Consider the following 72089-nt stretch of genomic DNA (forward strand, 5'->3'; position numbering starts at 1 on the left):
CTCTGAAAGAACAAAAGTCATTGAAGGCTCTTTCCAGCTTTTCAGACAAGAAGAGAGAGCAGGAGTTGTGTGATTAAGACGTCTTTACAGAGGACAGATTTTGCTGGATAGGATGTCCAGAAGAGAAAAGGGTTTCTAAGTAAGCAGAATAATGAATGAAAAGCACCATTGCATGAAGGTGCTGTTCCCTGACAAGCATGGCAGCATACATATATATATACTGTGTAGGAGAAATCTGTGGATGCATGTTAGGACAGCAATGGCGATGTAAAATACACAGCTGATGAGGAAAGACCAAGTAGCACTAAGAAATAATGTTTTCTGAATGTATTATCGGTCGGCAAGAAAGTGCCTAAATTAGATTGCAGGTAGGATTTAGGCTTCTGAAATCCGGGAGTGTCTTGCCTAAAACAAACCCTTGCCTAACCCTTACATGTATGAATATCCTGAGGCATCTGTATCTTCAACCTGATCTAGTTGAAGATGTCCCTGCTCGTTGCAGGTCCCTTCTAACCCAAACTATTATATGATTCTATGATTTCATTACTAAGATTCTCCAGTTTTTTAGAATTGGTACAACTGGAGGTGTATCTTCACAATATCCAGAACTGAAATAAACTTGTCCATAATAAGCAGCATAATGCATATATACCATGCCTCAGTCTGATTGGACTTTATGGATCAGAAAGTTTCTGAAGCCTGATAATTCAACTTTTCCTAAATTCCATAGTTAGGGGAAGCCCAGGATTGAGGTCCCTGCTTCACAGATGGTTGCTGGGTTTGGTCAATGGTAGCTGAATGTAAAACCACAAAACCAGTCCTGGAGGCAGGAACAAGAGGGAAAGTTTTCCAGTGTGGTAGGGAACCAGACTTCATCACTTTGACCCTGAGAGTCTCTGGCTGTACACTGGCACAGCTTCAACAGGAGGAGGAGAGAGCATCACTACCAGAAAGCAAGCTACCATTTGGTGGCTGTGATTGCTTTTATTACGAAGTAGACAGAGTATGTTTTAATCTCTTTGGTTTGAGGGAGGCGTATGATGCCTGGTATGTAAGAGGCCCTCCACTTGTTTAAAAGATAGTTTGCAAGAGATGGCTTAGCTCCCAGCTTCACAGGAGGATTACTGTCTGAAAGAGGTACCTAAGTCACTCCTCACCTGTACACACTCCACTCTGAAGCATCCAACTCTCACAGGGACAGGGATTGCATTCACTTTTGCCACCATACACCCAAACCTTTTCTAGATCCAGCTTATATACTTGAAAGCTTTTGCCTAGGAGTTAACTTGAAGCCAATAGTTGCTGCAATTAATTGCTGGGTTGTACTGGACACCTTGGGAAGCATCCTTACCAAGAATGTTCTCATGAAGTGTCACCTCCTTTACTTATTACAATTGATATTAACCATAAGATCAATTTATACTTACTTTCAAAGCATAGATTGTACTCTATGGGTCTCTATTTAAATTTCTTCTTGTCCAAAGCATTAAGAGTAGGACTCAAAATCTGTATTATTTCATGCCTGATTATCATTAGGAAAAAAAAAGATTCTGTGGTGTAGTGGAATGAATTATTGTTTTCTAAATCCTCTTTTTTTTTAAAAGAGGCATGTAATAAATCTGTCCATAACTTAAATCCTTCTGCTGAGTGTAGCAGCATGTTCCTTACTACAGCAAAATCTTAAGAAGAAAAAATGCAATGAAAAATCCATTAGACATAAGTGTAAAATATGAGTTAAATTCACCTTGCTGGTTTAAAAAGACAGTAGGATTTTTCTCCATGGTAAGTACAAGCATGTTTCTGAAAACTTGTAGGAAACAATGCATTCTTGCTTGCTTAGGCAGTAGCTCAGATTAATTTTTTCATGACTGTAATCAGTATCTGAAGTAGCATCAGTAATTCATTTGGCTTACTGAATTAAGCTGACAACACAAAATCCTAAATGTCATTTTACACATCATAATTGGTATAACACTGTTGCCAAATAAATCACTTCCAAAGCAAAAAAACATACAGTACATCCTTTTCATTACTGATATTTGCTTGAATTTATGGTTCCTTGGCCTGCAAAATTAACAAACACTACTAAGGCTACAGGACTGGAATGGTGCATATTTACTGTATATACAATTTAATTATTAAACAATCATACTTTTAATGAAATGCTGCTCTATGATTACCTTTCGTGAATTTTGCTTGTACTAATGGATCCACTATTCTACCATTAGCAAGATCATGTTTGAAATAAAATGGTATAAATGTATTTTAATCCACTCTTGGGAAAAACAGCTGTAAGAAAGGTTACTTTCTGACTACTTATGTGAATTAGTTCCTTATGTCAAATAATTATGCAGAAATAAAAACTGTGGTCAGCCCACTTAAAATTCCATTTGATTCCTCCTGGGAATGGAAAAACTTTGTATTATTTTTCACGCTCTGAACATTCTTCAGAACATTTACTAGAAGACTGAAAACTAACAGCAATTTTAAAAGAAGCGGGCAGTATTATCAGATTCAAGAAAATAAGTAAAACTATGGTTGTTCAAGGATGATGGCTTCTATTGTTTCACAGCATTACTCTGACTGCAATTTAGGGGATTTTAAGAAAAAATGGATGATAGTTTTACTAATGTTTACCGATGTTTCAGTGATACCTCTATTTCCAGGTAATGATTCTTGCAGAAAATAGCATTTATTTTCTTTACACGATATCTAGACTGTTACTTGTTGAGTTTAATTTCTCATAGAGAAGACTATGGGCAACAGAAAAGTCAAGGCCAGACAGGGAATTCAAAGGGACCTCACCATGACAAGGTGAACAATCTCACCAACTAGGGCTGCTCCTAATGGAAGTACCAGGAAAAGGGTTTAGAAATACAGAGGGCTCCTCCAGTGACTTAATCCCAAGTCACATAATTAGAATTTCTGCAGGTACTAATGGCTAGCTTTCTTGAGTATAGCTTTCTTGCTATGGCATAAAGGACCCTCTTTCTTTTGGTCACAATTAATGATAATGACATAACAATAAAAATGTACCTTAATGCACTGCTGTTGAACATATGCAATACCTATGGCTACGGCAGAATGTGGGCTGAAGAAACTTTTTTGTTCCATTTTTTAATGTTGCCTGATAATTAATAGGATCAAAGCTCTATACCACAAGCACTTAAAAGCACCCAGTTAGTCTTAGGACTATTTAGTCTTATGATCTTAAGACTACATAGTTAAGGTTGTGTAACTTAAGCAACTTACTACAAACGATTCTGGAGTTACAGGCTATAGGATCAAAACAACAAACATAGTGCTCGTAGAGAGAAGTCTGGCGTTACACACGGCAGTGAAACTCTCTGAAGGAATCAGCAAGCATAGAGGTACAAATGATGCCAGTGATTAGCAGATTTGGGAGAGTTCTTCAGCAAGGTCCCTCCTCATAGTCTCTTAACAAAATTAAACTGCCATAGGACAGGCAGGAAGGATTTCCTGAATCTGGTTAAGGGTTAAAAAATATGGAATAGGAATACATCTTCGCAAAGCAAGGAGGTTCCTTAGGACCCCTTAAAGTCAGTGTTGGGATCAATGGTGCAGAGATATTCTGGTGATCTGGAAGGCGCTATTGAATTTTTCAGAATAACCAAAAATGCAGATGATCGTGGGAGATCCCACAATCACTGAATCCCACAAGACTTAGTGATACAGTAATGAAACGTCAGATGAAATTCAATGTTGATAAATGGTAGGTGGGTACACAGCGGAAACATAACCCTAACTACCCTCATATGAGTGACTATAGCACATGAGTGCTATTTATTTATACTATCACCACTCAGAAAAGGGATTGCAGTGGAGCAACAAAAATTCTCAAGAAACTTAGCTCAGTGGCATTCAAAAAAAAGCAAACACCTTTGTGAGCATTTAGGAGAGGAATGAAGAAAAAACTGAACAAACAATTAGTACTATTGCTCGAATATACGTTGACTTCAGCACATAGGTCTTGCCATCCCATTTCAAAAGGAACATGGAAAAGATGTAGAGCAGAAGAATGAGGATGTCCAGATACAAAATGGCATCCCTAAGAAGGAAAGCCATATGAATCAAGCCCCATCAGCGAGCAAAGAGCTGGAAAAACTTTGTGAAATTATGAGAACAAGGATAAAAAAATGTGGAAAAACTCTCCATTTGTCAAAATAAAAACACTAGGGAGCACTAAGTGAAGCTAGTGGTAAAAGAAAGCATTTTTCACAGATGCATAATGAAATTATGGCACTTACTGCCACAGGATGTTGTGGCACGGACAGTATAAAAAGGGTTCAGAAAGGGCATGAGCAAAGTAATGGAGAATTGCCAGCTGACGGCTATTAAACAGGCTGGGCTGGATGCGACACCTGGTTCTGGCAGTCCTGACGCTGCCGATTGCCGTAAACCATGAACATACAGGCAAAAAGTCATCCCGTATGCCTCCCATTGCTTTTCCGAAGCGTCTGCCCCGGCCGCTACCCGACCTTTGGTAGGACTGTTCTTATCACGTTAAGTGAACTGTGAGTTCTCCGACTTACAAATGTTTCCGTTAAAGACTCGGCAAGAATGACTCAGTTAAAGTCGCTTTAGTAATTAACCCTTTGAAACGCTTTGTGCTGCTTCTTTCTATACACTTGCTATAGCTTTCCTACGCTGCTCCAAAAGTAAACAATTCTGGTAGAACAAATTCCACAAGAAAATGTTGTGACTACGAAGTAAATGCCGAGAAGTCAATCGTAGAAAACTCAACTAACGATTTTATAGTTGCGAGGCCGGTGTAGACCAGCCCCCTGGCCACCGCAGCAGCACTGCCCGTCCGCCCGCCGGCACCTAGCGCGGGCAGGACGGCTTTTCTCCTCACGGGTTGCACTACGGGCGCTACGCAGAGCCTGACCGGTTTCGCGCCCCCGGGGACCGCCCGGGACCTGCCTTTTGGCGGGGGGAGCCGCCCGGCGGGGTGCCCGCCCCGGGGGGAGCCGCTCGCCCTGCCGGGGGCAGCGGCGGGAGCGCCCCCGCCCGCTTTCCCCGCCTCCTGCCGCCGCCGCTTCGGCGGCGTGGCCGGGCGCGGCCTCGGCACCGGCCGTCACTCGGTCTTTCACCCCGCAGGTCTCCGGGGCGGGCGCTGCTCGTAGCCGGGCGGGCGGGCGCCATGAAGCGCTCTCTGCTGCGGCTCTGCCAGTCGCGGGAGAAGGCGGCCGCCTCCAGCGCCTACCAGGGCGTCGTCTGCGAGGCGGATGCCGCCTCCGTCGCCTCGCAGGATGTCTTCAAGGTGCGTGCGGAGGGGCGCGGAGGAGGTGGGCGTCCCGAGGGCTGGGTGGTGGGTGCGAGTGTGAGGGGACAGCCTCGGGCAGCCGAGCTGCCAGAGGCACCGAGGCCGGATTGGGACAAGATGGCACCCAAGACTGGGGCTTGTGTGAGGGCATTGGGGCAAGGAGGGATGAAGGTGGAGGGTGAGGTGGGCGAGGGTGAGGTGGGGGCTCTGGAGGCAGCTGTGCGGGCTTGGCGTTGGTCACTTCCCAAAGACCCTTTCCTCCAGGAGGCCGTTTCCCCTCACTCCTCAGCAGAGCCATGGGGGAAGAGCTGTGAGGGGTGGGAGACAGGCTGGGAGCCGCCCTGGCCATGGGGCCTGAAGGCACAGGAGGCTGTGGCGTTGTGTGGCCAAGCCTGGACTGGGGTGAGCGGGAACACAGGAGGGGAGCAGGCAAAGGAGGATGCGGGGTGGCAGGGGCGGGTGGTGGGCGGCAGGAGGCTGCTGTGGGGCTCGCATTCCCCCTGGGCACGGCTCCCCAGAAAGAGCCCGCCTCTTAGAGGCCGTGATGGGAATGAGTAGACCACCTAGCAAAAGTGTCCCAAAAGGAAGGTTTAGAAGTACTGGAACTATTACAAAGGGAAAGGGAACCAGCGGCACACCAACAAATGCAAAATTGCTGCCAGGAAGGGTATAACCTCTTCCCTTTTCCATGGGGAGTAGGACAAGAAGTGATGCATTTATATTGCTGCTAGGGAGACCCAGGCCAAACGTTAGGGAAGCCTTTTTCAATGGTAAGAATAATTCAGCAGAGGAAGAGGTTGCTTACGGGACGAATGACTTGGGTAACTTTGGAGATTTTTAAGAGCAGCCTAAACAAATTTGACAAAGTATGTGTATGGGTTTAAAGACCTCTTGAGATCATTTCCAGATTTGTTTTGTGTGTGCTAGCTGTAGTCCTGAGCAACACCTCTTCAGCGTAACATGGCTTGTCACTCTGGTGGGTGCCGCTACAGAGCTGTTCAAAGTGCAAAGGAGCTGCTTGCTTTGCCATTTTGAACCAACCGAAGTACTGAGAACACCTAACTGATTTCTTCCTTTCCTATTTTGTTAATGAAACACTGCAGTATTGACTGAAAAATCTTACTTTTGTTGGTAGAAATTATCATCGTGCCACATTTCAGCCACATTTTGTCTTCCATTGACAAAAAATTTCAATATAAAGAGTGGCAAAATGTGGTGATTTTAGGGGATTTCCTTTTTTTACCCTTTTCTTGTTTACACATCTGTGGGAAGGTTTGCATGACTTTTGATATGCATTTTTCTCTTTTTTTTTTTCCTCCCAATTTTGTTGAATTGTTTTTCTTTTTTATTGCCTTTTAATTTTTTAATAACTTGTTTTTAAATTCCTGCCCATTCTACTGCAATCATTTTTTTCTATCACTTGTCTTCATATACAAGTATGGGTTTTGAAACACTCTAACAAAAATATTTGGAGAACACCATAAAGTAAGAATCAGCAGGGTTTCCATAGAGGGCTTTGGTTGCTAAACCACAGTACCAGGGAGGTATCAAGGTGTCAGAGGGCTGAGCTGTTGGAACAGGTTTTATTGTATTACACTGTGAAGATGCTGGGTTGTTTTAGACTGAGAATAAAGAATTTATTGGTTGCTCTGACGTAAAGAACATCAGAGAAACCAATGGCTGAACTTGAAAGCCCAGGATGTAATATCAGTCTCTGTAGAAAGATCTAGAAAACGAATTTATCAAGATTATTGTTTTTTCCTCTCTGTTGAATTCATTTGATATGGCCATAGCTGAAGAGAGTATAAAACAGTAAGTGATGAATTTGCTTGTTTGTCGTTTTCCATGGTGGAGGGAGGATCTTGAGCTCACTACAGAAGGCAAAATAATGTATTCAAGATAATTTCCATTTTTGTTAATTTTGCACTGTTTCTCATCTGGGTCTGATTTTGCAATCAATCAAATCAATCTCAGTTTCACTGTTGACTCAATCTGATCAGGATGTGTGTACTTCTGTATAAAACTAAAGAGTTGGGAGAGAATTACTGAGTGGTAACATGCCCACAGTAACTCATTATAGCATTGCTAACATCTTGCCTATTAGGAGAATGATAAAATGACAAAATTTGTGTCCAAAATAGGTGATTTCAGATGGAAGTGCCTGTAGGCTACGGAGCTTCATTAAGAAGAATCGTTCTGGGCTTACCAAAGTGGATGAATTAAATGCCACCCCACTGCATCATGCTGCAGAAGGAGGTCAAATAGAATTAATGCAGCTGATCATAGACGATTCTTCCTGTGAAGGTAACACACATTTTATGAGCTATTTTATTTAACAGAATAAACAAGTTCAATAATCAAAGTGTTTGTTACCCAACTGAAACAGAACTGGTATGTGTTACCTACATTTATAGATTTAAATATAGTTCAAACTGTCTGCCAGTTTCCAGTGTCTCGGGTGTGGTTTGGGTCACCCTTGTTATGTTAGGACTGTTTTCTCTCTAATGCAGTAAATTGATGTATCTTATTTTGGGGACTCAGGTTTACAGTCTTCAGATATGAAAAAGAAAACTGCAGTGAAGTACAGTAGGCCTGACTTTTTGTCTTCCTTATTTATATTATGTGTCCTTTGTTACATTTATAATTCTGGAAATGTAAAAGAGAATTAATTTGGTTTCTTATACTTGTCATTCAAGTTGTCATCCAACTTGTTTACTTAATAGTGGGGAAGAATAAACATTTGATGAGATAGGCTATCTAAAGAAATTTAGGGAAGAAGTGGTAAGTAGGAAAACATGGGAACTTGAATGATGGAAAAACACTCTGTGTAAAAGGTGTTGTTTAGTAGTTATTAATAAGCATTGTGAACTACATAGGACTCCACTGATAGACTGTGGGTTGCTGAGCAAACATACAATGGCCCTGAAAAGCTAATTTTTTCACCTAATGATGGCCAATCTAATTTTAGATTATTCTGGCTGAAATATATTCTTTTTCTTTTCAGCATATAATTTTTGTCTTAACTTTTTAGAATATTTGTTGAAGTTTATTTACAATTTTGAAGCTCAAAATATATGTGTAGAACAGACCAGTTTTATAACTGGCATGAATTGATTTACTTCTGTGTTCTTAAGTGAATCAGAATAGATATGGTCTTTAATCTTCGTACAATTTGCAAGCACTTGTTTATTATCACTTGTTTTTATTATTATAAAATAATAATAAAAATTATTATTTTACTTATTCACATTGGCTTGTTCTGTGCAGCCTCTAAAGAAATAACTGCAAAGTCAAATAAGATAGGAAAGAGAAGAGGCAAGGAAAGGGGGAAATCAAGTAACTCTAGGGGGGAGAAAAAAGATATATAATAACGGGCAAGAAAAAGACAGGTGTTTCACCCCTCCCATCTCTCTAATCAATACCGTGTATTCAGCACAATATTTAATCAATTTAACGCAATGCACTGCCTGATATGCAGTCTTTCCCTTTTTCTCTTCAAAGAAATGCAGTAGCACAGACCTAAACCTCCTTTGAAGATACTTTTTTTTTTCCCAGTGCGATCAGAACATTTGATGGTTTTGCTTTGGTTTTGGTTTGGTTTCTCTCCTTTGACCTAGTATTAAATGTGATGGATTCTTCTGGAAATACTCCACTGCACTGGGCCACAAAGAAAAACCAGGTTGAAAGTGTTAGTTTGCTTCTCAGCAGAGGAGCCAATCCAAACATTCTCAACTCCAATATGATGGCACCTTTGCATATGGCCGTGCAGTCCCTGCATAATGAAATTGTTAAGGTAAGTCTAAAGTCCACATAAATATACAGACTTGATAAGTAGCTCAACAGCAACTGTGTGCAAAACACCAAGACCTTGTTTATATACGTTTATGTCTATATGTATCTCCTCGTATGCTTTGTTTAGCGAGCAGGATGTGTAACATATCATGCTTATAGAATGTTTGTGTCTTCTTAGCATAGCAAGTAAAAAGTAACTTACTGATTTACATAAATACTGAAATTTGTGCTATGAAAGTAGTCATTATGTTTCATGGAGAATTATTTTAAATTTTCCAAACACAAGGAATTTTCTTTAAAAGTTCTTTTTAACACTAAGATTTCATGTAGGCATGTGTTATTTTAAATGTTTATGTTCTGATTTTTTTTTTTTTTTTTTTTACAATTGTATAGGGGGGACTCATAGAAGTATAAAATTTTCTTGAAACTGGTGTATTTTTTTTATGAAACCTGGGTTAAAATTAGTCAGAAAACACAGGTCTTAAAACCAACATTGTAATAATCATTTGAATAATAGCAGAACTAAAGCTGCAATTAAAGATCACAAAAATATATTGTGAAGAAATTACTAAGGTGTCCATTTTGAACCTTGTAAAATAGCAACAGCACTGAGATTTTAAGCAGCATAATTTTTTCATCATTTGTCTAAGTGCAATGAGAATGTTTTCACTCCATATGCGGCATTTGGATAGAATTTTAGAATTTGTAAAGTTCTTGAATTTACTGGGTGAATACAACCTTAACACCACATCACTTGCTTTTCCCTTTAAAGTTGTCTCTTTTTCTAGTTCATCCAAACAAAAGAAAAACATATTCCTGTTTTCAAGACTTAAAATCCTTTAGAGATTTTCAGTGCTAAAATATTTCAGTGTCCTCACATCTTTTACAAAATCTTATTTATTATGAATTAATAAAATCTGAAATACAACGACATTTTTAAAATGGGCTTTGTATCAAGTTGTGGGTTTGGGTTATTTTACAGCTCTGCTCTTGACTAAATATGTGCTCTCATTTTTTCCCCACTTTGTTGTTTATTCATTGTTTATTCATGTTTATTCATTGTTTATTCAATTCTCCTTTGGTTTCTATTGTCAAATTGCCTGAGAGTGATTAAAATGTGCCAGTTCCTCCAGTACAGAAAAATTCATTGGAATTATTGAAAGACAATAAAATAAATATGTAGATAGAGGAATAAATATGTGGTGCAGTATGGTCTTTATCATTTCCAGATCCTTTGCTTCTCAAAAAATGCTGGAAGCAGTCATAGAGGTACTTGGTGACACTGATAGCTCAGTGTTAGCTGTTAACATAGGGACTGAAGCAGGAATTCGGGACTGGAAGGATCCCTGTTTTCATCAAGTCCTGTCTCCCTTGATCTTATATAATTGTCCAATAGGTGCCTAATCGAGCAGCATCTATAGCATTGCAACTTTCCAGGGAATATAGAATATTACAAGACATTATAACAAACTTCAGTTGAAAATCCCCATCTGCAATCTGCTTCAGAAAAGATTTTCTCCCAGGATCGGAGAAATTGTTAAATAAAACTTTAAGATACTCTGCAGCTATGTGCAGTGTTTATTCTAGTTACCCAGCTGTCTGCTGTAAAGAATTTTACTTTTCTTTGTCTGTTCTCACCTGCATTTTTCACCCACATATTTTTACATTCTCCCTAATTTTGTCCCTCCTCTGCCTGTGCATTGTGGGCTGTTGGCATGCAAAAAGAATGAGTCGCAAGAGTGCTATGGGTGGTAAACAACAAAAGTAATGGAACAGGCCTTTGTTGTTGTATTTGGCTTATGGTTGACTGAATGTTTTCTTAAACATTTAGATTTTAGTCCAGCATAGCAGTACAGATGTTAATTTGGAAGGTGAAGCAGGGAACACACCTATAATTGTAGCATGTTACAAGGATAATCCTGAAGCACTGACACTCCTGGTAGGTATAATTATCTATCATCTTTTGGTGTGATTCTGTTTACCCTGATGCAGTGTTATTCTGTTCCTGTGTTCTGTCTTTGTTCATTGGAGGAAGGTTAATCATGGACCTAATATTCAAATTACTTTGCATAGGTTACTAACAAACTTTCATCTTTTAAGAGCATATATAAATATATCTGAGTGGCAAACAGAAAAAACTTAAATTAATTTTGAAGGTCATCAGAACACAAAATGAAGCACATGTATGTATAGATGTATGGATATAACATGCAAAAGATATTTGTATATAAACTTCACAATGCATATACAGCATAAAAAAAGGAGACAGCTACCCAGGAGACAATACCTGTAATAGTATGTTCATTAGTCAGAATTTTCTGTATGTCACTAAGCTATATCCAGACATTATTTTTCAGATTGAAAATGGAGGGAAAATATGTAAACCCAACAAAACGGGATGTATGCCTATCCATGCAGCTGCATTTTCAGGTGCAAAAACATGTATGGAAATTCTTTTAAAAAAAGGTAAATACATTATTCCCAAGCAGTCAGTAAGGTTTATTATTTATAGTAACATTACCAATTTACTGCTTTAATTCTCCAAGAACTGTGCAAACAAGCACTTATAACTGTGATTGAACTTACAAGAAGTTAATGCAATTATTCCTATGGGCAATTCATGCTAGTAACTTTTGTAGGATTGCAGCAGCAGCTTAACTGCTTTCCTAAATGTGTGCCCATCCATTGTTTAATGATAGATGTGAAAGATTCATATTTTGAGGGAGAGAATATTATTCCACAGTTAATATACTTGTTTTGAAAGCCTTGGTAGCTTCTGTTATCTTTCTCGCATAAAAAATTTCTATTTTCATTTCTCAGGTGAAGAATTGGGTCACTCTGCTAAAACCCACATCAATTTTACCAATAATGGAAAGTGCAGTCCACTTCATTTGGCAGTTCAAAGTGGGGACCTTGAAATGATTAAAATGTGCATTGAATTTGGAGCCCAAATTGATCTAAAACAGGTAAAACTTCAAATGGAACGAAATATAATTTTGATAAAACCTATATATCTCTAAATCTCTAAGTGGTACAAAAAAAAGATGAGCAGATAATCATTGCTCATTGTCTCTTCCAATGCAAAACCTAGGGAGCAACAGATGAAAACAAGTCTCTAGTTCAAATCAGGCAAAATGGCAGGTTTCTTTACACAAGTTACATAGGAAATTGTGGCTATGAAAAGTTTGCATGGATTCAAAATGCATTTGAGCAGATCCATAGAAGAAAAATCAGTCCTCAGCTACTGCATACAATGACATCCCCTCTGGCTCAGGAAGTCCTTGGAGTCATAAACAGATGGAGTCTGGGAGAGCACTCTGGAGAATGGTATGCCCTTCTCCACAAACTCTTTACTATGCACCTGCTATCGACGGGTCTCAGAAATGGGATCCTTGATCTGACCCTTTCTCATCATTTTCGTTTATCCTCAGCCTTGCCCTGGCCGTTACAGTATATTCTTTGTAAGCAAGCACAAATTTGTGATACTACTGCTGCTACCATGATACTGTTGGTGTAAGGGCCTGTGCCCAGCTTCATGATGAATAAACATTTCTGAAGATATCTATCATTAATCAAATTGTTTGCAAGGCTCAAATCAACTCATGAGAGCAAAGATAAACATCGTTTAGCCTTCTTTTATTGGTTTGGTTCTTTGAACACACAGCTTTTGAATGAGGTGATTTATGCTGCTGATTTTGTGATGGGTAAGACTGTTTTGAGAATGCTTATGGCATTGTGGAAAAGCCCATTCCAATGCATTCACTGAAATGTTCCTGTTCTAAAAAGCAGAAAGTCAAAACCCTCAGGCGTGTATCAAAGCTAGTTTGTCCCATCTAGCTAAATGAAATCCTGTTTTGGCAAATCTTGTTCTAATCATTTATTTACTGCTTAAAAATTTTATGCCTGTCTAGCTTATAATAATTTAATAACATATTACACCAAGTTATTTTTAACCTGCAGAAAATTTTAAGAATGACATCTAAGGAAGATTCCATTTAAGGAAGTCGAAAACATTTTAAAATAATGCATTTTCTGTATTATACAGGCACATTTGTTTGCTTATTCATTTGTACTGCTCTACCTATGGTATTCTGTAGTTTTCCTTTGCTTCGTCTCTTGTATTAAAGGGTGTTCTGTGTGTCTGTTTATTAATTCAACTATAAAAGATTATTGAGTGTAATTAGCTCATATTTTAGGGACTTGGCATAGAATAAGAAGCTTCGTAGTTATCCTTTAAAACTATCTCTTTAGTCTTTTCTGGTCTTTAAGATCTCTTTAGAGTTCCGCTACTGTTGTTAAAGACTAAAGTTTCATTACTTGCATAGAAATTTAGGCATTTAGGAATTACGAATCCTGGGCTAGATCACTAGTGTGTTTAATAGGTTGGAGGTTAGGTTGTTGGGGTTTAAATATTTAAGTGTTGTTTTATTTTCCCATTGTCAGAATGAAAAATGCACAGCACTTCATTTTGCTGCCACTCAAGGAGCAACTGAGATTGTAAAGTTAATGATGTCATCCTATGCTGGTGAGGAATCCATTATTGATGCTGTAGATGGGAATAAGGAAACATTGCTTCACAGGTAGGAGACTGCTCTGCCAGACTTCACTATAAATTGTGAGCCGTGATATTCTTAGTTATTCTCAGCATCCAATTGTACTTTATATAGCATACTTTGGAACATCCTTCCACATGGTTTGGAACTTCTCCATGGGATGGGGGATGGTTTTAGTACAGTATGAGAGAGTCAGTAATTTGGTCAGAATGTTAAAGATTTTGGTGCTGATATCAAAATCAAAGCAGTTCCAGTTACCTTGGAACCATGTAAAGAAATGGTCACTAACAGTTTGTATTGAAAATTTACTTCAGTAAAGTAGTAGGTGAACAAGTTTATGGAATTGTTAACAGCTTCTGAGGTTGTGGAACAAATGCCCTCATCTAATGGGGTTATGTTCTCCAGAAAATGAATGAAAAAAATATAAACAGTTTAAAAAAATACTTTTTTTTCCCCCTAAAAAATTATCTTATACCTGATCAGCTGCAAGTAGATGTTGGTACACTTTCCTATGATTACAAAGTTGCAGATGGCATTTGTGTATGTAATAATCCTCTAGACTTCTAGTCTTTTACAGTCCATTTGAAACAAGAGCACCAGACTGTGGAGAAATTTCCTCAGTCTTCTGTAGCAGAAAGACGCTTAGTTAAATGTGCTGGCTACCAACTCTATGGAAGATAGTATATTTTCCCATCTATACATTTTTGCAAGAAGGATATGTCTCACTGCATTTAAGTGTAATAATTTTACAGTGTTATTCTACAAGGAGTTTTACAGTATGAAGTAATTGGTAGAAAGTCAGAGATAGTAGAGATGATTGTTCTTTGGACACAGTATAAAGTGGAATGATTCCAAGATAATTGAAGAAATTAAAAGGGGAGTGTGTTGTAAAGTTAAGATAAGGTTTGGGTACACTTCGAAATGCTACTGCGAGAGAACACTATTGAAGACAAAGTGATGACAGAACACCAAAGAAAATTGTGCAGACACAACATACTACTTAATAGATAACTGACTGTCATGTCCATAAAAATGATTGTCCTTGGAAAAAGCTTGGAAAAAGAATGACACTCTCTTACTCCCCATGACTGTGAAACAGGAAAAAAAATTATCAAAATCATCAGAAAGGTAGAAAATCACCCAAATCTCTCAGAATATAAATAAACTGAATAGGAACGTTAACTTGTTGAGAAGTGAAGGAGCAGTGAAGCATAGGCAGGACTTGATTCATTCACATTCCTACTGTCATGTTTCCATCTAAATATTTTATAAAATGACTTTGCTCTCTCTTCAGGCACCTTGGAATTTATTTTGAGTGTGTGTGGAGCATTCAGTATTTATGCCTGGCTGGAGGGATCTGCTATAGATAATACTTATTTGGAACCATGACATGATTTTTAAAATAGGTCTTTTGAGTAATCAGTTCTAACTATAGTACACCCTGTGTTATTACCTCTTATAATGCTAAGGGAACTGTTATCTTTGAGATACAGTACCACCTTGGAACTGTCCTTCTCTGTTGCTCATTGAGTCAAAATATTTAATAGGGGTCTGACTTCTAAAAACATTTAGAGTGTGTGTATTAACTGTGCTATGCTTCCTGCTTTGACCATTTTTTTCCTACCATATATAATTCAATGTCTTATTGTAGAATAAAACCTGAGAATTTTTCATGTGTATAGAGAGCTTTAAAATATTTTTAGAAAATTAATAAATGTCATCACAATTTATATCAGTATAATATATTTTTTCATACTTTTTCAAGTAGACTTGCCTGCCACAGTCAGAATAGATGTTTAGTTAAGTCATTGCCATTTTAACCCCCTTCTAGCATTATTACACAAAATATATCAAGTTACTTTTGAAGATTGGATCAATGAAATGGATTTGAGGCTCTAGGTTTGGCTGGAACAAACTGAGTTGGAAGTTTTTGGAATTCTATATTGACCTTGTGTGGTACAGCAAAAGATCTGACATATGAAATGACTGGTTCTGTTAAAAATCAGTGGTATAATGCCTGTTGACCTATCAATGAGGTCTTTGTTTCCTGCAGTGAGTTTTCAATGTATTAATTGAACTGAACTTAGTTTAAAAAAACAACTCCATGACAAAAATTGAAACAATTTATTAAAATGAATTATATAATAAAGGTATATCTCTGTCTCTTTATTTTAAAATGTATTTATTTGAAAATATTAGAAAATGCAGCAAATGGAGAAAAATGCTACCCTTTGGCTTGAAACTTCATTGTCCTTTCTAATGTTACTGTATTTTTGCATTTTTCCCCACAGGACAGCATTGTTTGATCATTATGAACTGGCAGAGTATTTGATTTCAATGGTAAATATTTAATCAAGCAACGTGTTTATAGAGATTATTGCTATCTATTACTACAGGTCTGCACAGAGAAATTCATAAAGGAGGATGTGTTCTCAGGTTATTTAGAGAGATATATATATTTCATAATGCATAATTGGCAGTTACAGTACAGCGGTAGTTATGGCTCCATAATAACATCCTACAGTTACAGAGGATGAAAACTTGCATTTTTATTTCCATTTTACTTACTCAGAAAGGTTTCATAAACATCTTTTACCAGATATAACAAACTGGCTCAGTCATCCTCACTTTTAAGATATGAAATATGAAATAAATGCTAAATATGCATTGAATTTAATCTGATTTTTCCAGAAAGAAATCCTGTCTTTGAAAGATGTACATATGATTGTTCTGGGGTAGAACAATCTAGCCATATATTGAAGTTTGTGCATGATCTAGAAATATTTTTTACACTGTGTAGTTTGGTTTTATTTCTTCACTGAATAATTACGAGGGAGAAAGAGAAGAAATGTAACTAGGGATGCTACTGGCTATGCTCCAAGCGTCCGTTTATACCGATTAAACCAAGTCTTATATAACCATTATATGCCCCACTCTGATGAGGAAATTTTCAGAAGTCAGCAGACTTCTTTTCCATTTTATGTATGTTTAGGCTTTTTACTTCATTTCATGACAATTATATTAAGAAAAATTCTCTTCTACATTCAGTTTTGCTTTTCTCACTCTGTTACAGGGATTGGATTTAGTCAGAACTAGATGTTGTGCTTATTTTTAATTCCAATGTGAAATAGTGAGGTTTGACTGCTTAAACTTGTCTGACAACACAACCTATCTACAGAAGCTATTACCTGATAAATACAGGCACAAATTTTTGCATGTGGAGGCTTGTGTGCACAAAGTATTAGAGGGAATATCTTTAACACTGCATTTGCTAAGAACAAACTTTTATTCCTTGAGTGTCATTTTGACTATTTTGGCCTCTTTCATAGAATCTATGCTAAGGGTTTTTTTGGCTTTCCATATAAAGTATGTCAGTTTTGAAGTTTAAGGACTGTTTTCCTTTGCCCTGTCTGGGAATGGATCAAAATATGCCAGTTGGGGTTAGTGGGATGTGGCATGCACCACCTGTGCTGCCTGCTCTCTTGGACTCCTGGCAAGGTCACTAGGTATCGCCTATGCTGTGGTGTACACGAGGGTGAAAAAGAAAAGGTGGAGCAATGTTACTGTTCAAAAGGAATAGCAAATTCCAGTTCAGAATGGCTTTCTGATTTTAATAAAGAACAAAATTTATTTATTTTATACATTAAATACCCACATTTCATGCACATTAACACTACAATGATTACTTCCTTTATCTTATTTTTGATACTTTTTCTGTCTGAAAATAAAAGCCATTGTAAACAGATACAGTGTTACATCTAGCTCTTCTAGATAGAAAAAATAAGATTAACTATGCTAAACAGAATTGTCCAGGCACACAATGTATGCTATTTACATTTAAATTACACCGATTATTTTGTAAGTGGTAGGTCAACGTGCTACACAAAAATCAGAGAATCAAACTCCACAGATATTTCTTGCAGAGCTTTTCACTATTTTACATTTGGCCTCAACATAACATGGCAATGAGTACATGCTCTTGTTTTGGTGAGGTGTACAGCTATGGTTTGCCATAACTGAAGGCTAACTGAAGCTTAAAGAAAGGCAAAAGACAGAAATCTAGATCACTATTCCTAACTTCTAAACATTACAAAACTTCATAGCTTTAAAGAAATGCTACTTACAAATTGGTTTGCAAGTTAAGCATTTTAAGCATAATGACTTTAACAATAATGTCAATGTGGCCATTGTAACATTTGACAGGTGCACAATATCTGGTTTGTGCGTGCAAGTGGCATGATTGTACTTACAAGTTATGTACACAACTATAAAGAATAAAGACATCAGAAAGTTCTCATGATTTTGCTAGTATCTTAGCGATTTCCCTGCATCTTTTAGTGTTTTTTTTTCTTGTGTACTGGACAATTTAGCATTGAAGTGTCTGGTGCTTCCTGAGTTTACTTCGTTAATTTTATTGAAATGTGTTTATTCAAAGTAAATAAGTGGTAATTTTACACATTTTCTTGCTTCTTTTTTTGAACTTCCTTTTTCCCCTTTTGCTGCTTTTGTCTTCACTAAAAGAAAAATGAAAGATTAAATTGGTATAAATACTAATTGATATTTACAAAATTTGCATAATATCTGTTTTTATATTAATGTCTCTTTAATTCATGTATATTAATATATAAATGCAAAAGTAAAAGGAGTTCGGAAACTAAATTTGCAAACTCTTAATTCAGCTGTATCGTAAATGTGGTAAATATATGTGGCAATGTATAAGTTACTCCTTATTGTGATAAATAATGATGAATGCTGCTGAATTCATTTTGCTGAAGGCTGAACAATGATCTTAGCTGGAGGGAAGGTGATTAAAATTGCGTTATTAACTGGAAATTGCTGCCCTGTATTCACTGAAATGAATGAGCCACTTGGATAAAAAAGTCTGTTTCTTTGATGAATAAGAACATTTTTAAGAGGTTGTCTGACCTTGTAGAAAGGTAACTGGGGAAAGAGTCCTGCATGTGTTACTCTCAACACACACTGGAAGCTTCCTGTTCTCTGTGGTAAAGTAATCGTTGTAAATTTATTAAATGTTTCTTATTACTACGTTACAGGTTTTACCATCCTAGAAAGTAAATGTTGCTCATGATTATGATTAATTCTCTCTCAAATTAGGACTGGACCCAAAGATGATTCAAGTTAATGGAAAAACTTCCATTGATTTTTTTTTTTCAGTGATGTTTGGATATTATCTGAAACAAACCAGATTTTTTTGTGTACTTTGTTCAACTCATCCAATTTGACTTGCAACTCAATATCTAGAAAAATTATGTCTAAAACATCATAAAATATACATATATCTCATTGGTTCATTTACTTGTATCTTCATACTCCCTTGTTGGCAGGATTTTTTAGATAGATATGTTTATGCTCATAGTATTTTGCTGATATGATCATAGTGAGTGATACTGTCCTGGCAATATGCATCTTGTGCAAAAACAGGCAAAAGAGCAAAACTGGGCTTTTGCGAGAGTATCTCATTCCAGTCCTCGTGCTTCCCCTAAGGAGAAAGGTCCTATCAAAACCCTTGAGTTTGGAGAATACAAATGTGGCCACTGTTGATACAGCTACTTTAGAGTCAAAATTGACTTGGCTTATATAGCTTACAATGAAGATTAGAAAATGAAGATAGATCAAGCTATACAGATCAAACTATACTAATCTCTGGATGCATTACTTCTTGAACAGTATTCATATAGCGTGGAGGTTCAGAAGGGTTATGTTCTGGTAATTGTTTGATAGGTAAGACCACATCATTCAAAAGGGCTGCAATTTTTGTATTTTCCAGAGCTTCAATCCCAGTATTTTCAAGTTAGAATTATATATTTTGAGTATTTAAATGCATGGAAAGGTACCCTAGCAAAAGATCATGAGTTGTGAATTCAGTATACCTAGAAGTAAGCCATTATTATTTAAGCATCTAAATTTATATATATAGATGACTAGGCTGTGGCTGATAGTCTGAAAACATAGTATCTTTATATAGAGATGTAATGTGTTTATTGAATCTAGTTATCTGGAGCATCTGGAGTTACTAAGAATGCCTGTAATTCTGCTATGCTTAAAAAGGGCAGCACCATTTTAAAATTTCATTTATTCATTATTCATGATAAACTTGAAATTCTTTATTGCAGGGGGCTAATATTGATAGTGTTGACATAGAAGGTCGATCCCCGCTTCTGTTGGCCACTTCCTGTGCATCATGGAAAATTGTGAATTTACTGCTCTCAAAAGGTAAAAAGGAATATACACATATTATATACTTCCTTTGAGCAGGGTTCATACATGTTAAAACTCTGCGTCTAACGTTCCTCTGAATTTCAATGCCGCACTTCAACATACAGCCAGAAGCAGCTGAGCTAAACAGCTGCACAGTACTGGTATCCCCTGAGATTTAGTAAGAAGGAAGAATTAGTGTGATGATTTCACCCTTTTAATACAGAGTGAACACGCTGTAGAAAAATGTGTATGCCATGTGTCATGCTTCTCAAGGTAGAGGTGGCACTGGCACTCCATCTCTGCGTTCCTTAGCAGTTCACAAAGTAAGCAGAGCTGTGGAGTAAATACACCACTTATACAGAGTCATGTTTCATACCAGCAATCAATCTTTAAATGTTAAAGCCCATATTTCAAGTGTTACCTGTGATTTTATATAATCACAGTCACCTTGAAAATGTTTGAGCTATATCTTTCAATTGCCACACTTTTGGTGCAAGCTAATTATTGTTACTGTATTTCCTCTTGTTAATAGTAATATAACTGATTTTGTTAATAAGCCCTGTAATAAGTTTTGAAGCTGTAACAAGATTACAACTTTAAAAGATTAGAAGAGATGGTCATCTGCATCTTTAAATTACCTCTTGATTTGTGGGTGTTCAGTATTTTTGAATATAAGGGCCCCACATAAATCTTAGTGCTGCAATGAAATACAAAATGCATACACACGTGAGATAACAATGAAATCTGAGTGTCAGTAGGCGTTTTTTTGTAAGTAAAATTATATGCTATAATGTTGACTTGAAATTATGTTTGTTACTTTATAAATTTTTAAACACATTGGTTCAACATTTGTTCCTTTGTCTTAAACATCATCAATTAGTGCCAGGGGCCAGCAGTTTTGAAGTATTTGAAGTAGCAGTTGCTGGTATTTATTTCCATATTTATCTAGGAGCAAATGTATCATTAAAAGATCATCTTGGTCGGAATTTCTTGCATTTGACGGTATTGCAGCCTGGAGGATTACAGCATCTGAATGAGAAATTTCTGCAGGTACAGTAAGCATCAATTTATGTCTTTCTGTTACTCTTACTAGAAAATGTAAAGAAAAAAGCAACTACCATTTTATTTTGGAATGTTTGTAAAAGTTGTGGTACTTGTTAAGTTGCCCAGTGTCACAGAAAATAGTTTGAAGAGGTACGTATCTCTCATGAAAATATTTCAAAGCCAATAATACAGTTTTCTTATTGCCAGGCAAAGGAATAACATAATCCCATAAATTATTTTGCTGTTGGGGGATTGAATAGCTCAAGAGGTAGGCAATAAAATATAGAACTTTTCACTTCTATTTTCCCAGCTTGCATGCAGTAAAGCTAGGGGACATGCTCATATTCAAGCTCTAGGACTTAAATAGCTTACAGCATATTCTGCAGGTGCTTTCTGTGGACTGGACTGCAACAAACTTTAGTTTTAAAAAGGATTTCAAACATAGATTTGTATTTGGCTGTGCTGAAGTGAAACACTCATATTGCTAGAGCCCAAGCTCGCTTGAAAGAGTTAGATTTGCTAATCTCCAGAGCTCCAGAAACAACCTTTTAAATGTGAATCAAGTGTAACTGATCTTACAACATCTGCTGTAATCTGTATACAACTTTGATTAGTAATGCAGAATGGATTTAACCTCCCTTTTCAGCAGATCTAGAGAATCAGTTTTAAACCAGAGTGATAACTCTCAGTTGTCTGCATTGACTTTCTAATTATTGATTATACTAATAATTCAGACGAGTGGAGCAGACCCAGGGAGGAGATTTTTAGTTGCTTTATGAAAGGCTATACACAGGATAATATTATGGAGGGTATGGAGAAAAAACAGGGAAAGATGAGAAAGAGAAATGGGGGAAATAAAATTACACTGTAAACTAGTGAACTGATGGTTCTTGACAGGCAGAAGTTTTGCTACTGAATACGGAGTATGGAGTGCCCTTATGTTCTGTACAAGCCTTCTGCTGACAGCAGTGAGTGTTATGTTTGAATGGCAGCAAAGACGACTCTCCTGTATTATACTTGTACTGTGGATGGATTGCAATAAGGGTGCAGAGTGGCAAACTGCTGTCTTCTTCAAACAGTAGTTGTTTGAAAAAATGATGACCCACAAATGAGCAGACATAAAACACTCATTGTTGCTAAATTTACTTTTCCTAAAGTTTGTTTCTTACTTTTAGATGCTGCTTTGAAGTATTAATGCTACTGTTACAAGGTATTAGAAGCTGTGAAGCATTAGTGATATAAATGTAATTCTGTGCTTTTGGGTTTTTTTTGGGGGGTAACAGATGGAACATATTAAAAATCTTGTAGTGGATGAAGATAATGAAGGATGCACTCCACTGCATTACGCGTGCAGACAAGGTGTGGCCCTCTCTGTAAATAATTTACTCAGCCTCAACGTTTCCATCTACTCTAAGAGCAGGGACAAGAAGTCACCATTACACTTTGCTGCCAGGTTAGTAGTGCAGTCTAGGCAATGGAATCAATGCCATTTTTTCCATCTGTATTTTTTTGACATTGATTTCTATGTTTATCTTTCAAAGCTATGGGCGCATCAATACATGTCAACGACTTATAAGAGATATGAAAGACACAAGACTTTTGAATGAAGGTGATAAGAAGGGAATGACTCCCCTTCATTTGGCAGCCCAGAATGGTCATGAGAAGGTAGTTCAGTTTCTTCTGAAGAGAGGGGCCCTTTTTCTTTGGTAAGTATACAGAATTCCATTCATTAAGGCAAAAAAGAACTATCACCCTACATTTTATGTCCATCCGCTGGGAAGTTAATACAATATAAATATAAATACAACATATGAAAATATTTCATATATTAATATATAAAAATATAAATATACCATATAAGATCATATTTATAAAAAATTTGTAAAACTAAGCTCATTGTGCCTTGCTTCAGCCTGACACATAGAATCATGGCTAGCTGTAAAGCAAGGCTTCTAATGCTGGGGAAACTGAGGTTTCTCTAAATCCAACTGAGAGAAGAATATTGAACCTTTTGATGGAGAAAATATTGTTTTGGAAATACTATGATCACGTCGGCTTCACTTACAGGCTTGAGTAGGCGTTCTTAGGATTGGTGGTTCACAGGCAACTTGCCTTGCACTCTAAGTCCTGATTTCAGGTCAAAGATCCTCAGACCATGGCAGCTCCACAAAAGCTTCCAGGCTCACACCTGTAAAGCCAGGAGCCAAAGCTACCAAAAGTTGAGAGTCCTGTTTCCAAGGTACAGTCTAGAGCTTTAGCTTTCAAGTCCTATGCTTCCAAGTCCACTGCAGCTGCCCCTTAGAGCTAGGGACGTAAGCGTTCTGAGGAGGTCCTTTAGCAAACAGACCTGTTCATTATTTGTGACCGTGGAGGACCCACTAAACAGACTACTGTCAAACCCTTTATTTCCAGTGTCCTTAGCTGGACTAGTACACCTAGCAAGGATAGAGATGATAATATATCTATGTATATATATCTATGTGTACACATGTATGTGTCTATGTATTTAGGCTTAATTTAGGCTTAAATCTGGCATTTTTTAAAGAAATGTCCTGGTAGGTTCTATGTGATAAAAGGCTTATCTATTCCTCTTAATATTACTTCATTTTAGTATAATGAAACTCATTAAGCCTTTTGTATATTTTGTATATTTTGTATATTCACTGTCTTTAAATGCAAAATTCCGTAATATGGCCATGATCTATGCCACATCTGTTGCCAAGTATTAGTAACAGAATATTGCAAGCATTTGTGTCATTTTCAAGGGACATATAAGAAAATGGGCACAATCCAGATATATACAGAAACAGAGAGAGACAAGAAAAGAGAGAGGGAGACCCAAATACTATTACTGAGTTGAACCTTTTACTTCCGAATGATGAATTGATAATCACATAGTAGTTGACAGAAGGCAGGGACATCTCTGCAGTAGTCATGCCAAAGAAAAGAGGTTTGAGTCAAAGGAGGAGGCATTTACATTTATTTTAAATTTACAAAAAGTTTTCCATTTATAATTACTGATTTTATACCACTACATGTAAGTGATTATAAAGGCTGGACAGCCCTGCACCATGCTGCCTTCGGAGGATACACTCGCACAATGCAGATCATTTTGGATACTAATGTGAAGTGCACTGACAGAGTGGATGAAGAAGGGGTACGTGTTCACATGGCATTATTTGTTTCTTGTCTGCTGTTACTTCTGGACCAAATGTCGGTGGTATGCTATTAGTAGTTTTTTACTGTGCATTACATGTTTAATATTTCATTTCCTCTGGCAGATTTAAAGTCTTTATATTTCACCACTGTTAAAGTTTATTGCTTAGATTAATATATGATTGCTGAAATTGTTATCCAATTCTTATAAGTGGGAGACAAAAAAAATGCAAATAGCCTAATAGAAAAACATAAAATACTGAGTATCCCTCTTGCCCCGTTACAATGCAAGACTATTTTAACAATGTAGTACAAGCATTGGTAATTTAAATTTAAAGAGCTTATACAGATTAAAAAAAAAATCCAATATCAACTATAGCTCATTAACATATTGTTTGAAATCAGTCTGTTCTGCACAGCAGTGTCCAACAGATACAGCTTATATCTTGCTCTGAAGTTTGGACAAATGCAGTATCAGTTGGGTCAAGACAGAATCCATTTCCTGGATTGGAGACCTCTTGTACGAACCTAACAGTTCCCCATCAGAAAACATAGGGTGGTCATTTTAAAGAACTATTCAGTTTCCAACACAGAAAGTGTTGCTAATTTCTCTGAGAACTGGTGTTGAAAACGTTTAGAATTATTAGATTAGGAACAAATCTTGCCTAGAAATTAATAAGAAGCCAATGCTTAGTTCTTAATTTCCCTTAGAAAAATCTGGGTGAGTTGAGAAGGCTTTCAAAAGTCAGTTTCAGCGTGACTTGATTCCTAAACCACTCATTGCCTTACTTCTATGAAAATACCAAACAAAAAAAATGTACCGCCTATAAAACTGTGCCTGCAGATTTTCTTGCGGATTTGTTTGTATGTATATCCACATCTGGATATAATTGGATGCTTCTCTTCCTGATTATCAAATGCAGGTGTTCTGTGTCTGTAGATACCATCATTTTTACCTATTTGTGACTTACAGTTTGTTGGTTATAAAACTAAAAGATATTAATGAATTGGCCTTTCTTACCTACAGCTGAGTGTCCTCTTCAGATTTAACACTAGTCTAGCTGTAGACATAGAACAAAGAACTTGTCTATAATCTCTATTAGAATCTCTGTGAAAATATTCTACTTTTTAATGTTGCTAGTAAAAGTATTCAGGACTTGCAACTGAGAATAGCATGTGGCTTTTCAGTGTGGGAAAGGACTGAAATATGTACTTTTTTTTTTAATGATTCTTATGGATGCATTGCTGTGCTACTTTTCTGCACAGAACACAGCTCTGCACCTGGCTGCAAGAGAAGGACATGCAAAAGCAGTAAGGTTACTTCTTGACTATGGTGCGAAAATTCTGTTCAACAAAGCAATAGCCTCTTTTTTCCATGAAGCAATACACAATAGGAGAAAAGATGTAGTGTCTGCTGTCATTTTGCACAAAAGGTGAGGTACACAGAAAATGCTTTCTGAATTTATTTTCCGTTGTGTTTTGTTTTGTTTTTTAACTGAGATTAAGTTCTGAAAACCTGTAGTTTAATAAGTAAGACTGAGTACATATTTTAAAATTCCCGAGATTATATTGTACTCTAGTGAGAGCAAATAAAAAATGGCATAATTGTAATGGACATCAGATGTGTGGCATGTTGTTTTCCATATTAGATTAGATTAGTATTCAGATTCTGTTAAAAAAAAACATGTAGAAGCCATGTCTCCCCTCTTCTTACATACATAATTTTGGCCTTTCACATAGTACTTCAATACCTACAGAATTTTAATCAAAATGTGAATACAACTGATAACATTCAAGAGATTTAATATAAAATTGTTGTTTTAAATGTTGCAAATACTTAAAAATGTGGCAGTTCAACTGCAGCTTAGAATATTTTATATTGCAATATAGTGAAGCCCCACTTCAGGAATAAAAGTATTGCACCATTGCCTAATGATCACATCTCTTGGTAAGAGTTGCAGGAACACTGCCAGTATTTTACTGCATTTATTATTACTCACTTATTACTTATTTATTATAATCGTGTAGATTCCAGCTTTAGTTCAAGTTTCATATTTTTTAGACGATCTTAGCATAGTTGAAACATTTCTGTTTAATTGATAACAGAATTAAACATGAATCATTAGTAGAGAAGCATCCAGAATGTTACTCAATTACTACCCAAACAGCTGATTTTCCAATTGATGGTATGTAAACTTACTACATATTGTGATTTCCAAGATAGTATCTTAAATAAAACTCAAATAATCTAAAAGTAGTTAATTTAAAAGAGAAGCAACTTACTCATTTTCCATGATCTCAACTCATTTTTGCAGATGGGAAGAAGCTGTTGTGACATTCTCTCACTATTCTAGTGCCAATAAGTGTCCTTTGCTGGAAATGGTTGAGTATCTTCCTGATTCATTTAAAGTAAGTTTTCTGCACATACTAAAGAAATGACTGCACAAAAAAAACTTAGTTACGTTGCATCATTTGCCATTGATTTTCTAATGCTGTCCTCACTAATACTTATTACTATAAAATAGAAACGATATAAATTCACAAATTGATTTAATTGTATTTTAGTGATAGTTTCAATTTGGCCAGTTTAATTTCTTTAGTATTAGAAAAAGTTCTTAGCTTCCTGAGGTCAATGGAGTTATAAGAGTATAAAAGGAGTATAAAAAGGAGTATAAAAAGTGATGAAAGTCAGAAAAGAATTAGGTTCAAAACCATTTGAGGTATTTTCACTTTCTGAGCTAACTGTTAAATGACACTACAGAAATGCTTTTTATTAAAATAGCAAGGGACTTGGAATGTATATATTCATAAACACTTCACATTTTATACTTGTAAACTAGCATGTAGCCTTGTAATCGGCATAGTTTCATTATTTAACTCCTACATGTAAACTCGAGTTTTATGTCCTCAAAACATACACCATAAAATCTGACTGAATCATCACTTACGTTAGATGACTGCTGTATTTGAAGGTCATTTTCTTCAGGTCCAAACATTATATTCTTTCTGATGAACGTTATCTATATCACCTTAATTCACTTTTCTGTTCATCTGCAAAGCTGGTTTTGGACAACTGCATAATTGAGTCTTCAGAGGAAAAGACAAGTCGAGACTTCTATGTAAGTGGATGAAAAAATTTATGAAGACATTTTACGGTCTTAGGATGGAATATGTCACAATGTGCCTGGCTGTATGTTAGCAGCGGTACATTATTTGGATAATGATTAAGTTAGAAAATCATCAGCGTGGCTTTTAGGTACTAATACTGGACTAAATTCTAATACCTTTTAAATATTTTCTATAGCTGCAATTATAGTTCTGTAGTTGGTAAATTGAAATCAGCCAATATTTTAACTTGATTTATGAATAATTCAGTAGGCATTCATCAATAACTGTATTTGAATCTGTGCTTTTAATACATATTTGGCAAAAAACTCCTCAGTATTAGGATGACTTTTAAAAATCACTTCATCAGATACTAGCAATCTTCAACTATTAGTCTCTTTTTTTTTTCTCAGCAAAGCCACTGATTTAATTCTCTTTATTGCCTTTGTGACACTGAAATTAACACATTTTTGACTTGAAAGTTTGGGAAGTACACAATATGAATACTTTAATGTATGTCAAGTTCATATGAATAAGATGAATATCAGATCTTAACAGAAAACACAGGTGACTGATCTTATTTTATCCTTCGGGCTGTAAACAGCTTTGAGGTTCAGTTTCTGTAATCTTCATGCTTATGCATTTTAACAAGTATAACATTAAACCTTAGCAATCTATAGACTTTATCTTTGCTGTGTTAATTCTTGTTATCAAAGGTATCAGAGGTTACGGATATTTCAAAATAACAGTGATAGAAGACGTAATATCTATTTATGCATGTCAAAAGCATGCCTATCATAAGTACTACAATTGTGATCAATAATTCAGAGTCCAACGTGTTTCTCTTTTGTAAATTCTTGTCCAAAATATTAAGCAGTAGATTGCTTTCACAATGCTAAGGAGGCATGAATGTTCTACAGTTATGTTACCTTTGAAACCATATTGAAAACCACCTTATCAATTATTACATGGGGAATGGTTTTAAACTAAAAGAGGGTACATTTAGACTAGATATAAGGAAGAAATTTTTTACAGTGAGGGTGGTGAAAGACTGGAACAGGTTGCCCAGAGAGGTGGGAGATGCCCCATCCCTGGAAACATTCAAGGTCAGGTTGGACAGGGCTCTGAGCAACCTGATCTAGTTGAAGATGTCCCTGCCTACGGCAGAGGGGTTGGACTAGATGACCTTTAAAGGTCCCTTCCAAACCAAACTGTTCTATGATTCTATGATTCTATACACTGGATTGTGTCTACATCATTAACAGAAAACTTGCAAATTTTCTGCTACTGTACATTTTCTTTATATTGTGTTATCATAGAATCATAGAATCATTAAGGTTGGAAAAGACCTCTAAGATCATCGAGTCCAACCGTCAACCCAACACCACCATACCCACTACACCATGTCCCTAAGCGCCTCATCTACACGTCTTTTAAATACTTCCAGGGATGGTGACTCAACCACTTCCCTGGGCAGCCTGTTCCAAGGCCTGACCACTCTTTCAGTAAAGAAATTTCTCCTGATGTCCAGTCTAAATCTCCCTTGGCGCAACTTGAGGCCATTTCATATATCAAAGCCATATAACTTTTAAGTACAAGCTTTTCTTCAAAGTCAACATTAAAACAAATTACAGTTACGAGAATGACCTTTTTAAACTGTAATCTTTTAAGAAGAAATGTGTACTTTTTATTTTACAGTTCAAAATGGCTGATGTTTAATCATCTTACAGTCACAGATACGTATCTTGATGGCACGTGTTCACTGGCAGAGTAACTAACAATCAGTATACGTCAGTGTTCTAATTACTTTGACACAATATGCCTTTTTTTTCTTTAAAGGGTAACTTTTTTTAGATTAAGCATATTATCTCAGTCTTATGTTATCAGTTTCATCACATTTAAATGCTGGTGTATGTTTATTATTCAGATTGAATATAACTTCAGATATCTTCAGTGTCCCCTGACACTCAACAAGAAACTAAAGGATGGTGAAGACATTTTCTATGAACCACTTACCACTTTAAATGTAAGTTCTTTATTTTACTCTGACATCATTCCATGCTTTAGATAAAATCAAGAGGTTTGAATTTTTCATCATAATATTTCTTTTCCAAAGCCCATAACTCTGTATATTTAAAGTATATTGGGATGAAGTATGGGTCAAAATTCTTATACTCTAAGTAATAAATAACATTTCTTTTAGGTTTAGATAAAAATTCTTAATTTAAACAACTATGAATGTTTCAAGGGAACATGCTGTACATGCAGGTAATACATCAAAGAAAACCATACTCCAGTCATTCTAGTGACCATGCACTGGAATGTAAGGCATTGAAAAAACTGACAAAACTGATTTTTTCATACGCTAATTGCAAAATACTTTCTGTGCCTAAAACAAATTTTGCTGTTCTTTCACATTGCCAGACTGTTCTCTCATGCTTTGTCAGAAAATGTTTACAGAACAAACTTTCTGGCTTAATTTGATTACTTTTTGGGCTTCCTGTTGGCAATTAGAATCGATATACTGTCTAATAATAAATAAATAAGTATTTTCTCGTTAAATGTAACTAGAAAAGCTTGGTCATCTCACAGGTATAGGTGGCAATAGTCTGTACAATTTTTTTAAAGCTTGAAATAGAGCAGCAGGAGAGAAGCTGGATGCCTCAGTAGGCAGAGAAGGCAAGATAGTAATAGCTTTGAGCCAGAGTACATAAACAAAAGAACTTTGCAATATCTTACAGACATTTTACTTTTCATTAGGCTAATATTCAAGTAAAGAAGGTGGCCTAGCCAGTTTTTTAAGCACTTTACTTAGCTAGATGAGATAAGTTTGATCCTTCTGCTTTCTTGTTTTGTAGGCCATGGTACGCCACAATCGCATGGAGCTACTCAGTCATCCTGTGTGTAAAGAATACTTGCTTATGAAATGGTAGGTGTATTTTAATGTACCTAAAATATAATATTGCATGTCAGGATGAAGGCTATTGTGCCAGAGAGTTGTTTACTAAGATATGTAAGTTGTACACATTCATAGTGTTGACTGAAGCAAATGTCTTTTACATGTAACCTCTCACAAGCATATTTAGAATATGCTGATGATTATGTAGCTTAGCATTAAAATGTAGCTTAGCATTTAGTAATGATTCTTTGATATTTACTGCAAAGACAACCACTATCTTTGTTTGCGCTTTATTGCAAAAAGATATAATAGGATTGCCGAGTTAAAAAGAAAAGGAACAGTATTTCAGAATGGCCAATCCGCTTTTGTCCACATAAAGCTCGATGAACACATTCATCACAAAAGGACATTGTAAGAAATGTTTATTGCCTCATCTTGAAAACATTGTTGGCTGTTAACGTTTGAATGCATGCTCTTCTAAATTTGTAAAGTGTTGTAACTTTAACAATCTTGCTTTCGAGGATGGCCTATGGGTTTCGAGCACATCTGATGAATTTAGGCATATATTCTCTCGGTCTCATCCCGCTGACTCTTCTGGTCACTCACATACAGCCAGGAAGACCTTTGAATGGAACAGAGATCTACGAAGCAAGACCGTTAGAGTATGAGGTACTGAGTTTTCTTACTAGTTACAATATGTTTAGGATTTTTATAGCAAAAAGGTATGATTATTTAAATAATTTCTAGAATTATTTATGATTTAGCAACTCTAAGGAATAGAATTGAAGTGTATATTTTTAAACATTCAGCAGCAACTTCTGTAGATAATTTTCAGTTCTCATTTCTTCTTTTTTAATCTTTTCTGAAAATTTTACATCTGGTACATGGTTACTTCAATTTCTTCCCTGAAGTGAATATTTCTGTAATGTTGAAGAAAAAAGATGAATGTGTATTTAATTATGAAAAGACAGAAAACAGAGGATTCTTTGGTTTTCTATGTCCTTTTAATTTTCAACCAAAATATTGCACATTTAAAATTTGACATAGAAACAGTAGTCAATAATAAAGTGCTTTTGGGTATTCAAATACATGTTTCTTTGCCCATATTATGTATTACTTTCCCTTGCAGGCCCAGTATTTCTTCACTAGGCTCATAAACTATTAGGCTTAGACAGAACAATTTTTGCCAGTCTGTATATAGATACCTCATGTACAACAGTAGTGAAAAACGTAGCAGCAGAATTCAGTCATATATGGATGGAAAACTCTGTGAAAGATTTTTAAGTGTGTTGGATGTTTCCTATAATCCCTGTTAATAAACTTAAAAGAAAAAAATAGAAAAAATTGTGTTGTGCTAAAATGTGAATAATATACCCCCATTTCGGAATTATGATATCTCAAAATGAAAAACTTGATTAGGTAGCAAAGTACCTATGCATCATGGTGACTTTTGAATGTTTGTCTCTCAGTCACAGCTGTGATAGGTGTGGGGCTACTCTAGTAACTTACGAATATTAATCTCGTTCATGATATGCATTGGATGGAAATTATGCTTTAGTTGGGGCCATAAGGAAAGCAAGCAAGGATGAACCCTGTCTCAGGATAAGCCTATCCTCCATAGATACTTCGGGGTTGTTAAGAGACAAAGCTCAAACTTTTTTTCCGAAGCTGGAACTGGAATAATTAGGACACCATAGTGAACTGAAGAAGTTAGACTTGCCAGGTCCACCACTACAGGAGAATGAGGCTTTAGAAAAGAAAGACATTGGTGCAACTGGTTGATGTCCTTTTTGTAAGTGTTTTCTTCCTGCAGTTAAACTAAGCAGTGTTCTGTCTTTTAAGAAGGCTGTGTTGTCCCTAAGGTGGACATTGTATTAGACTTGCAGAGAAGTAACTGCAAGTTCTGCTGTTTATTGAACCTGTGAGTACAACTCATACGTAGTATTACACTCCTGTGTCCACGTGAAAGACAGGAGGGGCACAGAGCTCTGTCTCCACGACATGAAGTCATATCTTCTGAGAAGAGATGCCTGTGTCATTAGCCCTGAAATGGTAACTTACTGGTGTTAATGGAGACGAGTTTTTTGTTGTGTGGCGAACTTTTCAAATGATCCATTTCAAATAAGTGATTTTATCAGTAAAACCAAGGATTTTGGCAAGGAAAAAAAAGCCAAGAAAATATTTTACAGTTCTTTTGGGAGAGAAAAGACATAAAACTGAAATAGGAACTCAAAAAGTAGAAATATGAAATAAAATAAACTCAAGGGATATAAAAGGTTCATGAGGATATCTTGATATATGAAAAAGTCTGGAGAATCACATACTCAGCTCAGCCCAGTACGTGCGGGATTTTCAAAGATTCATAAGCCAGAACTAGCAGAACTGGAAGAATTCATGCTCCACTAACTAATCTTCCTGGTGGAAGACAGGAGAATGACAGGAGCTGCGTACGGCAGACAGAGGAATGACTCAGACTGACCCAGGTCCTTGAATCATCAGAGACTGGGTGGAAGAAGCATAGTTGGAAGAGGGAGTCCTGTCCTTCAGTGAGGAATGACGCCAGCTGGTAGAGAAGCAGTGCACAGAACAGGAGCCGTGAAGGTGCTGCCTGCGAGACTAGAGCAACGGCAGTATATATGCAGTGTCATGCACTGGAGGAAACAGAGTTCTAATGACCCAATAATGGGAATGGAGTGGGGAATGCCAACTCTGAGGGAGCACAGTGTTACAGAACGTGCTATACTCTTAACCCAGTTTAAAGAGGGACATCACAATGGGGCAGATGCTGATGTGTATCGCAGCACCACTGAAAAGTGAGTGCCATGAATTTGTGGTCTGCCTATGAGTTAATGAACGCCTCAGGCGGAGAATTAGCTCTACAAGTTGAAAGATGAAAGTCACTATTGTTATCTATGCCAATAGAAGGCTTTTCACCACAAAGTTGTCTTTGCCTATATTGCTTGTAAAGGGAGACGTCAAAGGGAGCAGCTACATAAGGATGCTAGGACTTCCAGTTTGTCCAAAGACTTCTATTGCCATTCCGGATACTGCAATATGATAGTGAAGTCATGGACAACAGAATTTGTCTTTATCTTCATCCAGTGGCAAAACATACTGAAAATGTGGCATAAATACTGCCATTTCAGTTCCGAAACTTGAATAAGGAAGCTGCACAGCAACTGTTTATCATGGGAATGCTCAAACTTTCGTACTTGGTTTGAATTACTTAAACACAATATACATGACATGGATTTCACAATAAATATTAGTAAACCATAATTTAGATAGTAATAAGTTTATTTGAAGCAAGCTAACAGAGTTTCTTAACTTGGCAATATAACGTATATGTAGTAGGTAGAGCTGAAATAAATGTTCATTTAATAATTTCTAATTTGTTTTGTGCTCTAATTTTTGTTTCAGAACTCATACTTCACAAAGGTGTGTATGTGTTTAGTTTTAATTATGAGTTTACTGGGAATCTGCAAAGAAATATTTCAGCTCATTCAGCAGGTAAATACATAGAGAAATAACATTAATCAGACAGTATGCTTGCAATAGCAGTTTGTGTGATATTGAAATAAATCTGATTTTTCCCTAATTAAAAGGGAATTACCAATTTATGTAAGATTAAAAGTGAGAAGAGGATTTAATTAGTGTATTGAATTCAGTCCTTCAATGATGCGTGACTTGTAAGTATGTATCTGTCTCTCTTATATCCTAGAAATTGAAATATTTGTTGGATTACTCCAATCTACTGGACTGGACAATTTATACTACAAGCATAATTTTTGTGTCTTCTTTATTTATTAATACACCAGCTCATTTGCAGTGGGAATGTGGAGCAATTGCTGTATACTTGTCTTGGATGAACTTCTTGCTTTACCTTCAACGGTAAAAGTTATTTACATGCTTTACAATAAAATACTTTTAATATTTTCAGATATTTTATATATGCTAAACCATGACTGATCAAGTGTGATAGCCCTATTTTTTATTTTTATTTTTTTCAAGCTACACAAGTTTCCACATTAGAACCATAGGAATTTTTTAACCTAATGAACTGTAAAGTAGTTTTCAGTGGTTTTCATGTAGAGAATCACAGCATGTGTTATGGCAACTAAAGAAAGAACAAAATTTATTTTAATGTTAAATATGCAAGGCACCGCATGTGTCTTTTTAAAAACATGTTTCATTATACTGTATAGACTTTCACTTAAAAAAAAAAAAAAAAAAAGGAAATTAATTACAAGAGGCAAAAGGAAGTTTGTTTTTATAAGTAATACCTGGGAGAAGATAAATTATTTTATCATCTTACAGATTAAATGTCACACCCCGCTTTCTACACCATAGTGTCCTGTAAAAGAATTATAATGGATAAAATTATTTCTTTAGTTGACATTAGGTCTATTTATTGCCATTAATGATCTTAATGCTGTCACTGGTACAATAGTGTCCAAGAGTTATGGACCGCAGGAGATCTGGGTGGAGGGAGAAATAGTGTGCGTGTAGTGCTTAAGATTAATAAATTAAACATGTTTGTGCCTGACCAGGACTGCTTTGCACAAAGATGAGGTGTAGCTGATCAGCAAAAAAGTGGTGATTTGGAGCTATTCAGAAAATAAGGATGACAGTATGTGATAACACTGCATATATGTTCTTCTGATTCTCATTGTATATATGCACTAATCACCCCCATGAAATCTGGCAGACAGACAAACACGGCATTTGCTGATTAATTTCAGGATCATTTTACTGTAGTTGGGATGTTTTAAGGACAAGATTTGTAAACAGAGTTAATGTCATAAAGACAGAGTATCTTTATGGTAGGGCCTCTGCGGGCAAACCTTGTCCTACATGTGTCTGACCTTAGATGACTAATGAAAGGGTGTGTCCTCTGTGTGCTGTGGGCAAAATGGGGGTTGAACCTAAACAGTAAAAAGTAAATTCATGATTGCCCCACCTTCCTTCTCCTGCTAGATGAAATGCTTCCCTGACCTGAATATTTTTCATTTGTATAGCAGTAGAACTCTACACATCATTTTTTTAACTCATTCAGGCCGTCTTTTCGCAAAGCAACCTGTAGCTCCATTGACTTCAATGGAGTTTTGCCTAATAAAAAGAAGATCAGGTTTGCTTTACTTCCAGCTTGATCTTTTCAGCCTTGCACATAATATTTCAGGGGGAAAATCCTGTGGAGGTATTTTCCCAGTTGCTACTATTGTAGCATAAAACAGTCATCTGGTCCCGGAATCTGGCAGAGGACATAAATTCCCAAGTTCAGGTTTGGGAGAAAAAGTGGCTTAATCTGCTTTATGAGAACTCATGTTCTGAGATCTAGTTTTTGTTTAAGCCAAGAGTAGGAGAGGTTTGCCAGATGACAGACTGTTGTTGGAAACACAGGTGTCTGAAAATTGTGCTACTCCCCTTCTCTTCCTGAGCAGTGTGTTTCTTTTTGTTTGCATGTGGCTGCTAGGTGGATTATGATGTCAGTTGTCCTTTATTCTGGTTGCTAATTTGCTTCGAAAAGCAGCAAAAAATGAGAATTTCCTAATGTTATTATTCCAAGTGTAACAGTTGTACAATATTGTACTGTATGTGGCTATGGAGAGAGTAAAAACTGTCCATGAAAAAAAATATCTTGAAGAAGTACTGTTCTAGTGCATTAAAATATAAGATTATGTAGTTTAGGCTTGCTGTAAATAAGATCACTTGCATTCTTTTGGATGTGAAAGTACAACGTGTCCATACCATCTCAGAGAGGCAAAATGTCTCTTTTCACAGATGAAAATCAGGATTACTTGTTGCCTGACATAAATAACTGTAACGGACTCTAACTTCAGTATTTAATTTTGCATATCTTTTCTGTTTACTTATCGCCTAGATTTGAAAACTATGGCATCTACGTTGTGATGTTCTGGGAAATTTTGAGGACTTTGATTCGGATTGCTGTTGTTTTCTTTTTCCTGATATTGGCCTTTGGACTGAGTTTCTTTGTCTTGTTGGGTTCACAGGTTAGTTGAATGGCATAGTTAATTTTTATCATTATAAATAATATTTTTGACTAAAGAATCTCAAGAGGTTATTTCATCGGTTCAGGTTTTTTCTTGATTTTGGTATTTATTCCTTTTGCAGCAAACTTATAGCACACCTCTGCTTTCTGTAATGAAGACATTTGCAATGATGCTGGGAGACATTAATTACCATGATGCATTCCTTGATCCACTACTAAGCAGTGAATTGCCATATCCATTCCTGAGTTACACAGTTCTCATTATATTTACCTTGCTTATTCCAATCCTTCTTATGAACTTGCTCGTAAGTAAACTACTTATTAATATACAAAAGGGGTTAAGCACAGGTTTGTACACAGTTTTAGCATATAGAATTACTTTAGTGCTGATTTGTGACATTCATTCATTATTTAACAAGTTGATATTTTCAATAACGTATTGAAAAGTTGCCTTTCCCTGGACTCATTTTCCCTCCAGTTTACTGTTCTGAGTATTTTCCCACAGTTAACTCTTGCAGGGTTATCTTGTATATCTTTAGGTAGTACTGTGATGGAATTTGAATTGGAGCTGTAATGTATTATTATGAGGTGTTGATAAAGAAAATTGGGGAACAATTATTTTAAGAAGTACTTTGATAAATGCATGCCTCCTAGACTAGACATAGTCTTAATGGTTCAACCCCTTGCTGTATCATAACCTAGCGCTAACAATATTTTTTTTAAAAAAAAGCCAAAAACCTGGATCTTCATTGCACACAAAACAGCAGTCAACAGTAGTGTTAAAACTAACTAATGAGCCTAACCTGAACAAAAAGAATCAGAAAACCTGGTAATGGTGAGAAAGGGGGAAAATATGTAGTACATCTTCAGCCATGTTCCATTGAATATCAATTTTTTTTTAGGAAATCAGGTTTTTATATGAGCTGAGCAACAAAAATCAAACAATTCAGTTTTTTTAAGTTATTTATTGCTGCCATGATCCTATTCAAGCAAGAAGTCAACAAGTTTTTTAACATAACAGCGGTAATGAAGAATCAAAAAGAAGGGATGTTATTCTTGACAAATCTTTGAAGTAGCTCTTTAGTGCCTTACTGGTAGACAGATAGTTGGCATTAAAAAAGCTTACTACATTTCTTGATATGGATTTTCCAAATATGCACAAAAGGGGTATGTTTCCAAATTCAAGTGAAACAAAATAAATTCAACTTCAGAGTAATTTTGGATTTAAATGTGAATAAGAAATACAATTGAAATCACAGACTATGAAAGAATAGATAATGAAGTCTTTCTTGGTATTTTTAGATTGGCTTGGCTGTCGGGGACATAGCTGAAGTACAAAAATATGCTGCACTCAAAAGGATTGCAATGCAGGTAAGTAGCATACCGTAGAAGCACCAACTACAGGAAGTAGATATCATTGTTAGAACACCATTCAGATAATTAGCTGATTGATCATCAACATCCCTAACTAACATCTTAGCGACTCTGTAAAGCAACTTGGTGAACATGGGCATCCTATTCTGAATCTCATTTTCAGTCGTGTGAGTCATTGTCAAGGAAATGTGTAAGCAAATGCATTTTTAAGGAACTTTTGAACAGTCAGTTCAATGAATTCTGAGTTATTCCAACAACAGAATCTCAAAATGAGTAAATGCGATGTTTGAAATTGGAGAGTTGCCTTTTAAGGAGAGAATTGATGCAGTGGAAAGTGGTATGTAATACTGGGTATGACTAAGGAAATTAACGTCACATTTCTAAATGTTTTTAGTTACCTTAAGATGTATAAAGACACCTAACAGAATTTCTGTTGAATTCAGAAGAGTTTAGTAACTTACATGCTTTGGAAAACTATATGCATCTTAGATGTTTGCAAAAGCTACTTTGAAAATATAGTCCTTACGGCTTACATACTGAGGCTAGGGCAATAGCACAACTTCATAAAATTTTCATTTTAAGAAATGATAAATTTGGCATACAGTTTTCAAAAGCTTTTTTTCCTTCTGAACTGTATGTCAAGCTTGACTTTCACAAGTGGAAATACACACAGTATACACCTGTCAAATAAAGAATAAAGATTACTTCTCACTAACATGTTCTTAGAAACTGTCTGTCCACATGCTTCCTTGACGTTCTGCTCAAAGTCTGTATTGTGAGAGGAACTGACCATTCATAGAATTGATGCAGGGAGTGGCTTTGCCTATGTTCCCTGCTGGCTCTGCTTTTTCTAAAAGGTTTCAGAGCCTACCTAGTGGCTAAGCATAAAGAAGAGAGGTGCGCACAGACAGAATACCCAAGAACAAGAACAGCTCAGAAATAAATTCTAGTGGTCACGTAACTTTAAACTGTGTGCTGTGCTTGCTCACTTCAAACCTATTTGAAGAACTCATTTTTAGAGTAACGTTTCATCCCGAAAGATATTTCTTTTGCTAGAGATACAAATGACTAAAGCAGAGGTACAAGGGCAGTTCTTGTAGCAGTTAATGCTTTTCACCTATTTAGGTATTTCTTTGCCAACAGAATGCTCAGGAAGGACGGTGTCTTGCAACTTCAGACAGTACTATGAAATCTTTATTAAGCATGTCCCCTTCTGTATGTTTAACAGGATTACGGATGTCTGCAATAGGCTTATACTGTACATCCTGTTCTTTTAGATATGTATGCTCAGTATTTCTGTAGCAATTTGAGGATGACTGGAAAGATAGCATCACCTGAAAAGGCACTCATATATAACATACTTGTTTCTACCCAAGGGAAAACTTTTCTCACAGGCATTCCACTGGCATCTTAATCTATACTGACTCTGTCATAATCTAGTAAAAGGATATAGCACAATTAAAGAGAGAAAGATCACTCTTTCCCATTATTATTTGGTCTTAAAACCCATGGCTATGGTAGGTATTCTGTCTTTTGAACATTTCTGCCGTGTAATTTTGTACTGCAACCCGCAGTGTACTAAGGAGCTATTCAAGCCATCACACAAGAGCTAACTCAGTTTTGGAGTCATTTTAGTTACAAGAGTTTAGTTATAACTCTTTAGTATAAGAGTTATATATAGTAGAATAATTGATTCGGCTAAGATACTGCTATGGTTTTAGATGGTTTTAGTGTCTGGGCTGGACTGTTCAAATATTATACTATTGTTTGCAGCGTATATATCCTCTGAGACCTGACATCTAATAATAGTTAGATGAATAGAATGACACGATGGTTATTTTCACATGATAATGTGTCTTTATCTTAAAAGAATATATCTTATTCTAAATGCAAAACTACATTTAGGTTAATCTTCACACCAACTTAGAGAAGAAGCTACCATTTTGGTTCTTAAGTCGGGTGGACCAGGAATCAATCACTGTATATCCCAACAGGCCAAGATATTGTGGATTTATGGTAAGATAGTGAATCTTAGACTAAAGAATTCTTAAAATGTGACATGATCAACTTACTTTGTACACAGATTGCTAGGAATATTGCATTAATAAGACTCAATCATTAACTGACATCAGTGGAATCATGATTAGGCCTTGACTATCTTCAGTGAAAATAATAAATCAGTTTGAGTGCAGCCTAACTTATTCAGATATAACTAGTGTTTGAATTCTCAGTGATCTGTGAGTTTACTAAGCGAGACAAGCTACAGAAGTTATTCATACAGAAAATAGAATTGCTCCCTTTTGGCATTTCTTCTTTTATTTGTTTATTTTTCATTTCAGCTGTTGTTGGTAGACTGAATTTTCTGATTAAACAAATTTTGCAAAACAAATGTTTAATATACAAAAAATAACTTCATAACAGAAAGTCTTTTCAACTTTAACACTACCATTCACTTGTTTGGGATTTTCAAACTATTGTCAGACTATAATACCTGATTTCATTTTGGTTCCATGTTTTGTTTAGAGTGTGTTCCAGTATTGCTTTGGGTGTGAGGACTCTACCACAGATGCACAGAGCACCGATACAACATTAGAACTGGAAGTTCTGAAGCAGAAATACAGGTATTCATTGTGTTATTCTACTGCTGTAAAAATAAGTAGAACCAATATTGCACATATACTTCTATTTAAAACAGTGTTCTAAAGCTCCATACGATACCTAAAAAGTAAAATTCAATGTGTCTAGTCCTTAAGCAAGCTGCCTCACTATGGTAACTTAGTATTTTATATTCTGTAATGTATTTATCTTCAAAATACTTGTGTGGTAGAGAAATATTTTTATCCCGTGGCAGAGAAAGAGGACAGGCTTGTTTGCTCATTAAAGTAAACTGAAGTAATGGGGAAAATACATTTTCATTTCAGAATTAGAGGTTTGTGTATGGAGGTTTTCAAGGGTTATTTTAAACTCAAAATTGATGTAATTCCAATTGGTTTGCAAATACACACAATCTGTAACTGACTTTCCACTGGTCCGATGGTAAATTTGCTTCAGATTGTTTCCCCAAAAACGAACTGGTGTCCTGGTTCTCCTTTGAACAAATCATCTGTTTCCCAAAGCCTTGGAAGGAATTCTCTGTACTTACTTTTCTTACTCATCTTACCAATATATCCATAAGAATGGTTTCAGAAAAGCATTCTGTGAATGTACAGCTGGGAAAATCTATTCTTTCTCACTCTGTCTCACTCTCCTCTGCTCTTTTTTTCTCTCTTTTTTTCCTTTCTCCTTTTTTTTTTTGATCTACTAAATTTTTGTCTCCCTGCACAGATTCTGATTAAGTATTTTTTGGCATGAAGGACTCAGCAAGAGTTGAAGGGGTGAGAATACACCCTACAGATGTAGGCAAACCATGGAATTTAACAAGTCTTTCTTCAAATCCATACTACATCAATATATTAGGAACCAGCATAGAACATACTCTTTTTTTTTTTCCCTACAGAAAGGGGAGAAACTATCATTTTATAAAATTATAAAATTATTTGGAATAGAATAACTTGTGACCATTTCAGTATGGAAAATTATATTTACTGCTCAAAAAATATTGGCTGAAAAATTTGTTTTACTATGTTGCCAGTATGTTTTTATTGTCAGAGTTCAAAACAGACTTCAGTTCCTACTGAAGCTAGGGGCAATCAGTGCTGAGTGTGTATATGTTTTTGGTTTTTGATTTGGGGTGGGGTTTTTTTTTGCTTTGTATTAATGTTAGCTAATTGCTGCGCTGTTTCAATTCTTGGGGGAAAAAAGGCAACTACATCTAAAGAAGCCCCAAAGTGTTCTTCACAGAGAACCTTTTCATTCACAATATATATTTAATGCTGTAATTTTCTGAGTCTAGACATTCTGAAAAGTATATTTTCAAAAAGCCTGTTTGGTAGTTTTATGAAGACAGTTTCTAGACACGTTTCCCATTTCTTTCATTGCTTCTTAAAAGATAACAGATACTGTGTTCTGTATGCACGATGCTAACTGATGTTAACTCTTTATTTGTATCAATTGCATTTTGGATAGCACTTTAAAAGAGACTAGTAATTCTCATATGCTGTTAAAGTAGCTGTAAAGTTCACTAGATGTTTGTGGATGCTTAGTTGCCATTGCAAATCTGGCCCTTTTTTCTTGCCAGACTACTTCAGTCAATAGGAAAAACTTCTGATAGAACTGTTCAGAATTTTATTTTGAGAGTGTTGTTGCTCTTACCTTAAGTATAGAGTAAGTTACTTTTCTCAAGAGCCAGGAATTTGTTCTTTAATCCTATTTCCTGAAACCTGGAGAAGTACCACAGCTTGAAAAATTAAATGTACTCCAGCTAATATTCTTTGTTAGCAGAAGGGTGAAGTTGAGGACGGCCGGGTCTTTTACATCTGTAATTTTAATGACTAAAATGTCCTTTGAAACCAAATGACAAAGCCTGCTGTATGCGTTTTTTTTCTTTTTTTTTTAGGCTCAAAGATATATCAACACTGTTGGAAAAGCAACACGACCTCATTAAATTGATTATCCAAAAAATGGACATAGTGTCAGAGGCTGAGGATGAAGACAGCAATGATTTATTTCAGCACAAGTTTAGGAAAAGGCAGTTAGAGCACAAGAATAGTAAATGGGATACAGTGTTAAAAGCTGTTAAAACAAATGTGCCTAACCCAAGCACAGAAAAGAACAATAGCTTCTTCTAGACACGGCTATGATATCATGTTGTATTATCATTTTGTTTTAATTTAGGGTCACTTCTCTTATTGTCTGTGCATAATGTTAATGTGATACATCATGTATTCAAGTATAAAAAAAGGCCAGATCTGAAAAAAAGGATGCAGGTGCTCAAAACAGTATTGAAGGAGACTGAAGATGTCTACGTCCAAAACTGTGATCCTAAAAGTGGCTGGCTGATCAGGAAAGTGCCTAACTCACCAGATGCCGACCTTGCTGTCCTGACAGTTCCCTAGGCTTCTGTCTAGATCTGTTCCTGGATTTGGCCCTAATACTCTTAGGTCTTAATTACATTATTTTCTGTTACAAATATTTTTAGAATTTCTGAATTTTTAGAAATTCAAACTCTAATTATTTAGTATTCAGATGTTTTGAGAGAGCAAATGGGCTTTATGTACCTTAAAGAAAAAGTAGGAAACTAACCTGACAGATTGCATTGGAAGCTTCGCTGAGTCAGGACTGCAGGATCAGGCCTGAAAGGTAAGAAATAAAAAGATCACAAAAATGTAATGTAAGGAAGGACTGTTTTCTTTTGTAGATAACTATATGCAGTTCTCAGAGGGATCATTTGTACTAGCATGCATATAGCAATGATAGAATGATATGCTAAATATTAGTCATTTACAACTTGCTGTCCTTATACTGCATATGTGATTTTGGCCTTCCTGATAACCTAAAAACTGACCTTGCTACTTCAATCTGCACTTTGGTTTTATTATTTATTTACTGGATATTCAGTGCATTATGTAATATACAGTAATATATCAAATGTGGAAATAAACATGAATTAAACTGTGCTTAAGTACCCAAGTATATTTGTTTCAAAAACAGTGCTAATAAACTTATTATGACTATATGTGGTTGTAACACTCTGTGGTCTGGTTTTGAATTCAGACATTTTCTTTAAGAACTTAATATATGTTAATTCTTCATGTAAAGAACAATTATGATTTCTGTTTATTTAAAACGTAGCCATCAGAAGGTAATTCACACTGTACAGAACTTGTCCAATCTTCAGAAAATACAGGAAGATGCACTGTAAATTAGTGAGACTTGTGCCTTAAAATTGCTACGGCCGACACGCTGTTCAGTAGGGAAAATGCTTTCTCACCCAACTGCTTTATGCCAGCTTTGAGATTTAAAATCCTTGCCTGGTAAAATAGAGAAAGGGGGAGGTTATCACTGTTCTGTTTTGGCTGTTCTACTACACTTAGTTGCTTAGGTGAACAGTTGCTTAATATCAAATGGTAGATGGCATCTGTAGAGATTCAGGAAGCATTTGGAGTTTGTTTCTCTTCCCTAGCAAGATTCATCGATACCTTTGAATCCTGTGGCATAAATCCATGCCAGTTGTAACTGAAGATGTTTGCTGTTAAAACTGAAGTTCTGTTCTGGGTTTGCCTCCCAGAATCTGCGTAGGCATTTTGCATTTAAGTGTGACTGTAATAGTTTAGTTAAGTAATAGTTTGAAGCAGAAAATAAGCACTTGGCTACTCCATTCAAACAGCAAATTGGGGGCATTGCTGTGTGACTATGTCCACGAATGTACTCCTGGGTGCCCCAGAGGCCCCATCCTTAAGTCTGCCTTTGGATCATGTTCTAACTGTGCTGTTGAGATCTGGTGTGAACCATCATTCTCACATATCCAGGTGGAAAGAAATGCGGTGCGTAGATAGTGGAGCATAACAGTGTCTCCAGTTTTCTCTTGACAAGTAGAAGGTGAGGAATACGTGCTGCAAAGCACGCTGCACCTGCCCTGTAGGCTGCAGGAGGAGCAGCTGTGGCTTCTGCTTTAGGACCAAGTCTGGTGTGACACAGTGAAATGGAGGGAGAGCCAGTAAACAGAGTCAGAATCAAGAAAGTAAAATTGACGGTAACTGTAGTCATTGAAGTTGCATTGTGGCCTCTGAACTCAAATCTATTTCTATGAGTAAGCTGTTTGGATTTTCTGAGCTACTGTGCATCTGCAGCTCCCTCTGTCAGTGGAAACGGGAATTTCCAGGTTCTCAGGGTAAGACCAAACTTGAAAAATGTAAATTTTTAATTCTTAAAGCCAGAAAAGTAATTTTAAGTTCCTGAGGATCTGTACCATTAACACTAGATGGCAGTGAGTGATAACATTTTTGAATAAGTAAATTGGGCCTAAATGCATAGTTTTAAGTGAAGAGGAGCAGCAGTACAGTTACAGCAGAAGCAAAGTAGTCAGCATTTATAGTTTTAAAGTTTAAGCCTTTCAAGCCTCTTTAAACAGAAGTCTGAGACACTTATACACAGCAGCCTCTCAGGACAGGGGTTTAATCTTTTCTGAACATTTAACTTGCAATTTGAGAAATATTTTCCTTTTTTTTTTTCCTCAGACTTTGCTTCTTTCACTCATTTAGCAGCTGTCATTGTGGTGGAAAATATGGATAACCGTAGCCACCCTTCCCACGTACACATCCAAGGCTGACCCTAACACCATTGCATAGTTTACCTACATGGAGGACCATTTGATGGTGGGTGTTAAGAAATTTCCAGATCTCTAAGTGGTTTTGTTGTATTTTATTTTCTGTGACTTGGCTGTAGCAGGTTCACAGCCTCTTAAAATTTTTAGCAACAGCTCTTCCACAAATCAGAGTGACTAGACAGCTTGGACATCCAATGTGGATCTAAATCCAGTATTGGCACATTATTAGGAAGCCAATGCACGTCATGGCATACAGAAGTGATTTTGGTAATGCAAATACTTCTGACAAACTCCATGGTGTGTCATAATACCATTTATAAGGGTAAACACATCCATACAATTAACTAAATTATTCACACTTTTATAATGTAAAAGCCATTATTAAAGTTGATCTGTAATATTTTCAACTCTCCAGATTCAAGGAAAAATTACCGAATATACATTATTTACTGGGTAGTTTGCACACAGATAGGTAGTTGAATAGATATTAGGATCTATGATACGTGGTTCTAGGTAGTTGCTCCTGGGTTCGGTATGCATTCTCAGGCCACCAAGGCCATCAGGATAGATTGGCAGAGAAATGGTCACTTCCATTGTGGTGACAGTAGGACTACACAAACCAGGGGTGGTAGAAAAGTTTATGGTGGTTGGGATATGGAGAGTGCCTGCAGAGCAGGACTCTCTTGGTCCTATGCAGAACCAAAATTGGCCAATTATTGGAAGAAAATGTAGAAGTTAAAAAAGATGTTTCCTGCAGTTTAAGGTAAAGATGCAAGGTTAGAGCCTGGCTTTTAAGCTTCATGAAGGAGCAGTTCTCAGCAAATATAGAAATAACAGTGGATAGAAAACAGTTAAACCACTTGTATGCCAATTAATATGCAAACAAAAACCAATTTTGATCAACAGCTTTTATACAGAAAGACAGATAAAAGGTATTTTATAATTAGCTAATATTACAGCATTGAATTAGTTATTTAACTTTCTATGGAAATCATCAGACTATGATTATTTAATCGCCATGTGATAGAAATATCATAGAATTGTAGAATTGTTAAGGTTGAAAAAGACCTCTAAGATCACCGACTCCAACCATCAACCCAACACCACCATGCCCACTAAACCATGTCCGTAAGGGCCTCATCTACACATCTTTTAAATACTTCCAGGGATGGTGACTCAACCACTTCCCTGGGCAGCCTGTTCCAAGGCCTGACCACTCTCAGTAAAGAAATTTTTCCTGATGTCCAATCTAAACCTCCCTTGGCACCACTTGAGGCCATTTCCTCTCATCCTATCGCTTGTTACTTGGGAGAAGAGACCCACACCCACCTCGCTACAACCTCCTTTCAGGTAGTTGTAGAGTGCGATGAGGTCTCCCTCAGCCTCCTCTTCTTCAAGCTAAACAACCCCAGTTCCCTCAGCCGCTCCTCATAAGACTTGTGCTCCAGGCCCTTCACCAGCTTCGTTGCCCTTCTCTGGACACGCTCCAGCACCTCAATGTCTTTCTTGTAGTGAGGGGCCCAAAACTGAACACAGGATTCGAGGTGCGGCCTCACCAGTGCTGAGTACAGGGGCACGATCACCTCCCTATTCCTGCTGGCCACACTATTTCTGATACAAGCCAGGATGCCGTTGGCCTTCTTGGCCACCTGGGCACACTGCTGGCTCATGTTGCCGGCAGTCAACCAGTCGGTGTCATGTTGCTGGCAGCCAGCTGTCAACCAGCACCCCCAGGTCCTTTTCCTCTGGGCAGCTTTCCAGCCACTCTTCCCCAAGCCTGTAGCATTGTATGGGGTGGTTGTGGCCGAGGCTGCGGGACCCGGCACTTGGCTTTGTTGAACTTCATACAATTAGCCTCAGCCCATCGATCCAGCCTGTCCAGGTCCCTCTGCAGAGCCTTCCTACCCTCGAGCAGATCAACACTCCTGCCCAGCTTGGTGTCGTCTGCAAACTGACTGAGGGAGCGCTTGATCCCCTTGTCCAGATCATTGAGAAAGATATTGAATAACATTTATGTAATAGAGTCTAAGTACAAAAAGTATAGAGCTTAAGAAACTTAATACATGTACTATCAATTGGAATACGAATCACAGTTATGTTTGAAAAGAATTGTGTAGACTGAGGTGAAGTTGCTGGGCCATTTCAACAATGTCTAGAAGCAATCCTATTAGACACGTCCATATATGCTAACTGGAAGCGTCATCATGTGAATTTTTAAATTCACACATAGGAATTAGCATGGATAAATTCAACTGAAATTGATTCTTTGGCTGTGAATAGAGCTTCTGGAAACTGTGATAGGTGTATATCTGTATTCAATCTTCATCACCCACTTCCCTTTAATCTCTCTGGAAATACCACCTGCTCTTCATTCAGGGTATGGACAGATCCGTAGGCATACATGGGCATCACTTATCTCTCTCAGGTTCGTGTATCAAGTATTTCTGGTAGTGAGGGTAAATATTCCAGCTCATCTACCGTTGCTCAGCAGCTCTGGCAATGTTTTCTCCTCAAAGTGAAGAGTGGGTCAGGCAATGGCACCATCTCCTTCCACCAAACCAGGGCATCCCCAAGAGTTCTTGCCAGGAGGGTTGATTTGTGCCTCACCTGTGTGACACACAATTTGGGACAAGAAATGCCATTACTGTACGATTTGGCGGTCTGAAACAAGTTGGCAATCCTTTGCTGAAACCAAACGTCCAGAGGCTTGCCTTTCTAGTGAATGCATTGGACTCTTGCTGAGAAGGACAGACAAGCAAAATACTTTGCCCAAGTGAATTAAAATCAACCGGAGCAATAAAATGCTTCCTTATGAGAAAACCTGAAGTGCCTGAATTTTAAGTGGACTGTAGTGAGACTATTTTAGAGCTGGAAAACCCAGAAGGTAGGAAATAACCTGCTTCAAGCTGTCTAGTGTACATATTTGTTTCCTTTATATGACCTTACACTGCTGGAACAAAGACAGCCACTGTATAAGTAAGCCTCCAACATTTTTTGACTTTCATTTTGTCTCCAAAGAAATAGTCAGCCTTACATTCTCCTTACTCTGTTGTATAATACCATTTTCTTACCTGAAACATACTGAAGATGTGGCTTCGTCAAACATTTCACACCAAAATGTCACCCCTTCAGATATCCAGACAGTACCTGCTATACGAAAAATTGGATTATAGAGGAGAAACCCCCTGCTGAAATCAGCCAGGAAGGATCTAAAAACCTTGGGGGCTACAGGTATTGAGGAAAAATAGAAATCTTTATGAACAAAGTGGTGGTCCTCCTAGCTGCTTAGGGTCTTGTTTTGTAAGATTAAATGCCCATAAGCAGAGTGTGTAGTGAAAGGGAGAAAAGGAGGTGAAAGAACATCCTTAATCCATACTGGAGGACCCAAGAGAACAAACCAGAGCCAGATTTTCTTCACGTTAATGCCCTTTTACCCCACCCTGTCAGACTAAGGAATATTTAAGCTGTAACATAGTACGCATCAGTTGTAAGATACCTTTATATTGATTATCTGACAGAAGGGGTCTCATTGTGGGCAGGAATCAGGCCCAAGTTATCAGTAACGAATGGAGAAAGTATAGGAATGTAGCAAACCTCGCCCTGGAGTTACGGACAGCAGGAGAGTGAGCTTTCCTTTTGAAATTATTGAGAAGCTATAAAGGATATGAGAAAATCTTTGATTCCAAAAATAAAAGTACTGTTTAAAGGCAGCATTTTCCAAGCAGTAAAAAGATACTGGGTGGTGTTGGCATCCTTATAGAAATGCAGCAAAGACAATGTCACAATAATCACGAGAAGGTGTTTCAGACACTTGAACAAGTAGCTCAGACAGGGAGAAATCTCAGCAATTGTAAAGCTTGGTTTAGGAGTTAAGATGCGAAGTAATGCAAGTGATGAGAACCAATGCATTTTATGTTGTTTCATGATTGGGAATCACAGCTTAGAAAGCAGAGCTAAGTTTAAAGCTACTCATTTCAGAAATGAGTAATAGTATTGTTAATATTTATTTATCCAGAGAGGTGACTGCAGTCTAAAATCTGGAGGATTTTAACAGGAAACTGGGGATTGAGAAAAAGTTCAAACAGGCATTAACTTGGAGAAAAACGAAGGGTTAGTATGATCCGCTACAAAGGACCGAAAGCCCCAAAAGGCCACTGGCCCAGAGTACAACGGTGGTGCTCACAGGAATCTCAAATTCAGCTGCATTCAGCCATGTGAGATCGAGGACAGGGCGAGTTAAGATCATTTAAACTTTTAAAACCAGAAAGCATGCTTCTCAACTCAGTCCTGATGATAATCCCTGGAGCTGGCAACATCCATAGGAATGATGGATGGGAGCAATGCAGCATGGGGGCGAGGCAGTGATAGATAGCCATAGTGGACTTCAGAGTCATTTCTCATCACTTGAGCTGACTCACTTCTTGTGGATTCGAATTTTAACATTTATTGGCATATTTTCCTAGTCTGTGGGATAATTACACTTGTATTAAATGGCTGAAAGTAATTGTGGTTAAAAGTTACCACTGGCACTCTCACTGTGTTGTGAGGAAAGGAGCATCTGTATTTCAAAGGATTTGGTCTGCCTCATTTCAGTTTGAAGGTCATGTCCACATCTTATATTATGCTGCCCGGAGGAAAAGGACCTGGGGGTGCTGATTGACAGCTGGCTGAACATGAGCCGGCAGTGTGCCCAGGTGGCCAAGAAGGCCAACGGCATCCTGGCCTGTATTAGGAACAGTGTGGCCAGCAGGAGTAGGGAGGTGATCGTGCCCCTGTACTCAGCACTGGTGAGGCCGCACCTCGAATCCTGTGTTCAGTTTTGGGCCCCTCACTACAAGAAGGACATGGAGGTGCTGGAGCGTGTCCAGAGAAGGGCAACGAAGCTGGTGAAGGGCCTGGAGCACAAGTCTTATGAAGAGCGGCTGAGGGAACTGGGGTTGTTTAGTCTGGAGAAGAGGAGGCTGAGGGGAGACCTCATCGTGCTCTACAACTACCTGAAAGGAGGTTGTAGTGAGGTGGGTGTTGATCTCTTCTGCCAAGTAACAAGCGATAGGACAAGAGGAAACGGCCTCAAGTTGCGCCAAGGGAGGTTTAGATTGGACATCAGGAGAAATTTCTTTACTGAAAGAATGATCAGGCCTTGGAACAGGCTGCCCAGGGAAGTGGTGGAGTCACCATCCCTGGAAGTATTTAAAAGACGTGTAGAAGAGGCCCTTAGGGACATGGTGTAGTGGACATGGTGTGTTGGGTTGACGGTTGGACACGATGATCTTAGAGGTCTTTTCCAACCTTAATGATTCTATGATTCTATGATCTTGCAAGCAAGAAGAATTGAAATATGGTGGCTTCACCCTAACGAGGGGAAGGGATTCTCAAGGCAAGGGACAGCTGCACTTCCCTAGGCTGAAATAATTTGTGTAAAAAGTGCATCGGGCATTTGAGAATCAGAGAAACCAGCTTGCATTAGTACCAATCAGCCTCCAAACACAGCTTTGACACTACAGCAGTGCTCCCTCAGAAGCACTCGTCGCTCTGAGCCCTGCACCGTGTGTTGAGCCTCTTTCCCCCACTGCATCTGCTGCCACTTCCAGCTGTCTTCAGTGCCCACCAGGCCTCTGCAAAGCTACAAGAACAAAATTGCTAAACACAGCTGGGTAAGTCCTTCAAGCACCGAAACCGAAAAGAAAATTAAGCAGGCAAGGATTACAAACAACATTCCAACAGGTCATCAAAAATGAAGAAATTCAAAGTTAGAAGGAAAAGACGGAGTTGGATTCATGTGTTCAGCTTGGGTAGAGTACTCAGCGAAGGCACCACAACCTTTATTTTGTTGTCCTGAGAGCAAGGTTTCTGTAGGTAACAGTTTTATATATGTGTTTTTATATATAAATTTTATTTTAGATAAAAGCTGGGAAGCAGGGAGTTCTTACCATCTAGAATCCCAGTTTTCTCCAACGGGACCTTGCTCTCACATATCCATGGTGATGACAGGAATACAGACTTTCAGATCCTTAATATGACTGCTCCACTGTAGTGCCAGGAGCAGGAGGGGAACAGCTTTGCTTCTGGGAAATGTCAGCATCTCCTCTGGTCTATGCCACTCCACTGCTGAAGTACAGCATCTAGTGTGTTACAGGTAGAGTCTATGTACACCATTCCTTCTGTAAAAATAAATAACTAGAAGATAAATTCTGTGTTTACATGTTCAAGACAGATCTTGCTGGGAGCGTGATGAAGAGGAACCAAAGAAGTATTTGTTCTAGTCAAAACCCAGCATTTTTATTGTTCAGCACAGGCTCATTTCGCACATTTACTAGGACACATGGGATATATATCACTTAGAGAAGAGAAAGATACAATGTGAGACTGCTGTTCCTTCCTGCTGTTGGCCCAAAGCTGTTTTGGTTACCATTGTGGTCAGCCTCTACCAAAAGCAGAGCAGTAATAAACTGCATCCATTGCTCTCCAGCACAGGAACTTGTCATACAGTTGCTAATTGTTGATACGAAATTTAACTTTTAGTGTAGAAAGAGAAATGTACTGAGGTTTGCCTGTGGCCTTGACAGTCTGCAAGGGCACTTTATGTACTGTGGGGCCTCACCTTGTTTATTGTCAAGTTAAGGACTGTGCTAGTGGCTTTGTCTGGTGTCTGGCTGTCCTGGTTTCTGGGATAGAGTTAATGTTCTTCCTAGTAGCCGGTACAGTGCTGTGTTTTAGATTTAATATGAGAATAACATTTATAACACACTAATGTTTTAGTTGTTGCCAAGCGAGAGCGGCTGCGTGGTGTTTATTTGCTGGCTAGGGTTAAACCACGACTCTGGCCAGGAGATGGCTTTGTCTGGCCTTGCCCACAGGACATCACCATTTCTAAAATGCCTTTGGACAAAATGGATACCTAAAAGCAAATTTGTCCTCAGGGCGATACTGCTCTATTCACAGAGGCCACACCTTGGCTTGACGGAATTGCCTAAGGGTTGGATCCTTGCTCTGACACTGTGCAAGCATACAGCGTTTTAGAAGTTGCCTCTCTGTTTCGTGCAGACAGAAAGCAAACTAGTTTGCTGTCTGGAGGAAACAGAGGCAACTTATTCGAGCCAAACAAAAATGTAGGTTACTGTATGCATGCGTTTATATCTGACCATCTGACTGTAATAATACACCACACACTTATAATGAAATAGTCTTTATTTTTATGCACATATTACATATAGTAATACATATACGCTATATTACATATAGTGTATATTTTATTTAGTATATGTATCATATATACAATATATGGCTACAAAAATTATATATAAAAAATAGATGGCAGGTATTTCATACTTGTGAGAGTGGCAATCAGTACGCGGGGTCATGGTGTGCCCCCGTGCCCATGTAGAAGTAGTCAGTGGGCAGAGGGGGACCTCTCTCCTGAGCTGTGTGGGACAGGCTGGAGTCTGGCACTCAAAGGGCCCACCTGGGAGAGATGCCTCCTCTTGTTGGATTTTAGCCGGGTTGTTGTCAATATGCAGCAAAAGAAAAGGTGACAGCTTGAATCTCAGATGGCTCTAGGAAGTTTGTGGGATGCTCTGAGCATACTTACCTCATTTGGTTTTGAGAAGACCTGAGATTGGCGCTTTCAATCCATATCTCATCTAAGTTTGGGCCCTGTTTCTTCCTTAAGAAAGCTAGCTGATAGTCCTGTAAAATGTGTACTGCTTTGTGAACAAGTTTCACGCACAAAGGAAAAGTTAAGGAGTTCTGCATTACTTCAGCCTTTAGCTTCAACCCAATAAACTTTGATAATTAATAGAGCTGGACTGACTTCATTTCATTACAATTTGTTCCCTTGCTAGTTACAGTAAGACTTTCTTTCTGAGCATGAAAAAAACCTCAGTTATTTCATGTTTCTTCATTAATATACAAAACTAGCCAAAAGACTTCACTACTCTCTTCATTCCTTCATCTGACTCAAATAAATGATTTTTTGCTTTGAAATAGTCTCTGTTATTCTGTAACATAAGCAAATAAGTACGGGGGGCAGCAGGGAGGGTTGTAAAAATACATGCTACAATTACATCGGATGAAACACAGATGAGACAGATGACCGCAATCAGAAGCCTGCACCTTCAGCCTCCTGCCTACCTGACAGGCGGGATCTTGTGGAAGACTGAGGGCAATCCAAAAGTCAGGCTGCTACAACCAAGGAAAAAGAGCTGGAGAAGTGAAAGGAAGTGTTTCGCACAAAAACTTGTTACAGGAAAGTAAGGCAGAAATATGCATTGCTAAAACTACAAAAGCATCTTAGAAAGTGAAGGTGGCTGCCGGAATACACCTCTGCTGCCTCCAAGCCAGCTGTGGCCTGAAGTTGGGAAGCCTCCCATGACCTGGTGATTCCCGGTGTCTATTCCTCCCTTATACCAAACCCATTGTCGTTTTCCCATCTGCTTCGCAGCAGCTGAGGTGGATCTATGAGGTCTTCTCTGCCTGAGAAGACTTGTATGATGGATTTCACCACAGGGAGAGGTCAGGCACAGGGTGGCACAGAGGGTGCCATCCCCCAGTACGCCCTCCTGGCCAGGGCACAGCTGAGCCTTCCCCTGAGGTGCACAAGCTGGGTTTCTCCAGAAAGCATGAGCAAGTGAACATGCACTGTTAAAATAACTATTATTTTCTTACTTGTATAATCTATAGACATGGACAAAGAGGCTAAGAAAGATCAATGTGGAGCAGTGAGTGCAAGATGAGGAGGAGGAGGTGCAAATATAAAGCATATCTGACCCAACCTGGGGGCTGTAGGCAATTATGGCCGAACTTAAAAGGAGGGGATACAACATGAAAGGTGCGATAGAGACGCTAGCTTAAAGGGCACTTGGGATGTCTGGGTTTGGGACAGCAAAGTTACCAATGCTATAAAGCTTCTTAAGTTTGACTGGTGAAAGAAAAGTCAAGGGGTGCTGGGGGGATTAAGGATGGAGCCAATAGTCCACAACAAGGACTGTGAGTCACCAGGGAGGTTTGTTTGTGTTCCAGCAGAGTCATAAAAACATTGTCCACTTATCTGAATAAACACAACAATGGACAAATTATTCCTGAGAAACTCATAAAGCACGTAGTAATGACACTAGAGATAAACAATAGAATCTTAGCTCCAGCATGCATATTTTCTGATGTAAAAGTCCGCTTTTTAATGCCTACAACCCTACTTTACAAAATAGCCTTTAAATAAAGACCAAATGATTGGTAAAGAGCTTGCTCTTGAATTATGAAATCAAGTAATAATACATTTCTAGGCCTGTGGACTTCTTTCCTCTCAGGCTTTAGAAATAGTTAAAACGTCTACTTAGAGAGAAATAAGAGAGGCTGAAGAAAATAAAAATAAACATCACTTAAGCTTGGATATTTGGTTTATTTTATAGTGTATCTAAATACTTAGGGTCGTGAAAGGTGAAATGCTTCAGTGATAGTAAACAAAATTAAAGCAGGGTTGGTAGTTCTAAGATTCGGTACCCACAATCCTTTTGTGTCATCCCAACTCCTAGTGTGCCCTAATGTATGCATTTAAACAGTGCTGCATTAGATGACAGCAGATGAAAAAGGGGAATGTATACTCCTGGTTATTCTGGCCCCAGTGTTAAATCCACTATTGATTTCCATGAGATCTCAGTTTCTCTCAGGTGATTGTTCCTTTGGGAATCTCACCTGCGGGCGGTAATTCTTCTTCGGTCGCACTGAATGCCACGCCGGTCCAACGGGACTCGAGCCCTCACCCAGCCCAGGCAACCTGCTCCGAGCCCTGTCCCATGCTCTCCAGGTCCAGCTGTTCACCTGCACCCCCACAGAGTGGGATATATGGCTGCTCTGCTCTTTTACCTAAATGGAATAAGATAGCCTTAGGGTAGTTTATTTCAGATACTCCATTTTTTAGTTATTAGGGGTGTTTTTTGCAGTGAGTCTTCCTGCCACATTTACCCTTCACATTGCCTAGGAGTTTAGAAAATGCTTGAAGGGCCTACTGACTGCAGGTGACAATCCTTGTCCCTGCCTGGGGACACACGTGGGTGGTTGCATCTTAGTTCAGGTATGGCATTCCCAGCCTGATAAAACTTTGGAAATGCCTGAGCAGTTCATGCAAATCTTCCAGCAAATAATGCCAGATTTCAGAGCATGTGTGGGACGTCTGAACACATCCAGAGGAGAACCGCCAGCGACGTTTTGCCCTGTGTTACACAATCCCCCACCAAGCACATTCTTAGATGAAGGAGCAGCAAACCTGTACTTCTTTCAAAGCATGAACAGAGTATAAGGTCCCTTGCTGTTCAAAATACAGCAAGTTTCTGTTTACTGCCAGGACCTCCATGCTAGCACAGCACTTGTTTCTCAGTTTCTATCAGCAAGCTCATTTTCCCAGGGAAGCAAGATATAAGGCATCCTAGTTGTGACAGCATTAGTGTTGTCATTAGTGGCATCCATCTTATGTTAACACCCTGCTATCAGTTGGCTGGGCTCCTTCTGGGAGCAGCTGAGAGATTTGCTCAGTTTTTCTCTGCGGTGACATGGCACAAGCTATTCCCAGGGCACCTGTGGTGGCACGTGGGCGTTGCCGTTCTCCCCGAGCACTTCCCTGGCACGCAGCAGCAGCGAGCAGGTCTTCCAGCGCGAGCAGAAGGCACGGGGCTGTGAAGCTGCAGAGGGGACCCCCTGACTTCCCCAGCTACGTTCATGGGGTACACTCGGCAGAGTAGCAGCCAGGAAAACCAAACAACAGGTGCTGCAGCATGAGTTATATATTCCAGGAAAAAAATAACCTCCAAAAGCGGTGTTTACCCAAGTGGCTGCTCTAATCCACTGGGAAACTTCTAACCTGCTGCAGAAACTGAACTTTTACCAACTGTTTGGCTTTCGCTGGTTTAGTGGCCTGTGCTCTTCCTGCAATACACCCTCGGGATGTTTATAGGGAGAAGGATATGTATTACTTATCAAAAGTGGTATTGTTATCAAAATAAGAAGATTTTTCAAGATCACCTTCTACACCAGAACCAGCAAAGCAAAGCAGTGACTGGCAAGAAACGTTTAGCAGGTGGCACAAGTACTGTAACGTGTGTGGTCTTTCCCAAATCGAAGCCATATGATGTTTTCTGAGAGGCTTTCGGAGTCGCTGAGCCCTGTGGATTCTCTTTCTGTAATGTCGCGTGTTGGCACTTGGCAGCATTTGCAGCACAGCTTGCAGCCACGGGAGTGAAGGGATGGTGTAGCTGCCCTCAAACCTGCCAGTGACTCTTCATCCCCCCCTCATATTTTGCTGTTAGGCTAATTAATAACTGCATAGAAGTGACACCATTATAACAACCTGGCAGCAAGTCCACAGATCATTGAAAGCAAAGGAAAGATCCAGTTTTACTTCAGAGAGTTGGAAGTCAGGTGCCAGGTGTGGCTCGATGTTGGCAGCAACTCGAAGATGATTCAGGCATAGTCAATACGATGGGTAGACTAAGGGGAAGCAAGTCCTGATCGAGAACGATGGAAGGACAGAAAACAGTAGCCTGTTCTTCATAACTCCTAAATTAATTCAGTTGTCAGTGCAGACTAAGATTTGCCTTCATTTCTTCCTCTGCTATTCTGACCCTGGCCACGGCTCCAGGCTGCCAGAAGGTCCCGCGTCTCTGCACGGAGCAGTGACAGCCAACACAGAGCCTCACTGTGCTCGCAGGGAGCTTCAGATGTTAATGTTCACCCGCAGAAGGTTAAAGCAGGCTCCAGGGGAGGCAATTTGCCCTTCCTGCAGGTGTAGCAGGGCAGGGTAAGCAGCCAGCTGATCGTGGACGCCGAGTTAGTGACTGGACTGCCAGCCCTCCTCCCACCCCTGCTGCCTCAGCCCGTAAGACGCTGGAGGGTCTTCGCTAACTGTACAAACCAACCTTAATAAATTGCCCTCTCTTTTGTAAATTTGTCCTAACCACAGGTTTGGGTGCTGAGGTGGTGCCTGACCCGGCAAAACTGAAGCTGTCCATACCCAGCTCCCCCAGCCACACCGGTTTGGTATGTCAATCTCCAGGGGCAGTTAAAATCAACTTGAATATTTCTCTATCACCGTGGCTCACAACCATGGTTATTTTTAATTTCCTAGCAGTGACAGTCTTTTTGTTTGCTATTTTTCTCCTTTTCCCATTAAAAAAAAAGAAAAGTTTGCTCCCTTTATATGAGGATAAAAGAAAAGTTTGCTGTCTTTATATAAGGTCTTTTACAATAAAAGACCTCTGCTACTACAACCCATGTAAGACAATACCACTGACCCTGGGATGCTCTTCTCCCCATCTCAATATTCAGTAGAAATGTAAATTGGATATCTGCTAGAGAAGACAGTAGGAATAGACTCTTACTTCCTAGTGCAAAAAATAAAAATCTGAGTTTCAATTAATCAGGATACATATATTATGTGCTTAATTATAACAAGTGACAATTTAGCAGCCTGAAAGATGTTTTTAGATAGCAATCACCATTCCTATTCTTTTTTTCTTAAAAAAAAAAAAATAAAATCATGGTTAAAAAAATACAGCTTTCCATTTCGTTAGCACTCAGGAAGCTGAGAGAGCGTTGTACTCGCTACTTCATGGCACCTTCATGAGGCCAGTGTTTTTAACTGCTTGTTACGAGCAAGGAAACATCAGCACATGCTCACTGGATTATTTTTAAATACTTTTTTACAGAAAGAGATTTTTCAACAGAAAACACTCATTCATCAAAATATAAATCACTCACAAGAAAATCAGCATTTCAAAAAAATTGGTAAATTGTGAAAACATCCTATTTTGTTATTTGTTTGAAGTCAGAAGGGGCTAACCGTTAGGTTTAACTGATTTTCATTTTGAAATTTGAGTTTTTTGTAAAAAAAGAAGCTAAGATAAATACTGAAAATGTATCATAATGATTGAAATTAGGTACCAGAATTAAATATAATACAGTTTTAGTTACCAACTTTTTAACCATCAGCTTTTTGGTTTTATTTTGGATTGAGATTTTTAATTTGTTGTCTTGATTTACCCTGTGAAATATATTTTTAAAACCTGCAACAGGTCATAGGGAGGTATACCATGCCCACCCAGCTCTAGCTGCAGACTTATCTGGGTGCTCCCAAGTTGTCCATCGGCGTGGGTGACTGCGTCTCGCACCCCTGGAGCTGAAAACCCAAACGTCACCGTTCAGCTCGGCAGGGCAGAGCGGTGCTCTCCTCTCTGGACAGCCTGGGGAAGCTGGAGTCGCTCGGTTTGTGCTCTCCTGCTCAAAGAAATGAGTGAAGATCTGAAGATAGGGCACAAGCCCAGCTCTCTGGAGTGCCGTCCTAAGCATTCGCTCCTCCAGCCAATGTTTTAGCATGATCCTATCAGGGAAACCAGATAGAGAAAACTCTGTTTTGTTCTTCCTGCCAGCTCTCAGTTAACCTCCGAGCCCTTTGGATTAGCAATATAGTGAAGATGTGTGTCTTGTACATTGTTTGCTGACTTCCAAGCTGCTCTGTAATGCTCCTTTCTGGGAAAGCGAGCAGTGAGCACTGACTTCAGGGGAATCGCAGTTTGATGGATGTGGGAGGTTTCCATGTTTGGAAAGAAGTGTTCCAATTTTCTTCTGATTACTTTTTTGTACACATGCCCAGAGACGTAGCTATGGGCCCACTTAGAGCTAATTAATAAATACATTTGAGGCTTTGGGTGTTTTTAAGGCAAATCTAACCCACTTGATCATCCACTGCAGGCTGTAGTGCCGAGAGGCTCGCTAGTCACACACATTTTTGTAGCAAAGGCAACACGGAGGAGATGGAGCTTTCCCTCTTCATTACCAGCTCCAAGCTCTGTCCCTGACACTAATGTTAGATTCAGGGGAGAGTGCCAGCATCAGCAAACCCGCTGTCAGGTGGCTCTGCCTTGCGCGCCTTCCTCGCTTGCCTCCAGGCCGCCCTCCGAGCCACGCTCACTCGCCGCTGGACGTCGGCCCTGCTCTCCCCTCTCCCCCCGCCCTGCAGGCAACCGTCCCGAGGTGTGACACCCTGCCCTCTCCTGCCTTCGTCAGAGAGCCCGGGGAGCTATTAAAATGCTGTTATAAATCACAGTTATTAGCCAAGTGACTCATCTTACAGCAGCGAGAAGGAATCTCCGATCTCCCGAGTGCTTGGTGTCTCGCACAGAGAGCGCCGGGGTGTTGACGAGCCTTTATGGTATCCTTATCTGGCATTTCCAACAGCAAAACCCGACCTGTGTTTTACTCGTGCTGTTTATATATCTAATCAAAGTGGGTCAGGAAACGTGGAAGACAGCACCAGGGCTGCCTGAGAAACATAATATTTGTCAGAGAGCATTAACTCAGCCTCTCTCTTTCAGGGAATGATAGATGAAGTGTGCCTGAAACTCTGTTTAGATTATGTGAAGTAATGCACTGGTGGTTACATTCATCCTAAGCAAATCATTTTCACTCACTTGAGCTGCCTTACAAAATTTTCCAATAACACTTTAAGCAGCCTAAAACAAAATGAAGTCTTCACGGGTCGCTCACGTGGGAGTTCCTCTCGCAGCCCGCTTGCACAGACAGGTTCAGAGGGCTCTGTACCTAAAATAGAGGTGGGCCCCAGGCCAAAGCCTGGATCAGCATCAGCACCAAAGTTTGGGAGGTGCCAGGGCTGGTGTCCACGACCACTGCGCTGTATTTAAGCTGGTTCAAGCAACAGAGAGCCTGACACCAAAGAAACTACAGCAGCCCTTTATGAAATGGGAGGGTGACCTTCATGAAGGCTCTGAGAAGCTTCTACATCCCCGGGGTCACCCAGCAAGGGCAGCTGCCCGCTCTCCACTGGGCGCAGCGGAGGAGGGCACCTCTGCTCCTGCTGGGAGCTGCTCCCTCGCCCGGCTAGCATCGTCCCCAGGCAGTGGTCAGCGTGGGGGACATCTTTGGGTCCCTCAATTTGGGGACCATGAGGGCTGTGGACCTGCCAGTCTCCCAGTTCTGTCAGCTCTTGGGAAAGAGGAATGAGCCAACATGCTGAGCCTTTTCTTCCCCAGGTGAGCACAGCACAGTAATAGCTCAGGGACCCGCGCCAGGCCATGCGTAGGGCTGCAAACGGCCAGTAAAACGGGCTCTGGACCGACGCGAGCCAGCCTCGACACCCGTTCCTGCTGCTCCACAAAGTGTAAGTGAAAGGGTTGCTCCAACAGAGAAGACTTCAACTTCAGCATATCACTACCGAAGCCCAGGGAATCGAGATAATTATGGCTTGCTCAATTTAATAATTACACAGGGATATAGTTCATCTGCACTCAGGGCCAATTCTAAGCTGAAGAGAACATATTTCCTTAAGTTTAATATTTTTTAGGGAGGAGTGCTATAATTTTCAGGGGAGGAATGCAATATGAAGCCTAACAATGTTTCTGCTAGCCAGCATATTTTTAAAGAGTTTTGCCTTTATCTTTTTCTAAAAGGAGCCTTTGTTGACATCAGCTCCTGCTTTCACACATGGTGTGGCCCCAGCAATTAGGAGTTCTGGGGATTAAGTAAAAAGTCCCGTTTAAAACTTCTCAGAAAATACTTTGAACAAGAGGGGGAAACCACTTAAGTCAGCTGCTTCTGTGCATGTCTTTTTGTGCTATGAAATATGACTTCAAAGAAAACCCTTCTGTTTCCATTTCAAGGTCTTTTTGTAAGACAAGGAAGATAGGCAACCAGCACTGGAATGCTGCCGCTGGGAGATTTATTGGAAGTCTTGAAGGGCTCAGTAGACTGGGAAGGTAATTTTTGTATCCTACTGCACTCAAGACTGATTTAATTTTGTGTCAGTTCTGGAACTGCAACCAGAATATGAGCTGTGAGTTTATAAATTGCTCCTCCGAGTGCCTGACCTTGCAGGGGAGGGGAAAGGAGAAGGAGTTTGAAGATAAAGAGATCTTGCACAGCCGATCAGATGCATTTCACTGGGTTAGTGGACCTCTTGCTTGTTCCTCGTTTCACGCTGAAGCACTCTCGCTTTGAGAGGATGCCAATCTCCTTGCCAGCCTTCATGCCGCAAGGGTGCCACTGTCCATCAGGGTATGTCTGAGATTTGGATCAGATCTTTTTGAAGAGAGGACACATCTACTGCAGTAACCTATGTGTATAACAATTATTATTAGGAATATTTTTTCTTTTGTTACTGTAATACATATAAATATTGAACAGAAGTAGAAGATTAAAGAAAATATTTAAGGGCAGCAAATTTTATTCAAATAGCAGGAAAAATATATTAATCAGTTGATTAGATTTGGGAATATTCTCTGAAGGGGAATGCCAGAAATCCCATCCTATGAGTCACTTAAAAATAGATTAAACAAAGCTCTTGGGAATACATTTCAAAAAGCAGTTTTATTTTGGCAAACATTAAAGAGAAAATGAGCTAATAACACTGTAGGATTTTTCATTGTTCAGTTCCAGCTCAAAAATCTATGATTCAAGTCCTGAAATGTGTATAATCTATGAAGTCCCATTAGAATCTAAGTTTCATTTCCAAAGAAAATTTGATTAGAATAAATTGCACTTTCTTGACATTAAATCATTGCTATACATAAGATATGAAGTGTAGCGTGACTGCCCTTAAAAATCATTTCAATTACCTGAGATTAATATAAATTTAAACACTGTAGTTGCAACAAGTTTCAACTTTTCTACAATTGATCTTCTCTGCAACAAGCACAGAGCAATTTAAATAAAACCACACATATCAAAATAACATTGTCTAATTGTAAAGGTGACTATCACCACCACGCAGCAGATCCTCCACGTGGTGGATGAATAATACAGGATAGGGACTGTCAGCCCCTGAGCTGTGGTGAGCTAACTGGTCACATGCTGCTGAATCCCATCCTGGTTTCCATCTTACAGTCTTGCTAAAAGAAAGCTAAATTATACTACAAACGTTGCCCAAGTATCAACTTACCATGTAAGCACTCATTGCTGCACCAGGAGTGCTATGCAATCAGTAGTGGAAAGCGAAGTGATCCATGAACTACGCCGGTGAGATAGAAAAACTGAAATCCCCCTGTTACATATCAAACCAACAAAGCTTTACTGTATTATATACAGTTCATTAATAAATGTCATGTGTGATTAGCACTGGTGGAGCTTTTAGGGGAAATATATTTTGTGCCTTTATATTTGCTGCATTGTCCATTTCAGCAGGGACTTTGCAGTTTTATCTTTTGGAGGAGTTACCTCAAGGCCAGGTGGGAGAGATACCATGTATTACCTCCTGATTCCCCCTTGTCTTGTTCATTCACCACTGCGAGCCAGAAGCATGAAGGACTGGCACGGAGTTTTCCAGGGAGAAATGTCTCCAACATTGAGATATTTCACTGAAATGGGAAATTACCTTCGAGAAACAATAGAAAATACAATAAACCCCATGTATTCCACATCTTTATGAGATCACCAGACATTGTACGTTTATGACTATAGACACATGTCGGTCTGCCATCCTCTCCTTCCTCTTTCCATTCTCTGTTTTGTTTGATTTTCATCATTGCTTATTGCTCCCTCACCTTTGGGGTTTTTAAGTGCGGGGAGGGAGGGTTATTCTTTGTGACTTATCAATAACAGCACTACCGCAACAGTCTGTTGTTGTCCAGAGCACTGTGAAATGTTCTCAGTGTGCAAATCCCATGGGAGATAGCCTATCAGATATCATCTTGGAATCCTTTGAATTTGTTTACTTTATTCCCACTGGCATTGGGGAGTCCACGTATCACGACACGTGCTGTAAAAAATCTCTGAAACAGTAGCTGGTTGACTTCAGCTGCAACTAGCAGTGGAAGTCTCAAATGGAAATTACATATTGTTTTACCTCAAATGGGGCTGGGTGCCATGTTTGCTCACATTAGTGCTACGATCACATTCTCTGCACTTGATTGTGGTGACATTTTCTATTTCATATTCCATAGACTATGGAAGACGGTAGAAATTAAGAGACCAGTGTTTATTCCCCTTTAAATGGGAGATTGATCTTTCAAGTGATCAGTATGACTAATTGAACCCCTAATTGAAAAAAAAGCAAATAATGCTAGCAAGAAACCATAAGGAGAGTTTTCATTATGTGCATGTCTGTGTTTGCTAAACCATATCCTAACTAGGAACTGCAAAGATAGAGGCTACTGAAAACTCTGGAAGGACTAGTCTAAAGGAGATGACCCAAAGACTAAAGCTGTATTGTTACAGTTGAATTATCAACACTGTTTAGCTTGGCTGGAGACAAGTTTTATTGCTGACACACAAGCTAAACAGAGCTGGTCACCTCTCCATAGAGGACTAAGACCCAGTCCCATCTGGGATCTAGGCTTCTGTTTTCATGACAAGTATTTAATTCCAGGTGCTGACTTCGCAGGTGTCTTCTCATTTGAGAGGTTGAGCTGTCAGGCTCGAGAAAATATGATTCCAGCAGGAATATCAGAAAAAGAAACAAGCCATCACCCAGTGCACATTTAGCATTTCCCCTCATACTCCATCCCATTTTGTACCATCCAAAAGGGATCAAGAGATGGAAAGCAGCTCTGGAAGTCCATGTCTGTCCAGGCAGAGGGGATACCTTTGCTAGGGCACTTCTGAAGACAGTTGTAAGACACCTTCAGAGGACACCGTGGGGCTGGACTGGGAGCACACGTGATTCTGGGGGGATGGAGCTATGTCTCCAGGGTTTCAGGTGTTGATAGTGTTCATGAGAAACCCCCAAAAACCACAGCCTTGTGCCTTTGCAAGAAAGGTGAGGGGCAGAGAGGGAAGACAAATACTCACTGTCAAGTTCACCCTCCTGCCCAACAGGGTTTATCAAGAGATGAGAAAATCGCCAACTGGTTTTTGAAGTTGTTGCATTGCAACAGCTGCTTTAAGGACCTTTCTGTTGATGCTGGGTGTTGGGATACTTCCTTTTGGCCAGATTATTAATGACATGCCCTAAATGAAAGTGTCAGGCATAACTTTAGCTTGGAAAAATGTTGTCTTTGCTAGATATGCAGAACCCTGAAGTATTGCAGAAAAGTCTCTGCAGTCAGCAGCCAAATACAATCTCCAGGTTGTCTCTGCAGTGGCTGTCAGTGCATTACACTAACAGCTCCTTTCTGCCACCCCATACGCAGATTTATTCCACAAAAGTGAGATATTTTTCCGCTGTCTACCTACAGTGTCTGCAACTGGCACATTATCAAAGTAGTAGCTGCTGCCTACCCAGCTCTGAAAATATGTGTCGCTAGTGAAGAAGTCTATTGCATCTGCAATATTAGTGGGACTATCCTCGTGAAAGCTGAAAATACAAGAGCTTTGGACATGTCAATTCGAACCAGCATTGTATGACTGCATTATAGAGTTGTCATTTTTGTTTTTGTTGCTCTGGAATACCTTCCATGCTTGGAGACACAGCAACTGAGGTGCTATTTCTCATAATTTTACTGTTGTTGTCTTAACATCTGAATTAATACTTCCATTAATATTTAGACCTGTCATGCTCTAGATAACATGCTGAGCTAACATGTTTTTGTATGTAGCAAGGTTAAAATTCATGGTGCTTAAACTGAGATATAGCTTGATGTTAACTAAGCGTCATCTCCTATCACATATTTTTGGCTGAATAGAAGCTCAGCAAACAGAAGACCTTTGGTAGAAGTGTCTCTGACTGATACCATTAGGCATTGGCTGGCGCTGATTTTACTCACCTCACCTTATTTTCAGATATGTTTGCAGGACATGTATGCCTCTTAGAGTATTGTGTGTTTATAATCGGTAGTTGCAGTGAGGACTGCATGAAAGCTCACTGAAGCTTATGCAGAGATATAACATATTAAAACAGAAACACTTTGGGGGCCACAGATTGGAAGATCTTCTTCATTTTTATTCTTTACTTTTCACGCGTGATTCATGTGTTGTCTCCCCTGCATGAGCGGTTTGCAATATGGGGTTCTGCACACAAAGAAAAAGAAACCTGTCTTACAGCATTTTATGGAAGAACCACCCAACTTGTCCTGTTGTTATTACAGGTTTCCCAATTCACCAGGTACTTAGCATTTCCCTTCTGCCCCCCAATCTAATTTCTCAGGTGTAACCTGGGGTGTTTGACAATAAAAGTTTGTTCTGGCAAAAAAAAAACCCATGCTATTAAGTCCTTGAAAAATCTTTCATTTGGCTCTGTGGTATTAGTATTTCAGTATTCACATATACATTTTTCTTCCCAAAATGAGCAAAAATGCTACGTGACATTCTGGTCGTTTTTCCCTCTTGGCAGTGCTGCTCGTTACAAGGAAATTTCCCAAGTGGTTCTGATAAGTATTAAGTATTTTCATTAAAATGAATCATGTCAGCTACCTAAAGCACAAAAAACCAAACTTAAATAAATATTTTGGGTGAAGGAGGGGAAACATTCTGAAAATATTCTGTGTATTTTCCTAGGATCTGATCTCTTATGATTTGTCTGTGAGCAAGTTGAAAGAATTTTAGCTGTTCCTAACTGGATCCTGTTTTGCTTTACCGCTCTTCCCTGCCGTTTATTCAAAACTATAAGGGATGCCTGGATATTTTGCTATACTATTATTCAGTCAGAGAAAAGTCTGCGGAATGCCAAGGGATTATTATAACAGTATAATTAGCTTGCAGACAGCTCTCTTCTCAACAGCTTTCAAAAGCTCTTCTATCCATCTCAGTTACCCAAGTAATTAATTAAACACAGCTGCAGACTAGAACAACTGTTGCAAAAAAATGTGTTTGCCGTTTGCTTTTCCTGCTCACTTTGAGGCAGTAGAAGAAGAGGAAGTCACGTAGGAGCAGTTACGACAGCTAAGGACCGTATGCTTCGCCCCGTGGCCTGAAATCCTGTTAAGTAGGAGAGAGGGGCAAAAGCATCTGTGAAACAGCGCTTGCCGCAGCCAATTCATGCCTGCAGCAGGGGTGAATCTTTTAAAATCATTGCTAGTCTCATGTGACTATGTCCTGGAAATGACCTAAGGAGGAAAAGCCCTGAGGATCCTTGCCAAAACTCCTGTGTCATGTCTTTTTTACACAGTGTTAGAAATAAAGTACATAAGTGGGAAAAATGGAATAACTGAAGCAGTCTGAGTTTGGAAGGGAACTGGCAGAAAACTGGAGCAGGTGACTTTCAAATGTTCCTGGAAGCAAACGGTGCTAAAAAAAATAACACTGGAAATGGTGCCATCTTCTCAACGGTTAGATGTGGCAGACTCAAAGGTGCTGGGGACTTACAATAAATTCCTTTGGGACAATTAAAGGGAAAGCAAACTGCTCAGCGAAATCACTCAAAACGTTCAAGAATATCATGGTGCATGGAAGAAAAAGACTTTGGAAAGGTACATTTTCTGTCCAAGAAGCCAGCTACCAGGCCAGACGATTGAACGTTATATGGCAGTTATACAATAAAGGTATCGTTAAATGTGAACAGTTAACGCATGGACAAGCTGAGCAATACTGGGCAGCCATGTTATTCTTTCCTTTTAATGGCCTTTACCAGCCAAGCATAGCAAAGACCACAAAGAGAAAGTAACTGTACCGCTAACCATAGCCAGTATTACTTGGGGCCTTAGGAGCACAAAGCAGCTGTGGAGGTAAGACTTGAAGAGTGAATCACATTGTGTCTTTATTGCCTTTTCACATATCAGCCGCTTTTCCAGCAGAAAATGTAGAGAAGCACAAGAAGCAAGGGTTAGTCTTTCCAAAGGGTGTCTGGGGATGCACATGTGCTGTCACAGCCTTCCCTGTTTCACAGTTACAAATGGCCTGCTACAGCACAAAATATTTTATGACCTGTGTGATTGCTTTTCCACAAAATGCCAACACTGTCAAGGAGTAAGGAAGCCCCGTACCCAGGGTTTGGATGGGTTTTTTTTTTGCAATGTGTTCAATGGCAGCGGTTCTGGTTTAAAATGAAAAAGGGATTTGTCCTGGAAGGGGAAACCGTTTATCGTCGCAAGGCACAGATTGTGCAATGTGTGGAATGTCATCGCCCATGTCCCATCCAGCTTTCTTCACCCTCTTTGTGATGATGGAGGTCCTGCCTGCTTGCCCTGAATGAGTCAGGGACCGTAATGAGGTTTCCAGAGGCACAGCTGGAACCTATGGCTCTTTCCAGACACTTCCAAAGACATTTTAAGGGCAATCTAGACACATATACTTGTCATGAGCTCCTGTGCAGACTGGAGGCTGAAAGATACAATTTTAAAGGTCAATATTTGAAAGTAGATGTATAGACTGTAAATAAGTATTTGAAAGGCCTTTGCAAATTTTTTTTTGTGTACATGAGGTGATACACGTTGAAGACTTGCCTCTTGTCTCCTAACTGGCAAGCAGGACTATGAGAAAGCACAGTGCTGTTCACTGGCGAACAAAGGATACTGTAAATGAGATGTTTGGGAGGTAATGCTTGAAACAAAATGTAGGACTCTGGCTGCCCGTATATTGTGTGTATTATCGATATTATCTATTACTAATGGTACTGAGCTACATTGTCTTACAGAAGAGGCTCAGACAACACAGAATTAACTAATAAAGAGGAGCATAAAAAGTCAAAACCAGGCCAAAAACCAAGTGACAGCCCTTAGCAAGATTCTTCAGGGAAGTAGGCATTCTTCAAATAACGTAATCTCAATAGGTAGCTGGTATTCAAATTAAGCAGTTCTGGATTTTGCTAGGTATCACATGGGCAGCAGGAGGGAAGAGTGCCAGCGGCAGAAAACCGTCACCTCACACCTTTTCTGGGATCCTGCAGGGGTGTAGCTAGCGGGAGCACAATGCTCTGCTCTTTCCAGCCCTTGAGATGCTATGAGCTCTGGCAAAAATGGGGGTAGAGCAGTTTCCATATTCTTCAGAGCACATATCCTGCATTTTTTTGCAGGCCTTTCTTTCGTCAGTGTTGATGGTTTATGCTATTCCTCCTTACTCTAAGTTAAAAAGCAGGCTATATCTGATCTTCAGCAATTTCCACTGCTACGATGTCATTTATGGGCTCTCTATAGATTTTAATGTGCACAGCGACTTCCTTACAGGATGTAGTAATAGAGTCCCAGCTATCTTCCTACAGTGTTTCTCTTCAGGCTAGTTAATAAAGTCATATCCTGGAGGCTTAGGATAGTAACTCCACTTCTCTTTGTTCAGCATCCCTCACGTTCCTCCTTTATTTGTATTTAACTGCATCATGTTCTAAATGAAGGACTCTATTAATTCTGTTTCTTTTCTCAAAGTCTGTAAGTTTGATCAGTGGCCAGTTTCCACAATTTATTTTCCAGCATCTCATACCTGCTGCTTGGTTGACAGTGCCTCTGCCAGATTCTCTTATTGCACCTTTGCGATGCACCAGCGGCTTGCTGACCGTAACCCTCATTATGAATCTCACCACGTGGCAAGGAGAGCTTGATTCCCACCGCAGGCAGGGCTGCCTTGGTCTCCAACCTCTGTGTTTTGTCCTGGGTCAGGCTGAGTAGGATGACGGGCAATTATCAGTAATCATAATGCATAGCTGTGGCATATCTCCTCGGGAAAAACTGCTGCTGGGTCTGCTATGGAGGAAGATTGGAGTGAGCACCGTGTCTGTCACCTCTTCCTGCTTAAGCCTCTCTGCTGCCAGGCAGAGAGCAAATAGAAGGCAAAGTGCCTGCACACCACGCATTTACAGCTACAACGGGTGATAAGTGTGTCGCTGCCTGTGTTTTTCCAGTTCCTACCACAAAAATCAGATAATTAGAGTGGTTTAGGAGTTCAAAAAGAATTTCCACATATAATTTTAAAGGCCACTTTCTTCTCTTAGCTTCTCTATCTTTTTTTCTTCCCCCCCCCCGCCCCGAGTTTCTTGCTCTGTGATCAGGAGATGGACTCCTTTGTGCCCCATTCAACAACTGAGACTCACAAAGATGTTGTTCTTGACTGTCCCTGACTCAAGTATTGTGGGAGTCTGGGTGGGATTTGGGTTTCTCTGTACAGTTCAATACTCCAGCTGATCTAAGATAGTCCAGGCTATATTCCACCAGGCCTGTCTGCTCATCTGGATTTTCATTAAAAGGCTTTTCTGAACAACAGGAGATTATTCAGATGTAAATGTAATGAAATCCTTTCTAGACTCCAAATATTGTAGTTTTAAGCAAACTTGATTGACGTTTATGTTTTTATATTAAATTATGACTATAGGAAGATCTGTTATGGCAAAACCTGCAATTCTTACTGAAATACTTCTCTGAAAGGCTTTAAAGAGAGAAACCCCAAGGACTGAAATCCAAATATTTACTTGGCAAATGGATATGCCAGCATCAGTGCAAGGTCCTGTTGGTACTGATTTAACTGTTAACTTCAGAGATCTCGCCAGTACTTCAGCATACTGACAGTGGGCACACTCTGGATTTGAGCTGCCTGCTGAGGCTGGCAGCTAGAACAGAGGTTACAGCAGGTTTTCTGACCTGAGGTGGCTCAAATCATCCGTCTTGCCCATGTGGGTTACAAGATGGCTCTAGCTACTAACAGCTCTCAACTTAGATTGAACTGAAAGTCAAAGAAAGGAAAGGGCTTAAGTCTGGTACCAGCACTGCAAGATGACTGCTTTCGCTTCAAGCACATGCAGAAAACAGAATTTAGTGAATTCTAAAACATTATCCATGAATTAGCGGCAGGAGGTTCAGCTCAAATACGCTCAACTTCATCTGATTTAATCCAAATCCCTTTAAAAAGAAAAAAAAACAAATATAAATCTATCACAACTGTTAGCTTTGTACTTATTGTTTGTGCCACTTTCTACTTGCAATCAAAGTGAAGAAATAAAATCTTGGCATGGATTCTCATTGTCTTATCACATTCTCAATGAAGCTCTGTGAGAATTTCCCCTTTCCACTAAGCACCTGCTTAGTTGCAAGTATTTCTTAGATTTTGACTTTTGCTCTCTACCAGACTGTGGAGAGGCATATTAAAAATAAGGAGAGCATGGTCACGTTAGAAAGTTTTGATCCAAATTTGTCAGCCCAGGCAGCATTCTCTTAAACATCTCCCTAACAGTTTTTTTCTGTATCAGTATATTTAAGATTTTATTTGCTCTGCAGGAGGATCTTGAGGTCTCAACAGGTTGCATTAACTTTGATATAAACACCTGTTGGCAGACAGACCCTGGCACAAAAACTTTTTAGGTTTACAAGGTAAGATAGAAAAAAGGTAGGTAAGAAAGGAAAAAGAAGATGTACTATTCAAAAATATAAAAATGTGGAACAGAAGCACAGGGAGGTCAGACACCTGTCCAAAATCACCCAGGAAGTGTGGCAGCATTGGAAATTAAATCCAGGTCTTCCCCATTGAGATCCAGAAGCACATGAGCAGGCTGACTACCATAGCATATACCATAGAAGATAAGATTTTATTGGGATGACCTCTGCCAACACTAAATGTTGCATACGTCCCAGATAACACTTTCTGGAAGGTGTGCTCACTTGAAAGTGAAATTTTGGATCCTTTCTCCATATATTCTAAAAGAAATCAATTAAGCAGGCTGTATTTCAACTGCGAGCTTGCTGCTGTTCACGAAACAGCTTAGGCTGTCCTCTCATAGTTTATGATGTCAACAGGCCCCTTGATTGAAATACAACCTTGAAATCCACCTCCTTCTTCCAGACTCCAGTATATATTATTCTTGTAGTTTTTAAAGACAGCTGTGTGAATTAATGAACTGATCTGAGAATCGGGGTTGGCCAAGAGCGCCATTTAAAAGTCATGTAGATGACCTCATAAAAACTGCAAAGAATGCTTACAGCTTGCTTGTAAAACAAATCTATTCCTTAATAACTCAAAATGCCCACATAATTCAGTACACATTTTAACCCAAGTGATTGCTTCATAAGAGAAGATGAAAATTTCCCATGAAAAAGACATTTAACCGGTACAGGCAACTATAAACTTTAATTGATATTTCACAGTATGTACAAGTTTGCTCTCCAGGGAGTGTAGAATATCATTTTTGCACCTGCACTCTAACTGCAGTCTTATAGTATTTCAGCCATTAAACATTTTTCATTAAAGCACTTCATATAGAATTAGTATAATCTGATTTTAACAAAAGCATTCTATATATAGGTTTTTCACACCATATTAATGCAGAACTGTTAGAACTGGAGAAGCAGTATTGTGCAGGCAAACCCCAGGTTTCAATCCACAGGCAGTAATGGGGTGGTCTGTACTCAGAGCATCATATTTGTAAAACATATTTATGGTAATGTACTTGACTGTATCTGAGAAGAAAGGTATTTCTAATAAATTAGGTTTTTTCCACATAAATTGCTTTTTTGCGCTAGATTTCCCCAAAGAAATTGGGGAATCTAGTGAAATAGCAGTTTATGGTATAGCACAATGGTATCACATTCTTTACAACTTCCATCCTCGGCAGTCATAAAACCTAACAGTAGAAAGGGTGTTTGCATATTGAGCAGCAGAGGGAATATTTTTGAATGGCTATAACTTAGCAAATCTGCAGAAATATTTGTCTTATGGTTTGTATTTTATAGCTGTTATCTAGCTGGCAATCAGAGGTGAACAGCTGTGCAGTTTTAAGATGTATGATTTTGAAACAATGAACTGGAGGCCTTGCTAAATGGTTCAAATTAGATGTGGGTAGTAGCAAACATCACAGGACTTTTCACCTTGTGTTTGAGAGAGAGATTGAAGTTGAAAGTGCTCTACAAACTCAGTGAAGGCAGCACCTCCTTAGTCATTTGTAAGAGACCCTTGAGAATATCTGCAGCACAGAGCTAAGGTTTCCTTGAAAATAGTTTCTGGGATTCTGTGAATCTTTTATGTGCAGTATTTCCCTCAGATAGTTCTCTCAGGCCCTCACCCCAAAAACACTTTCCCCTGCAGAAGAGCCAAACTTCATGGACATTGCTCTCCATACATTTGACAATGATTTTACTGTTTAGGCAAGGGAGTTAGCTGAAAAATGGAGAAAATAAGATAAGTAGAAACTTGAAAGGATACAGATCTCGGTTTCACAAAAGCCAGTAAATGGCAAAGTTTCCAGCATACACAGTCTAGGATTTGTACAGGGCTGCAGGGAACGGTGGTTTGCCTATGCCTGTGATGAAAATATGTGACACGGTTTGTGTTTATTAGAGGTACAGGGACATATGGTTGTTTTGTATAAAAATAACTCTCTCCATACCCTACAGACTTACAGAGGAGGTGTATGAAGGTGTGACTGATTGACTTTGTGATAACCAGCTTCAGACCACACACAGTAATGGCTTTAGGCGAGGGTTTTTTTGCCCATAAGACAAACATAAAATACAGTTTAGGATTCAGAACGTCCAGCAAACAGTATGCAAACACTACAGCAAAAACTTTTGAGAGGATAGTGTGGAACATTTTCCCACCTGAACATTTCTGCCATCACTTTCTTCAGAGAACACCACCTTGCTCATGATGGGGAATTGGTCAGATCT

The 72089-nt window shown here is 38.8% G+C and overlaps 1 protein-coding gene across 1 annotated transcript; it reads left to right on the forward strand.

Annotated features, from left to right (window-relative positions):
- The first annotated feature begins 5149 nt into the window (after nucleotides 1–5149).
- Nucleotides 5150–42994, forward strand: TRPA1 (transient receptor potential cation channel subfamily A member 1). The gene is made up of 27 exons (XM_075140643.1): nucleotides 5150–5284; nucleotides 7429–7591; nucleotides 8905–9080; nucleotides 10911–11018; nucleotides 11437–11545; nucleotides 11900–12045; nucleotides 13523–13659; nucleotides 15924–15972; nucleotides 19767–19866; nucleotides 20801–20901; nucleotides 22179–22348; nucleotides 22437–22601; nucleotides 23938–24052; nucleotides 25318–25484; nucleotides 26367–26460; nucleotides 27111–27170; nucleotides 29084–29182; nucleotides 30015–30085; nucleotides 30577–30724; nucleotides 33476–33565; nucleotides 33777–33946; nucleotides 35937–36066; nucleotides 36188–36370; nucleotides 37368–37436; nucleotides 39345–39455; nucleotides 39963–40060; nucleotides 41935–42994. The coding sequence occupies exons 1-27, from the start codon at nucleotides 5165–5167 to the stop codon at nucleotides 42164–42166; spliced, it is 3381 nt and encodes a 1126-aa protein (XP_074996744.1). The 5' UTR covers nucleotides 5150–5164; the 3' UTR covers nucleotides 42167–42994.
- The last annotated feature ends 29095 nt before the right edge of the window (nucleotides 42995–72089 follow it).

The sequence above is a fragment of the Calonectris borealis genome, chromosome 2 (assembly GCF_964195595.1).
Source record: "Calonectris borealis chromosome 2, bCalBor7.hap1.2, whole genome shotgun sequence".
In the NCBI taxonomy this organism is placed as follows: Eukaryota; Metazoa; Chordata; class Aves; order Procellariiformes; family Procellariidae; genus Calonectris; species Calonectris borealis.

What these genes read in the sequence shown, in the direction of transcription:
- TRPA1 (XM_075140643.1), top strand. Translation starts at nt 5,165, where the DNA reads ATGAAGCGCTCTCTGCTGCGGCTCTGCCAGTCGCGGGAGAAGGCGGCC. An exon ending in CAGAGTATTTGATTTCAATG is followed by an intron (nt 15,973 to 19,766) that starts GTAAATATTTAA and finishes TCTTTATTGCAG; the next exon opens with GGGGCTAATATTGATAGTGT. An exon ending in AGAGGGGCCCTTTTTCTTTG is followed by an intron (nt 22,602 to 23,937) that starts GTAAGTATACAG and finishes ACTACATGTAAG; the next exon opens with TGATTATAAAGGCTGGACAG.